Here is a 71,940-nt window from a genome sequence, read left to right on the forward strand (position 1 = left end):
TGATGGAAATGAGAAACTGAGCAAGACAAAACTCAGTAGAGTTAAAAAAAAAAAAAAAGAAAGGCCATGATAATGATTCTCCAAGCGAGTCAGTATATCCGCAGTATCATTAATCCACAATAATTACTTTTACCTGCCAAGTATGGAGCTAATTAAGCACATATGCTGGATTAGGTTGTGTATCAATAGCCTTTCAACTACACACAAGCTCCAAATGTTACAATTTTCAGTGCAATCAGTTGTCATGATTGCAAAACTATGAAAAAGAAGGGAGGACTGTAGAGTGCATACCTCTGGCGAGTGTAAGAAAAGACTCAGTTTATCTGAAATTGATCTGCCCCCAAATTTAATAGAGTCTCCCACACCCCATGCTGCACTCCTTCACCAACTTTTGTGAGAGCCGGACGGGTAGTTTTTGTGTAATTCTAATGATAAAAAGACAAAAGTACTGACACAGCCACAAGTAATAAACATCCTCCTAAAATATATACTCAGGAAATCCTCTCTGACGAATGGCAGCCAAAGAGCCCTAAAGCACTGTCATTCTCCAAATGAAAGGAGGGGAAATGATTTATCTTCTCTACATAATCCTGATCACCCACATCATTAGTTACAAGGAAATGCTAATAATATCTCGTATGTCTTCAAGGAAAACTCGTTTGTCAAATATTCATTTAAATACGTCAAGGACCCCAGCATACATTCCTCTAATTCTTTGCAACTTACTACAGTAATAATACATCTCATCGTGAGAAGTATAGAAACTTTTTTTCATTCACACATCTGCAAAAGACTGACCAGCTCATGCATGCCGGAGAGTTCATAAAACCTGAAGAACAACAAGTTGAACAAGGAAATAGTTTGGTAAAGATGCAAGCTTTCAAACATTTCCATTTCTTCTTTTCATCTAGGAAAGAATGTCCAATCTGGGACATCAAAAGGATGGAAAATGAAGACGCTTGACCTGCATCCTGCGAAATCAAAGGATTTTTTTATTGCCTAAATGGCAAAGTGCTTGACCACAAAGTTGTGCAAACGCCACTGCATTCAATGTAACAGGTATGAAAATGTGACATTAATGTGCCAAAACCCGGGAAAAAAGAGGTTTGAGAAAAGTTTAAATTTGAGGCAGTTGAGTGGCAGCTACACTGGCAGGGAAATGTGCAGTGTATTGTTCATCAAAATGTACAATATTAGTCTTCAGAGGGCCAGAAGTGCACCTTTTAATCAATAAAAAGGATACAAATTGAACTGAATGAACAATGTGCACCCTCAGAGATGAACACTTGTACCCTTTTAGGTGCACACTGGTACCTCCATTATTTAGTGTGAACGGAGGAAGGGCATCTCAGCAAACAAATCCAGTCCACTTAAGTGAATAGGGAGAGGACAGCCAATGAAAAACTGGAGAAAAGGAGGAGTAAAGGAGATATAGAGTTGCACTGCATATCCAGTAAAGACTCTACTGACAAGAACCTATGGAGAAAACGAATCCATGTTTCAGCAAGGAAAAGCAGATGCAGTTAACTTCGCTGCAAATGTGACAAAAAGGTCACACAATTTATGCAAAATATATTTTGTTCTATCTACTTCTGTCCTTCTGTATAAAAGCAATTATTCCTTTGTGGTCTACGCAGGAGGTCAAATAAAAGTGGATCATGCAATTAATTGCCTACAACCATATTGCTTTGGCACTGTATTCTAAAGTGCCTCTCAGAATAATTGAACACGTTATATCCTTTTATCAACACAGTGGCTGCAAGTGTAGAAGTAGCTTACAGAGGCAACAGCTGCTAAAATGGCCTCTGAGACCTTAGAAGTCTTTATAAAAGATAATAAGATGCTGCATTCAATAAATCCCCTGGTTAGAGCCACCTTTACTGATGAATATGGTTTTCCAGCCTTAAGAGGGGTTGAGGAAGTCCCAGGTGCAGCCTTTTCAGTCGGTGCAAGACAGATTCCCCTGCATCATCCAGCTTTCCCATTTTTAAACCACACGCGGAAAATGAAGAGTCCTGATAGGATATATATTGCTGCTTCTTCTCTTGTCACTCACGCTGGATATGCGGCCATGTTATCTATTACCTCCTATAAATTCCAATTATCTGCCTCATCAGATAAGAACACATACACAGACAGACAGACAGACACACACACACACACACACACACAAACACACACACACACACACACACACACAAATGCCCACACACCAGTACAGCAATACACAAACAAAGCAGGAGACAACAAATGTTCTGTGATAGCAATAAAATATAATCCTGTCCTTGAATCTAATCTCTTCCACCTCCACTGTAGACAAAATCCTACTCCAGTGTAATTAAAGCTGATTTAACATGATTTACACTCTACGGGCTAGATAAAATAAACATGATTATGTTGAACAAATACTGAGGTCAATATTTTTAAAGGCTTGGAAATTAATAATACATTCCGTACAATAAACACTTGCACCATGGGCACCATGCATGGAATACAAAACAGTTTGGTTGATGTGCCAAGCAAGGATACAGGGCTCCCTGCTGCTATCGACCCAACCTCTTCATTAATTGCTGAAAAAATGTCTCTGAAGACACTTGTTATCCCTCGGAAAGAGGCATAAAGGGTTTGTATTTGCAATATTAATGATGTTCACAGAGGGGTTTTTTTGTACCTTGGAAAGGGACAAACATTTCCAACTATAACCTGCAATGAAAGCAGTTATTTTAGCCAATTTGGACATGATGCAACATGTGGGTTTTCTAAAGCTCCAAATGAACATTCCTTATTTTTAAACATTGGCCAAATGAGTTCAGACAGTGCCCATTAAGCTCATCACTGCCAGGTAAATCTCTTCGCATTTAACAGTCTATGGAGTTTGTGTATGTGGAGCCTCTATGAGCGGATCATGCTCACGATATCGTTTTTCTGGTCAAGAAGCTACTTCCTGTCAGCCCTCATCAACCTTGAATGCGGACAAATGATTTAATTGTGCGGCTCGTCTAGATTTTTCCAAATGTTATCAGACCAAATGGATCAAATTCTGATAGTTCTGGCGCTCATTGATTGAGATAGTGATTCTGTATAAAAGCAGGTGAAATGTCTCCTTGCTCTCGTCTTGTTTTTAGGATCTGATAACCCAGGTACTTTCTTTTTTCCTTTTCTTTTTTCCAAGATGTGACCACAAAATCATCCTCACTGTTTGACAACTCCATATGTTCTCTTCCTGCAGATTTTGCAATGTATAAAATATGTGCAAAGTTTCTGTGTGTGATATTCTGGGTTGTTGTTGTTGTTTTTTTTTTTTTTTAACATATTTGCTTCTTCCTGTGCAACATAAGAAATATTTCATGAAAAGTATGGCAAATGCTATTCATTCCACATCAAAGCAAAAGATCTAAGCTTCTTTGTTTTCTTAATTTCATGTTCCTATCTGCTATAGCTGCTGAGAGATAAAGGTTTTTATGAGCGTTGGCAATTCTTGTTTTTTGACAGCCTTCAGTTTTTGGGATTTTCAGTGTTTTATGTCTTTTGTTTCTGTAAGTCTCCTTAATTCTGTGACAGCACACTGCTCTTTAAAGACGGATCTACACATACGGTACGTATATCAGACGGATGTTCCAAAAGTTGCAGTCATGATGTAAAATATGTTCTACAATTTCTGCTATCAGCAAGATCTTGGGCATGCTATGTTTACACCTGAAAAGGACTGAAACCAGAGAAAGAAAGAAAATAACGTCCCGCTCATTATGAGCTGCTTATCGTAAGCACTCAGCAGTGTCATTCTCTAAAATTAGCTTGTGCTGGCTGAGCACTATCTGGTGAAGATGAAATAAGGTGGAGGGAGGAAAAGGGGGGGTAGTGAGGAGGGGGGCAGTTATACTGAATTATTAATCCTGAGATGTGGCGGAGAAGAATATGTGGAAGGGTTGAATGCCTTTTACAAGCTGAAGCTATGGAAGAAAAAAAAAGAGAGATAAACATAGCTAAATGGGGTTGCCATTCTCACCTGGCAGAGCTGCAGATTTAGGTGGGTGGAGAGACTCCCACCAGCTTGAGGTAAAGAAAAGTCCAGGAGATAACTGTCCCCTCGAGGCTGGCGGGAAAGCACTGCAGCCAGAGACGCACATAAGCATGCCGATGTGCTCTCTCATTGCAGAAGATATGACTCACACTTTTTTTTATTTTCTTCCCCAAGGGAGATTTTGGATGCATTCAATCCCACCTCTTAGTTAGAATGTGGACACATTTCAACTGTCCTGCTTTGAGATTAAGTATTCCAATTACATCACAGCATACATGGTTCATTTTAGTAGTGTTTGTTTTGTGATAAACTGCAGCCATGAGTAGGATGTTATACATGGACTGATACACCAGTTTAGCAGTTTTTTTTTCCCTTCTGTACAGAAGAGTACCAGTTATACAATGCTTTTATGTCATATGATATTCTGATCCATCTGTTAATAGGTACTCCATACAGGAAGTGGCTTCAAATAAGGCTGACTCAACAGCATTTTCTGTGTGGTTGAGGAAACAGTGGCATAAACCGTATGAATGTATGAATAAATCTGGTTCTCTATGCTGTTTGGAACCACTTACATTATCTTATCAACCATAAGAACCAATGGTATGATGCTTGTGAGTGGAAATGACATTTTCAACAGTGAGCCATGTATGGAAATGTCATCAGAGAAAACAAGGAGTCCATCATTGCCACATCCACAATTTATGAATTCATGCATCAGGGCAGGTCAGAAAAAAAAAAAATTGCCAACGTAGCACTTCATCCGCCGGTGATGAAAATCCAACTGCGATCCAGCAGGGTGGCTCAGGACAGGAGAAGGTTTTCAAGATAAAGCTGTCATGAAAAATGAATGACTGTTTGCAACAAACACAGTGGTTCCTAAATCATTCATGAACTGTGTAATGGAAAAGTATGAGGGGACAAATGACAGAGAGGACCCCTTCCCCACCCCAAACATCCATGGTAAGGAGGTGGATTTGAGGGCCACTGACTCCAGGCATTAATGACATGTGCTTAGCTCAATAATATGTTGTCTGCACAGTGTGTTTATAGGCTGAACAGATAAAAAGGAAAAGATCCACAGCTGTGACAAGTCCAGTAGGCCCCGGATCAAGACTTTAGAGAAAGAGATGAATAAACTATACATTTTTCAGCATATTCTGTTGACTTTCATTTCAGCTCTACTTTAAAACATGAAGGTCTCGTGAAATTTGCAGGAAATACTGACTGAAACTCAACAATGTTCTAATGAAAAAGTTGACGTGACACATGATATTCATGAGGAAATTCAGCAGCACCACAAAGGGAGTCAACCTAGAGTTACCTATAACTGACAGGGCCCCTTAAAAATAAAACATATTAGAATACTAAATTATTTATGAGCTGCAATGCGATGTGTCAATGCGCCTGTCTAAATGGATTGTGCTTTTCCATGTGTTAAAGTAATGGCAGTTTGGTTTGCACCACCAGTTTGTTATATTAGAGTTGTCATGATAATTGACACATTTTGTAAAACTGATGTGAAAAAAGTTAAGCAATTACAGATAACTTTCTACCTCTAACTTTATTCAATATGAGTCACAGAAACGGTTCGTTGCATAGAACTAAAAAAAAAAAAAAAAAAAAAAAAAATTGTTCTCTTGTTCAGAAAGTAAAAGCATATAATTCAACTGACCAAAAGCTTAAATGCAAGACATTAAATCACCATAAAGATCCAAGTCTCAAAGAGATGAACGCCTCCCTGCCAACATCTAGGACACAGAAAAGCCTGAGATCTGTCTAAATCTCTCTCCATTTTATAGAACTGATGAAATACTACAGGGGATTCAAGGTCCTTCAATGATAGAGATGTCAGAATCACCAGGGGCAATAAATGTGAAAGGAATTTTATTCATGGCATTGGTGGTGAGACATGAAGAATAATCACATTCATGTAAGGTAAGGAGAACCTCAAGAGCAACGTAACCCTCAGATGAGTGTCTGCTATCATGTAAAGCGTTAAAATATAATTAAGCTTTCTAAAAATTAAGACAGTGAACGGAAAATCTTTCTTTCCTTGCTGGCAGATGCAGGGGTATTAGTCTCGTGCCAGTTGGTAAGTGGATTATGTACAGTAAAGTAAATTGAAGAAGCAACCAACAGTTATTTTTCTCTTATTACTGCAATTTGAACTCTTTTATTCTCAAACCAAGATGTAGTAAAAATAATCTCCAGTAGCTATCTGCACCCTGGTGTGTGCATATAGAGACATTTGGAGTTGCCTGTCCGCCCACTGAACCCAGTTAATCAGCAAGTGTGACCAGTGAATTTTAAATCCTTCATTACAGACCAGTTTGCTGTCTCTTTTCCATAAATCTGACACTCTGCATCCCCAGTCTGCTCAACAAAACTTTGCTGTGATGAGAAACATTAGAGGAGTCAAAATGATGGATATGTTTTGGATGGTGATATTAAAGATGAGATAAAAGCCAAACATGATGCTATGATATAGTCATTGTTGCATCAAGAACAGACACGGAGACTTAAGGGAGCTGGTGTTTGACTGGAGGAGACATTGGCATTGAATGGATTTTTTAATGTTGAAATGTCGGAAATAGTGCAGATAAATCAGTGGTCGGTGCACTTAAAGGAACACGCCAACTTTTTCGAGAGTGAACATTTTTGTCGTCCGTCCCAGAGTCTGAAAAAAAGATAGCTTCCCTCTCTGAGCTGACAGTTACTGACTGACCAGGAGGGGGGGGGGGGGGGGGGGGGAGCCTAGCCCAGCTAACATTGGGGGAGACACAGGGTTCACCCTGGAGGGGTCGCCAGTCCGTCGCGGGGCCATCAGGGGCAGCAATGAGGGGCTCAGTATCTTGCTCAAGGATACTTGGACATGGAACCTAACCCGGGGGAAGTGAGGATCGAACCAGCGACCCTTCAGTTGCTAGACGGCCACGCCACAACTAAAGCCAATGAAACAAAGTATTTGTTGATGACTAAAAGAGGGTCGACTACCTTTGTTGGAGAGGACAAAAAGACTGAACCCGTTTTTTTTTTTTTTTTTAACGTTTGACAGAGGTACACTAACACTTCTCACCCATAACCATTCATTGCACTAAGCTGACTAGCAGTCACCTGGTGCCTGTGGGTCTCAGCTCCCTAATGCACCATTGATGAGGGGAAGGTATCCGTCTCCTTGTCAGGCTCTGAGGAGGAGAGGAAATCAGTGGATTTTCCAAAAAGTTAGCATGTTCCTTTAAGGGGGAACAGCCTTTATGGGGGGGTGATGAACAACTCTTTTACCTTTGAGCAGATCTGGCAAGTCTCATTTTAGTGACAAGCCTTTGAAACACAGCTCCACACAGCTTATTTTGAAATGCATGTTTATAATTTATTGTTTATGTTAGCTGGGTATTGAGAAACACTGAATATTCAGTGGTATTTGTATCAATGAACAGATTTCATGTATTACTTCATCCCTACTGTACTATTTATATATGTTTATATGGGGAAAACTCATGACTGGCATCAGACAGATCAGAGCATGTCTGATTTTGACTTGAGACACAGTTTGATGTGTGCAGAATCTAGAGATGAATTGTAGGATAAGAGGGAATTCTGCATCAAGAAGGAAGTTGCCAATATAAGGGATCTGCCCCTCTCAAACACATATGCGCATCAACATCTTTTGCACATACAGATAACATACATACGTTCCTTTTCAAGCTGAAGCCTTTATCCACAGGGGTTCCGACATTTGGGGTTACAGAAAAAAAACTGTATGATGTTGGACTTTGTTTATTTCACATTTGAAATACAAGTTGGCTTTTTCCTTTTAGCAGCAGAGAAATAAGAAAATCAATAGGCAGAATAATGATGCTGTTGTCTGTACAGCCTCCGCGACTTTACATTCCCCGTCATCAATTTACGATGCAGCCTTAAGACCTCAACCCCCGTTTTATTCATCTGCTCGTGTATGTTTTTTTGCACTCGTGTTGGGTGTGGGGGTGAGAGAACACGCGTGTGTGTGGTATGTGTGTGCGTACTGTAAGTGTGAGTGTGGATATGAAAAAACTGAAAATAACATGAAACAACTATTAAAACAATAAAGAGGAGGGAGAAAAAGAGAGAGGATGTAAGGCAAGAAATCACAGAAGAAGTTTCTGACAGAGCTTTTCAGCACTTTTCACCACTACAGGCAGGAAAAAAACACAGGAAGCCTTTGGTTGAAGAGTTTGGCTAGTGGTCCTCCTGTTCGCCAGTCTGCATAATGATGGGAAAAGAGGAAATGTTCTTTCTCTGAGCCGGAGATAAAAAGGATTTGTAAGGGTATGTAAGTACAGAAGAGGAGTTGAGAGAGCGATCAATAATTAATTTACTTTCAACAGTCAAGGGCAATTAACACGCTTTTTTGCCCATTACCCGCCTACAAGGACCGATGCTGTGGCTCGAGCCCCTAATCTCACTGACCATTGTCACAATCGAGGATTACACAGCTAACAAATCGATACACACACACTCACCCATACACACACACGGAAAGCACACGCTCCCATAAACACAGGAGACTTGGATTAGAGGCAGTTTTGTATAGCTACAAATGTCGAACATGCAGGATTTTGTTGCATTAACCTCCATCCTAAAAGAACCAGATGGCTGAGCGAGTCACTGTTTATTGTCCAAACTACGCGGTGACTCGGTTGTACATCACCAAAACGCAATTGCTCCGAATGTGATGGCATATGGTAAATGGACTACGTTTATATGCCAACGTTAACATTTATGCTTTTCGAAAAGTGCTCGACAGTACATTCATCCAATAACGGACACACATACACACACATCACCGACAAAATTCTTTGATAAGACATCCACATAAATTTCATTATCTTGCTCATGGACACAAACGGCCAGGGGACTACATTCGCTCCGTGTGTGTGCGTGTGCAGCTGCATGCCAGCCATGTTTCCTGTGAGCAGAAACACAGATAACCAGTGGTGTCTCATTTCCTTGTTGGAGAGCTCTTGGGACTAAGAGAAGGAATTGATCATTACAGCTCTGGGAAAAGTTGGTATTTGTCAAATATTTGGAGCACTTGGACTTTGGACTTGTGTGTATTGCAGCTGTGGAAATATTCTGCTTTTGCAACTAAACTCCCTGAACATTCACCAAGTGACTTTCATGAGCTGTGGGTGTAAAATGTTTGCGAGCTATAAAGTTACCAAAAAATATATGTAACTGTTATGTTCCTCAGATTTACCAAAGAGAGAAACAAAAAAAATCCACCAAACTCTACACAATCTACATTATTACAGCTTCTATCAATGTTTGGGGGGGGGGGGGGGGGGGTCAAAAAGTTACTGCTATATCTTTAATGTATAATGAAACAACAAGGCTGCTGCACTGCTGCCTTGTATTGCCTCTGGTGCAATAGATTATTCATTTTAATCATTTCTGAACACTCCATGCTTAATTTTTACACGGTTAAGTTGAAAAAAAAAAGGACAAGCTATGCTAAAATAGAGATCCGTTGCACAGCCCTGAGCGAGTGTGCACAGCTCCCTTGGTCATTGCAGCAGCTTCATTTGATTATAATGGAAGCCCCAGCCATGTTGCCTTGTGCAAAGGCCTGGTGTATTTCAGCTTATTTCAGTTAGAAAATGCCATAATTAGCTTAACATTTGGCTCAAAGCACTGCTGTGCCTAAGTGTAGTCTCAAAAAGCTGCTAGCATGGCTGTAGATTATTTGTCCTCTTTTGGGAACTATTCTTTTTATATATATATATATATTTTTTTTTTTTTTCACTCTGGCAGGAACACAAGCTGGAGCCTCCTCTCTGTACAGCAAAGGTCAAAAGTTTGATCCCACTTGTCAGTGTCCACTCCTTTCAACTCACACAATCTATTTTGGCTTTATTGAGATGATAACCAGTTGACAAGGACAGACTGGGACTAAAAATGGCTCTGAACTTTTTTGTGCCCAGATCAGACCACAAAAACCAGCATGTGGGTACACAACAGGATGTGCCCCACCATAACAATCCAGCCTCAGATAGATAGATAGGTAGATAGATAGATAGATAGATAGATAGATAGATAGATAGATAGATAGATAGATAGATAGATAGATAGATAGATAGATAGATAGATAGATAGATAGATAGATAGATAGATAGATAGATAGATAGATAGATACTTTATTGAGCCCGTAGTACCACCACTTGTACACATACAGGCAAGTTTTGCACTAATAAAGAGCTTTTCAAGAGGAAACATGTTTGCCAGGGGTGGCACTGCATCTCTCTTCTTCTCTTATGTTTATGTACTTCCTACATGTTTAACATGGCTATAAAATATTTTTTAATAATAAATGGGCTGCTCAAGTGGACCCCAGAGCACCATGACCAGTCGGAGGATGCCGGTGGATTATCTCTCACAATAAACGGTAAACAAATGTTTATGAGACATACATGATTTGTTTGGCAATTTAATCTCCACAAATGATGACCATTTTAATGATTTTTGAAGGGGTAGGGTTAAGGTAAAAAAGCTGATTATGCTATAAAGGAGTTGCACAGTTAGCTTATTCTTGTTAACCAAAGACCTTGTTTCAGGCTTATTTATTGAAAATCACTGCAAGGATCCCGTTGACTTTGAGCACAGGAAACTGGACATTTAACAATTCGAACTTTAAGGACTCGTTTCTATGTTTATCCTTTATTATGCCGCGTTTGTGATCTTCCCGTCTACCTGCTTTGGTGGTGAGCTCATCATCACTCTTAATGAGGGAAGCAGAAGTTTCTCACATGCATAAATGAGGGTTTGAAATGTTGATTCTACGAGCTCATTATCTGTTCCATAAATTAGACTTCACGTGTCACTTTTGTCCTACTTTCTAAAATATTAACACACGAGGACAATCACCGTGAGCTCATGCAGCCAGTGAACAATCATCTAGATAAAGGTTGCTCCAGTGCATTCATCAGCATTTCTCATATGGAATATGTTGCCAGGGAAACACCATGTATGAATGACGGCCTGACCTCAAAGTCAAGATCAAATTTTGAATAAGAAGCATATCTTAGCAGCTTATCCTGTCTCAGTTATACCTGATGTAAATGTGTTGCAGACTTCTTTTTTTAAACTGGGTCAGAAAAAACTGTCTTGTCTAGGGAAGTAGGCCCAGAGATGGCTGATACCCAATGCTTTGGGGAATAGATTTAACATAGACCGGATTCTGAGGCTGCAACACCAGTGATTACTGCTGAACTGACAGGAGGGAAAGCTCATTTAACTAAGTAACTGCCAGGGGATCTTTTTCCTGCCCAAACTGAACATGTGTACTAAAATTAATGAAGGGAAATGAGCGCTTTTAAAAAACAAGTTAGTCACCATGTTACACACGTACACATTACTATTTCACCAAGCTCAAAGCTGCCAGGAGCAGGTAGGAGCTGATTGTCTTGCTCAAGGACAAATCAGTATGGATGGAAACACTGCTTGGAATATGGAAATGTTTCCATTTATTTTTCTGGTAAAGTAAACACCAGAGGATGTTAGTTTTCTAACTACATTTTATCAATTTTACATCATTCATTCTGACAGATTCTAATCATATTTTGTTACTCTTTGCGGCTGCCATACTGAGAGAAGTTCTTTATTCATAGTGACACTTTTTCAGCAGGCATACATAAATAAGCACATTCATACGGTCCATAATTCATAGAGAAATGCAAAAACGAGAAGACAAAAACTGGCAAAAAAAAACAAAACAAAGGAAGATAAATAGGCTTAACTCATTTCACTTAGCAATTTAGATTTGTAAGAAAAATTATGCTTTAAAAAATTCAGAACTGCAAAGAAAATAAAAGATTTCATCTGTTTAGGATGACGCACGAGCCATTTACAATATTAAATAGTTATCGGCAGATGCAATAATGAAGCTGCGCATCCTTTGTTTTTCTGGGATCTATGAAGGTCTGGCTGTGGGCTGCTTTTAGACTGCTGATGTTTTAGGGGTGAGTCAGAGAGCGTTTATTTACTTTGCACTTCACTAGTATGTGATCTTTTTGTCTTTTGTCTCCAAGGTTGGACTGAGATGCTTTTCTGACATCCGCTGAGCACGATGATACTTATAGATGAAGGATTTCTCAAATCAGTGCAACTGCCTGCAGCAAACAGCAGCTACAACAGTATCATGTCAATAAATTATGTAATATATAGCCATGATTTACATCATGCAGTAGAAATATAAGATTCTTTTTTATATACAACAGAGCATCACTCTTAAGAATCAAGTTGGTCACAGATTTGAATTAAGAAATCTTAGAACACCCTGGAGGGATTTTTTTTTTCTTTTTTCAAATTTGGCACAAACATCCAGTTGAACTCAAAGATGAACTGAAAAGACTGTGGTAGTCAAAGGTGAAGGTCACTGAAACCGCACAAAAAACATGTGGCCATAAGAACTGATACACTCATCATTATGAAATATTTTACAAAAGGGGACAGCCCGGCGGTGCAGTGGTCAGCACTGTGGCCTCACAGCAAGAAGGTTCCAGGTTTGAGCCCCGACTTGGGCACGGGATCTTTCTGTGTGGAGTCTGCATGTTCTCCCTGTTCCTGTGTGGGTTCTCTCTCTGTGTGGAGTCTGCATGTCCTCCCTGTTCCTGTGTGGGTTCCTCCCACAGTCCAAAGGCATGCAAGAGGGGACGAGGCTAATTGATACTCTAAATTGACTGTAGGTGTGGCTGTGAGTGTGAATGGTCGTCTGTCTCTCTGTGTTGGCTCTGACATGTACTGGCGACCAATCCGGGGTGAACCGCGCCTCTCGCCCAAAGGCAGCTTGGATAGGCTCCAGGCCCCCCACGAACCTTAACAGGATAAGTGGTAGAAAATGGATGGCTGGATGGATGGATGGATTTTACAAAAGACCAAGGGTCATCTTCAGTGTGAAACCATACAGCAGACATGTCTGGCCAGGCTTATTGTCGCCTCTGTGACGTCTTACTTTTTTTGTTGTTGTTGTTGTTGCTCTTTACTTTTTTATCAAATTGCCATATGCAGCATTTACAGTATAATATGAGCCTGGACACACACGAATGAACTGCAACTTGGCATATCACTATGAAGTGTTACTAATTCTAGTCTTCCGTGAAAGTGACGGGACGGAAGCCAATGTCTGTGTGTGGATGACCATTATCATCATCACAGTTGAGGGTGGGCATGGAGGACACAAAACTCCGTACCCTCCCACTACAACTCATTGAACTGTTAAATTAATGAGTTCACAGTGGTTTTTCATTGGCTAATGTCATTTTGCAAGCATAGATGAATAATATTCTATCATCCTGGGGCAGGACTAGGCTAATTTACTGTCACTATCACTAGTGTTTGGCTTATGTTTGCTTTATTACACTTCTTTCACAGAGGAGTGTGAGGTTAATTTAATACTATACTTGCTAGAATTATGTAATTGAGACTTCTGTTCAGCTCTTGCAAAGCTAAGATAAATGCCAGATATTCTGGAAGTGAAACTGCCATTAAAATAAAAACGAGCGGCTCCCTGAATCCAAATCTGTCTATTTTTCAAATGATATTCATGCCTGTGTTTTTGATTTAGACAGAACAATTTCACAGTGAGGTTATATCTTTGGCGAAGGTAACAATCAAGCCCAACCTGGGATCGTACTTAAATGAGTTGGTATTCTGATATGTCTGTCATGGACAACGCTGACAGCAATACCAAAAGGTGAGGCTTGTTTGGGGAGTAAAATACCTCTTGCATTCTTGAACATGGTGGCAGCAGAAGCTGATTTATGAGCATGAATATGGGCTACACAACCCAAAGCTGGCTGTTTTACTTCTCGCTATCCCCTTTCTGATGAGTAAAGTTACATTTGTTTGCAAAGTCATTTCTATCAAATATGTCTGTGACAAAGTGGTTTACAGAACAAAGCATATCAGTGCAGATTAAAACAGGGGACAAACAAAAGGAAGATCAACTGGATACAATCACCGAAACATTTCATCCCACAGATGCTTCGGGAATTTGATTTAAAGTTTTTTAAAAGTTTTGTATTTTTATATTTGACATTTAAAGTCGAATCACAAAAATGTTCTTTTTTATCTTGATTTCGGTTATAATTTAGGCATGTGAGTTGAGTAGAATACTGAAAAGGATGACTTTTCTATTGAGGCAGTGGTCAGCGCTGTGGCCTCACTGTAGGAAGGTTCTGGGTTCGAGCCCTGACTGGAGCACAGGATCTTTCTGTGTGGAGTCTCCATGTTCTCCCTGTTCCTGTGTGGGTTCTCTCTGGTACTCCAGCTTCCTCCCACAGTCCAAAGACATCAAGAGGGGACGAGGCTGATTGATACTCTAAATTGACCGTAGGTGTGACTGTGAGTGTGAATGGTTGTCTGTCTCTATGTGTTGGCCCTGCGATGGACTGGTGACCTGTCCAGGGTGAACCCCACCTCACGCCCGAAAGCTGCTGGGATAGGCTCCACCCCCCCGCAGCCCTCAACAGGATAAGTGGAAGGAATTGAATGGATGGATGGACTTTGCTATTGTTGAGTATTGTTGTTTTTCCAAACTGCCATTTTGATTATGAAATTCAACATCCACTTCCCCAATTTCCCAAAAGTGTAATTTCAAATTGAGAACTGGTGTGTGTCTAACTCATACATTCAGCGCAGCACTGGTCACCATCAGATGTCATTCTCTGGTTGTTGTATTCACAAACTATGGTGCAAATCGCCAAGCTGCAGACTTAAAACTTGTAAACGACTGATTAATTCAGTAGGGCTGTGTAATAAAATATAAACAGCAGTATATTCCAATTTTAACTTTTTTTTACCACAGTATTTTAACATTTACAGTTTTTCAGTAAATTAGTTTCCCAATACGTGTCATATTGTATCGTATATTGGAATAAAATCACACAATGGCTCATATATCCTATCATGCAGTCCTTGCCAATAGCCAGCCCTATAATTATACCTCATACATAAGGTGAATTGTGTTCATGTATTCAAATGAGAATAAAAAATCAGTCTATTCCAACCATGGAAAACTGGACATGCAGGTTTGCACTTGTTGCTGTGATTTGTCTAAAACATGCAGCATGAAGTCTGGGGTTCACCTGTGTGTGACTTATATGATATGAAGCCTCCAGTATTCTTCTTGGCAAATGAGAGGATTCCTCGCACTGGTTCAGACAGAAAGATGACAAGATTACTATTGACTCTAGGTCTCTGCCAGCAGCCCCATGGATAATAACCAACCTGCTGAGCTCTGCTTAGAGTCGTCAGAGGCAGCTGCTGGTGAGGTAGCGCAATCGAGAAAACAGTCCAGTGACATGTCTGTCAGGAAACATAGAGGGAATCAACACCTCCTGTGGATGCATGGAGCTATCTGCAACCTTTTACGCTGCAGCCTCATCCATACCGCTGTTGTGTCAGTGGGTTTATAGCTCATGCACTTGTGCATGGGAGGCAGTACAAAAACATCAGTCAAGTCAAGAGGGTTCACGGCTTGACTCTCCCTGTCCCCTTTTGTGTGCCGTACAGGGGCTGGTGAGCAGGAGGCTGACAGTTGCCTGAGGCAATGGGGAGAATTGTAATGTGGATTTTTTTGATTTGGGGATATATAAATAAATAAGACGCCAAGCTGCTATTTACAGATATCCCCTTTCCCCTCGTGTGTGCAACAGAGACATGCTCAGAGGAATCCCAATTTCCTCCACCAAAGAGTTTGTGGAGTAGTGAACAGTTGGAGTTTAGAGGAGTCAAGAGTGTGGTTGTACTGCCTCCCTGTGGAAAGCAGAATTAATGAAACCTTTTCATAGATAGATTGATAGATTGTTTTTGTGACATGGGCATCACCGAACCTCTGTATCAGCAGCCTCCCTCAAGCTCTTGTGACTGAATGGGATGAAATCCTTGCAGCCAGGTTCCAAAATCTTGTTGCAAGTCTTCTCAGAACAGTGGAGTGTTATATCTGCCTACTAATGTGCGCAGTTTGGGGTTAAGATGTCAGTGAAGAAAGATATGACGAAAAAGAAATGTAGATCAGACAGATAATGGTCTCTGTAGCTGCACATTCTTGATAAAAGCTTCCAACTGATTTGCCAGTGAAACAGCTTTAAAATAAAGTCACAGCAGTGAGTAATCTTCTGTTTGCATCACAGCTCCAGATTCGATATGGCTGAAACAACAAACTGAGGCTGCTGTTTGAAATTACAAGCAGGAACACAGTGAAACTAAAGTCTAAAGTAAAAGATTCCATTAGAAGCTATAAATTTATTGAAGTTAGAAGTGAGTTTAGCTTAAGATAAAATAGGAGGCTCTGTTAACATGCAGGAGAACAACTGCCTCGCTTCTGTGCACCTGCAATAGAAATGCATGCACTTCCTGCTTCATGATCATTTATCATAATTCAACTTCCTATATATAGCAAGTTTCTGCTATGACAGTGTTACACACTGGTTAACGGACAGATGATTGATATACAGACACTTGTAAAAGCTATCACAAAAAATAAGTTGTACACATATTCATGACTTGTGTTTCAGTTCAGCTGGAAAGGGGTTTAAAAAGAATACTTTGTCACTAACAGTGACCTGGAAGTGATCAACCGGGCTCCATTTGTTAAGGGTCGAGGGGGCACATACCAGGTCAATAAACTGGATAGGTAACAAGGAGTAAGGCTCTTCAATCCTTTAAATTGACTACCAAAGTGAAAAAATCAATTCAAAAGCTACATGGGAGCCAGAAAGAATGGAAGAATTTAGCCCAAGTGGAAGGAGACCTTTCTAATACCTGAATAAAATGTATTACCAAAAAAAAAAATCAAGATCAGGAAAAGATACAAAATGACTTATAATCTTAGAGGATGGAACATGTGACCTTGTTATCAAAACAGAAGTGTGGATCAAACATTGAGAGAATGCCAAGGACACCATGAAAGAAATAGCAATAGATACTTTAGCTTTTGAATATTGATGTCATATATGTATTCAGTTAAAATTCATATATGCAGTAAGCATGCAGATGTGGAGATGCTAGTGTATCCTTAGATTGCTTGTGACCATGAGCTTTGAACCCCATAACAACCAGCAGGTTCAGAAACAGACATTTTTCAAGTGTCAAGCACAAGTGGAGTGTGACAAATACATTTTCTGGATTAAGCCCACCACTGAGTTTACCTGAGTTCTTTTCAGAAAGGACAACAAACTGGATTTGGTGAGATTTTCTAAATCCTGACTTAAACAGATTTCTATTAAAAAAAAAAAAAAAAAAATTCTGGATGTATCTCTCACCCTGTACATGAAAAATGTTCTCCATTATTGTATTCACTGCACAAAACACAAGTCATCTTTATAGCTCCTGCATCTATCTCAGTGTTCAACTTGTGTCCTGTTCAATCACATTTTCATTAAATGGATAACAGATGAAGTAATAATACTGGAAGAATTTTAGCTTTGGTATCAAGCGGTAGTTAGCAGTAACTTTACATGCAAACTGATCTGTTTTATATATATATACATTTTTTTAATCAAAGCCCATGTCCTTGATAGCCTTCTAGGGATTTTTTTTATGTTCATTCATTATTTCTTGAAAGATGGATTTATTTAAGCTGTATCGCTAGTTTATGCTTCATTGCATGAGTTCTGTGTACTGATTTTCCTTGAATTAAAAAAAAAACAAAAAACTGGATCAACCTTTACAATATGTCACGTCATTCAAGGTGTATTTTTTTTGGCCACAACAGGCACCAAACAGCCATTTCCAGAGGAGGAACAAGCTCCAAGGGAAAACTCTGCTGTCTGCTCTGCCTGCCCAGCACCAAATTACAAACTGATACGGTCAGAGACTACGGTGAACATGGTGGAGCTTTTGGCGGCAGCTGTGATTAATTGCGTTACATTACCAGAAAACCTTCAGGGTTAACCTCTCTTTTGTACTTTACATCATGTTTCTGCTGCCTGGAAGAGGCCAAAAAAAAATCAGTCAATGCAAAGGAAAACGCCAGTTTTGCAGGAAACACGACGACAGTTATCGTCTTCTCCTCTGTGCAGACCCGGAGGCTGCTGGTTAGTGTAGCGTTCTGAGTAAGATGCGTTTGTGGATAGTCATCAAAAACGATGTTCTCTGTCTGTTTTCTGCATAACTGAGGTTGTACATGATATTTGCAATTTAAAGTTGAGACTTTGAAATTTCAGAATCAGATAGATGGCATCACTGGATCTACTTGACTGGGCACAGTGATTTGACATTGCATCTCAAACCATTTGGCCAAACAACGCTGACAGCGAGAAGAGAGACTCCTGCTAATCATGCCACGAGGATTATTGCTTCCTTTTGAATCAAAACGCTGATTCGTATCTATGTGATCACTCTTGCAAGAGATATGTTAACCCTTCCCACCCACCATAATTCATTGTGCTATGCTAACTAGCAGTCAGCTGGTCTATGGGTTTTAGCACACTAACAGAGGAGAGAGGCATAGCTATCTTCTTGTCTTGCTCTGTGAAGGATGGGATTAAGTATATTCCCCCCCAAAAAATTGGCATGCTACTTTAAGTAAAAGGGAGACTAAATACTCTTTCATCAGCAACTGTAGCTTCCATAAATTTCCCTAATTTGTGTGCTAGAAGAGTCCTTGAATACAAGTGAATGAGAACTAATTGTTCTCAATAGCTTCTGCTTAACTATAATTCAAGAGATGGAGCACATTTATGTTGCTTCTGTCAATTAAATGTGTAAAATTAGGATTTGCACATCTATCTGTCAGATCAGGTTTATCAAGCTCCCACAGCTCAGATGTCAGCTGTTAGCACTAGAAAGTGCTAATCAGTGAAAAGAAGAAGGCTAGAAGAGGTTTTGCATAAATCAATACTGTATGTTGTTGCTAATGGGTCGTCTGTTTCGCGAATCACAAATGACAGGCTCTGCAGTAGCTACTAGATCATGTGCCCGAATTGAACGTTCATCTGTTTTTACATCTCCTTGATGCAACAACTGATCTACTAACACGCGTAACATCATGGAAGAAATGAAAATAATTGAATCAGCTGTTATGAGTCAAGCATTTAATTACATTAACGCTTTATCTAATTTTTTTTGTCTCTCTCTGTCTCTCTCTCTCTCTCTCTCTCACACACACACACACACACACACACACACACACACACACACACACACACACACACTAAACGCTCTTACTGATCCTCCTAGAAACAAGACCGTCAAAAGAGGACTTAAAAACACCAAAACACAAGATTACCCAGAATACACGGTGATATTCCTGATTTAAAGAGAACAAAGTCTATTGTTGTCATTTTACTTAAGTACATATAAAACATAAAGGGTGAAACTTGCTATTTGTATTCAAGTCATGTCCAGCTGACCAGAACTGAAAGTCCACAAAAATGCAGCTAAACTCCTGGAAGCCACCTCCGGCACTTTCTTTCAAAGGGAGTCAAAACAAGTCTGATATTATCAGCAGAGCTACACTGATGTAGAAAGCCAATAAAGCCAGAAGGACCCAGGGGCACTGCAGTCTCATCCAACCATATACGTAAGATCTGCATCACTATTTCCATTTTATTTCTATGCATTAGAGAAATAGCCCACTGAAAGAGTCTGGATCATTCAGCAGACATGGAGCTTCTCCTGGATGAGTCAGTGTCATCCATGGAGGAATTGTTGACCCTACGGAGTCTCTCATGGTTGGATTTTCTCTGTTCTTGCTGTTCAACAATGGCAAGTCAAAAGTGTCACCAAAAAAAAAGTCTGGAAACTTTTCCAGGTTTTGCTTGTATTTTCAATTGTGAGGCTGCCTACTAACCTTGTATTCTCTTCACACGTTTTTGTTGCTGCGCTGTAGTCACTCCCTCTTACCTGTGGCCAGCGTGAAATTATGCCCTGATTTATTGAGCCAATTATAGGGAACTTTATTACAAAGTGATTGGGGGGGGGGGGGGGGGCGGCAGCTAATGGTAATGGATGCTACTTAAATCCCTTCACAAACCTTAAAATTAGTGTAGCCTAATAAAGGTTAAGCCCAGCTCAGCATAAATTACTGTGGCTACTCCAAAACCAATTAAAAAAACAGGAATAAATAAAGTTGTTAAAAGACGGGATATCAGATGTGCAATTTAACAAATTGCTTGGTGTCGGCGAGATGTCTCAAGAACATTTTTCAAATCTAATAGAATTGAGCTTATTGAAAATGGCACGTCCGTGAAAGAAATTCACCACACTGCCTTGATATTCCAGTGTTGAAAACATCTGTATGAGTAGAAAAGCCCTGTTTCAGCATCATGTTCACACACACACAGTATGATGCAGTAAATAATACAGCCAATAAGCATCTGGCTCACACTCCAACGCTGTCGGTAGAATTGCTCAGTAACGTTGGCTGCAGGCTCTCCAGCCTATTACTTTCCCACATTCATTTGCCAAACTAGACTTACTGGCTCCTGGTTGTGTGCCTCTGCCAACCAATCTGGGTACAGTTAACGCTTGTGTTTGCCCAGTGTGCTGAATGTGGGGCAGAACCTTCAGTCAGAATCGCCACGATAAAATTCATCTGAGTTTAAAATGTCATCGCTTTACCCCATTAGATAGTCAGGTGAAATTTTATCAAGTAATGGTGTGTGAATTCTAGAACTATGTGCATAAGCGCTTTTTTTTTTCTTCATGCAATCAGTGACCTTTGCTCTTTTAATCACCAAAATCTAATGACATCATGCTGAAGTCGGAGTGAACGTTTGTGCCAAATTGTGCCAAGTTCCCCGGAGGTGTTCCAGTTTCATTTTCACGTTATTGCCAGCACGGAGCCATTAAAAAGGGACAAAACACGAAAAACTGTCACACAGAAAATACATCAAGTATGTTTTCCAAATAACGCTGCAAATGAATACACCTCAACTCTTTTGTTACCTGCATGCCATCCTGTAAACTTGATCATCCAGAACCCCTGAATGTGTGTAGAAACATCATGAATGCAGATGCTTCCCTCCAGTAAAGCACCACCTTCATGTTGTGGGGGATGAGAGAATGAGGTGAATTTATATTTTGGCCTGTTATTTTTGTCTTCCCATGTCCATGACATTGACATGAAACTGCTAATGTTGGAGAAACTCCACTCTGCTGTACATGTTTATTTACATCTCTCCTTTATACAGTCACTGTTCAGAGTTGTGGGTCAGGGTGTTACATTCAAGGCACAGATCTGAATCTGGAATGGAAGTGATGATACGTGTAAACTTCAATTAATTAGTCGATCATCAGAACTCAAGCCAAAAACAAAACAAAACATAGGAACTTAATAGCTGAAAAAAACACCCTGCCCACTGTGCTTAGACAAAAAAAAAACAAACACTGAAATATTACACTGATTAGGAAATTATACCAATCAGAGATGTGTGCTACAAAAGCATTTTCATTACATCTTCCTGTGCTCTGAAACTCAGCATTGCTACCAATTGTACTGCACAAAGTGATAAATCTGGGATGCTTCTTCTATTTTGTTACAAGGTTGGAGTGGCACTATTGGCTGCCAAACTTAAATCATACGGCATCAAAGATTTTCTGTTTTCTCTGCAAAATAGTAAAAAGGTCTCACCAAACTTCACATATTGCACAAGCTGCTCGACAAGAACTTCATACACTTCAACCTGACAAATTCTCCCAAAACTCGCAGCTGCATTAGAAAAGAAAAGAAACATCACATTTACAAATGATTATGTACAGTTAAACAGCGGCACTTACTCTTTGGCAACAAAGAGGTAAACAGAGGAAGCATGTTTGTAGTCAAGTGTTTGTTAGTGGTAGTACATTCATGGGGCAAAATTATGCTGATCAAAGAAACAAAAAAAAAAACAAACAGAACAAAGACAGGCTGATGATTTTTGGGTGATGGATCCTCAGGCAACAAACTTGTTCTTGGTTGTGGAGCCGCTCTTTGTGGCCGTGTCTGCATGTGACTGGTAGCCGATGATAACCTTTTGTGGAACACCTAATCGCTCCTTATACGTGCGCCTGAAAGGACAAACATTAATTGCATACTGGACAATGGAAAAGTCTTCAGTTGCCACAGCCAAAATTTAAAAATAATCTGTTCTTGGTTGGATAGTTAAATTTAGGCCAATGTAGTGCATGTTTCATATGGGATGTTTTCTAATTGCATGACTGATCCAGAGGGCATTCGTGAAAAAAAACTTGAGTTGGGAAACCGAGCAAGTGGTTTCTTTAAGGAACATGCCGCGCTTTACGGAAACTGGCTTCTTGCCATCCTCGTCTGAGCCAGACAAGAAGAGAGATGCACTTCACTCCTCGGTTTGCTCACAGTTCAGAGCTGAGACTCAGACACCAAATGACCACTAGCGAGTTTATCACAATGACTGCTAATGTATGGCAAGTGTTAGCATACCTCCAACCAAACAAATCAAATCAGACAGAAAACTTTCAAGACCTTAATTTATCCAGAAGAAATTCTCCTCATCCTCCCGCCCAAAGCTGGCCATGATCAGAAGTAGTAGAAGAAGTTTTTTAATTATTTCATAACGAATATTATGAACAACCCTACTTCTAGCAAAGCAGGTTAAGACTGTTTGAGACTTTTGTCAGCGGTATGCTAACACTTACCATTCATTGCCTTTCACTGTGCTAAGCTAATCAGCAGCTGGTCTCTGGAGGTCTCAGCTCCATAATGCTTGCACAGAGGGGGGGAGGGTACTTATCTACTTGTCTGGCTTTGGGGACAATGGAGAATATGAGTACTTCCCCAAAAGGTTGGCATGTTCCATTTAAGAGCTCTATCACGTGATAAACATTTCCTTTGCTTCATCTTGACATTATTTCAAACGTAAATGTGCCATCCTCACCCTATGTGTGTGATGGCGTCTTTGTTTTCATAGTCAGTGGTCCATATTGCTATTTTATCTCCTTTGGCTCTGACATTGATGACAGCCCCACACACATCGTCGCTGTAGTCATCAAAGGCTTCACCCACAAGACATAAGAGCTGCAAGAAATAAGACAATTTTCAAAATGAAGAGCAGTCTCATTGGTAATTCGATCAAGTACCCAGACCATGACAGGACACAACATACCGTCTCCAACCAGAACCGATCCAGATCAGACTTGCGTTGCTGCTTGGACAGAGTTATCAGCCAGCGGCCGCCTCTGCGGTTCCGTTCATCCTCCCACATTGGTTCAATCCCATCCTGCATCCATATTTAAGGTTAAAACCTCACAACATGATGACACTGACAGCCTAGTGATATGATAAAAAAGGTTTTATATTTCAAACAGCATTCCCTCCACTGACAGATGTGGTTGATTTCATTTGTGCATTTCATTCTTGCCCTTGTAAACAAAAAGACTCGCGTTCAAAACACAAGTTTACGATCAATGAAATATGCTCACAAAACTTATGATAAACTGCTCCATTTCACGAAAGGAGGCAGACTCTATCCTCAATTTATGTGTTATGTAGCAAACTTTGACATCAAAAGTTCTTGTCAGTTCTGCTGACGACCAACTCTTCCTTTATTAAGCTGATTTTGATCACCGAGGAAGATGATTTGCTGTGTAGCTTAACTTGCTGCCACTCACTGAGACACATTTTCCCTCACGGGTATTTGTATTGCGGCTTATTTGATGATGCAGGATGGCAAGTCAACAAACTATCCAGAACAAATTAACTATCTGGCAACATTACTTCACGTCAAACAACAAAAAAGAAAGGACAGTGGAGAGAGCACGTTGTGAAAAGATTTACTGAAAGACTCTGACTATAAACTGTAAGTTGTAAGTGAACAGACTGCAAAATACGGGCGACTGAACAAAGCCCTCTTACCTTAAACAGTGAGTAGTCACAGCCAGACATCAAGTTACTGGATAACTGAATGTGATTGTATAGTCTGTCAAAAAAGAATGGGACTGGTAAGACCTGACAGCGTGCGATATCAATCTCCATAAGCATCATGAGTGACAATAACCACCTTTCTATTTCAACGATATTCCCGAGGAATACACAGAAACCTCAACTGTGTGGCTGCAGCGACTAATATTAGCCTTGTTGACTTTCAGCAAAGCAAATAAGATGGCAGTGGCCGATTTGTTTGCTTATGTGAAAGGTTACATCTAAGGTTGCTTCAATATGTATACTTTCATCTGAAGGCGGTGTGGATAAAGACCAACTTTTTTTATCTTGATTATGACTGACAACAACCAAAACACACATCAGTACCAGCCAGATTATTGTTTTAAATATCTATATTAATATCAGCCAAGACAATTAGTGCATCTGTATCTACTATGGCATAGAGGGAAAAGAGGGCAGATCACAAACACAGCAAGAAATCGTCATAGCAGCGTCATGAGGTGAAAGAGAACTACATTTTAAAAGGTGTTGATACCCAAAATGTTACATGGTTTTTTGGAAAAGTGGGAGGAAAAAAGAAAGTGATGAAGTTTTTGAGTGATGTTGTCTTCATTATAAGCAGGCCTGAGGTTTATATGCAGCAGCATTCAAAACTTCTCTCAGATTAGCAACAAAGCTGGAGTGTATCTCTTCATCTTTCAGAGCGATCACACCAAGACAGTTATATACTTACGCCCAGAAGTCTTCCACAGTGTCAAATTTGGAGATGAGTCGGAGGTTGGCTTGCCACGTTTTGCTTTTGTCATTCTTGAAGAACCAAAGAGCCCATCTGAAAATCAGAGTGAGCGGTGTAATTAATGTCTGTTGCTCACAGCCTCCTCTCCTTCACTGACGTGCCAGACTACACAGTGATAAACATAAATATAACAACAAATGAAACTGAACTTACTTGTTTTGTAGTGGATGCTTGATGTATGCTTCAGGGTTCACAACCTTCTGGATGGTAGTTTCACATTTTTCCTTTTCAGGATTTGCAGGAACTGAGGTTGACACCTAAAAAGATCACATGCCATTACTGTGCAGAGTAGTGTTGACATTCGTTGTATTTCCTCCCACTCTGACTTTTATCGTTCGAGAATCATATACAGAAAGTCCCGTTTCCACTTGTGCAGAAGACTGCCTTTGTGCTAAAAATTTAATAAAAAGTAAACGATGCAGTGGATTAAACCCCAAAATTAAGAGTAGAAGATCATGATCGTCATAACAATAACTATGAAAAACCGGTATGGTGGCAACCGCTTCTCTTGTCTTTCCAGAAACTTCCAAACAAAAATGATGTTTAATCAGGGTCTAATAACCTGCAGGACGCGTTTGCCTCTTCCTCTCCTTCAGCTGAGCATCAGAGTTCATTTCGGGTACCGACAGAGGTTTAGTTTCCCTCCCATATGACGACGTTTCATCAAAGATATCAGCCCTCTGGAGAAGAATTTGAGAAGAATACCCCGGATAAAAGCTGCTAACTTCACTAATGTTTAGCTAGCGACTTCTTTTACGTGTCACTGTCATAACGGGAGGTGTAAACAGACACTGGGGTGCTCTGATAACCGGTTCAAACCGCCGCCACAGTGTCATAAATCCCCGGTGTGTAAACGTTTTGCTTTAAGATTTAAAGCCCCGGTTGTAGGTACCAGCAGGTTGCGGTTGACTCACCACCAGAGCGGTCGCCATCTTCAGGAAATCTCAATCAGTTTTTTGGCGCGTGTTAAAATAGCTGAATGGGCCATGTGGTACACACCACTGCGCATGCGCACAACCCCATCCGCGTGTATTTCATTCCCTCGGAGTTTGTTCAAATGGGCTGTTCAGACGTCGAGCTGAATCAAGCCATGTCCTGTGTTACTGTCAACGTAAATGTCAGTGTGTGACAGGGGCAGCATGACCCAGAGGATCAGGGTCAGGATAACACGACCATAAATCAAAAGGGTTCCCAGTCGATGGGGCAAACCACTTCAGAACTATTTAAGTGGAAAACCTTGAAATGTAGCAATGTAAAGTGTAATTTTTGTGTCTGTGAAATGAATGAAATACAAAACGGTTTGTGTTGGATTCCTCACACGTTTTTGTGTGTGTGTGTGTGTGTGTGTGTGTGTGTGTGTGTGTGCATAGCAAATCAAATATCTACAAATAAGACACCAACTGCTACGGCAAGTTAAGGTCATTAAAACAATTTATCAATCCCCAAAAAACCAAAACAAAAATAGCTGTTGACGTACACATCCTGTGGCAGAGATCAGCTCTGACACAGCTGCTCATCTGGAGGATGGCCACACACATTTAGCAAATATTATCAAGTAAAATTACCTTCAGTAGGAAGTTTGTGACACTACCAGGCTGTGATCCATAAAACCCCGCCCCAAAAAACTAAAGGGTACCTCACTTTCAGTGTTTTCTCTGGTTGTTTTAACTAGTGTCAAACATATTGCAGAGTATACACTGATGTTAACATCTTGTGTGTATTTTTGAATCTGACACATCTGCACATATACAAAGTTCCCCAGAAACCACAAAGAATGTGAGACACGCACATTTTCAAAACATTTAATGACTGTGTTCAACCGCTTCAAACAGGCTGTTTAGAGAAAATAAGAGCTAACACAGAAAATTGTCATCATTCATGTAGAGAAAGTTGTGCAATTAGAAGAGAAGATTGTTTCATGTGGAAGGGGTTCATGTGTGAGGCACTTCAGAGGGTCAGGACGGCACGGATGCTGCAAGAAGAAAAACACAAAATCATTCATAAGTCAGGACATTAAAAAAAACTATCTGTGATAATAAAGACATATTCAAATGCACTTAACATTAAGAAGTTCTCACCTCTCTCCAGAGTGCATGAGGTCAAATGCCTCGTTAATTTTGTCGAAGGGCAGAATGTGTGTCACAAACTCATCCACCATTAACTTCTTGCTCATATAGTCTTCCACCAGTTTAGGGACGCTTTCCACGCTCTTCCAGCCTGGGGGTGAAAATCAAAACCACCTCAAGAATCTCAGCCAGAACAAAGCTAAAAAAAAAAATATACCAGTTATGTAACAAAACTTTGAACAAGAACAGTATAACTACAAAATATATGAATCGCTACTCAAGCTCAGCACAAGCTGACAAGACAGTTCTGAGTGTCGACCACTGATGAGATGGTGTAATACACCTCCAACAGTTTGCCTCTTTTTTGTCTGTCTTATTCAATTAATATGATTTCTTGTTCTTTAGTCTCTGGGCAAGGTCAAAACAGTTTCCAGTTCTTAAGCCTTTCAGATTAAGTTCTCATTGACACTTCTGAAAACCCTGACTGGTGAATTTATGGCCAGGAGCCATCTGTTGTGAATCTGTCTTCCTGTCCTGTTTGCTAAGTGCAAAAAGAGAAATATTAAAAGACGGAGCTTCTGTCAAAAATGTTGAGACTGCAGCACTTTTGGTGGAATAACCGTGACCGTCTCAGAGTGGCTGTGACCGAGGCTGGCAGCTGTGTCAGAGCCAGGAGCGTCATTAAACATACATCACTATGTTTGACCTCCAAAGTCAAACATTACAAACATTTACACTCCAGTCATTTACATTCCAGCGTGGAATGGCTTCCTCTCTTAAAACTATGACGGGATTTTGGACTTGTAGAAAGTTTAGAACTGCAGCAACACAATGTAAAAAAATAAAAAATAAAAAAATGTAAATGAATCAAAAAATTGAACTGCTGCAGCATTTCACCTCCAAAGGCTGTGCCCCGCCACACTCGGCCTGTCACCAGCTGGAACGGCCTGGTGGAGATCTCCTGTCCGGCTCCGGCGACACCGATGATGACACTCTCACCCCAGCCTTTGTGGCACGCCTCCAGAGCCGCTCTCTAAAATATTCAACAGTTAGTAACTTTTCTACTTTTTGGGGTATAAAACAACATGAATTTGATTTTCAAGACACAATTTACACATAGTGGATGCTATGTCAGCTATATCTGGAAAATTGCAGGACAACTGAGATAATAAAGCTACCGAACGCATGCCAGGTTGCTATAAGCTGCTACAGGGCCCCTGACCCATCATAAAATGTGAACATAAAATAAATCCCACCATGATTTGTACGTTTCCAATGCACTCAAACGAGTAGTCAACGCCTCCGTCCGTCATCTCCACCAGAACCTCCTGGATAGGCTTGCTGTGGTCTTTGGGATTCACAAACTCAGTGGCTCCAAACTTCTTGGCCATCTCAAACTTTGTAGGGTTGATGTCCACACCGATGATCCTGGTTGCCCCAGCAACCCTGCAGCCCATAATAACAGCCAGGCCAACAGCTCCAAGGCCAAATATGGCACACGTAGAACCAGGTTCAACCTGTGCATGCGGGGGGGGGGGGGGTAAAAAGAGAGAGTCCAATCTGAAGTAACACTCTCTCTCTCTTATTTAACAGAAAATCAACACATGAAAAAGATATCAATGGTTTTGGTAATGCAGCTTTGTTTTATTCCCCTGTGTTTTTACTGCGACTATTTCAAAATCACTGAAAGTGGTGAGACTGAGCAGCCAACTGACATTCCCAATATTTTAATTTCTTTCAATTGAACCTTGATGGCAATCCTTTGCAAAAACAACCTTTTGAATAAGCATTAAATATTAAAACAAATATTTAAAAAAGTGTAAATCTAATCTAATCACACCAGCATCTTCAAGCATGATCTTCCTGTGTTACCCACCTTGGCAGTGTTGAGAGCTGCGCCGTATCCGGTGGAGATGCCACATCCAAGAAGGCACACTTTCTCCATGGGGGCCTTCTCATTCACCTTGGCCAGAGAGATGTCAGCTACCACAGTGTACTCAGAGAAGGTGCTGGTCCCCATGAAGTGAAACACCTGCTTTCCCTTGCAAGTAAAGCGGGAGGTCTTGTCAGGAAGCAAGCCCTGGCCTTGGGTTACTCTGCGGGGATGAAGCACAAGGAAAAGTTGTTGTTTTTTTTCCTTGTGCATTATGACCCCAAATCCAAACTATTTACGATAACATTTCAGTCTCATACATAAAAGTAATTCAGGGTTGTTTACCTAATTTTCTGGCAAAGGTTGGTCTTAGGATTTTTGCAGAATTTGCATTCTCCACACTGGGGCACGTACAGAGGGATGACAGTATCACCTTGGTGGAAGAAAATTAAAAACAATTCAAATAAATCCAAATTGGGGCCCTTAAAATTCTATTTCAATTTTACATCCTGACACATTTGCTGCTTACCAGGCTTGAATTTGGTGACGCCCTCACCGACGCTCTCGACAATCCCAGCGCCCTCATGGCCTAAGATGACTGGGAACAGGCCCTCAGGGTCACTGCCACTCAGGGTGTAGGAGTCTGTGTGACACACCCCTGTCGCACAGATCTGCAAAGCAAATTCAAACTGTTTTCTCAAGGTGCGCACACGTGATGCAAGTTGCAATCAAAGCCAGCAGACATAATTGGAATGTCATAAATCCTTCTTACAGCCTTTTTAAAGTTGAGCCTTGGGAAACTTGCCCTTTAGCAGATGAATGTGAGGACATCCATTTCAGTTTAAACTCCAGAAACAAATCATTTCACACAATGCAAGCCACATTTCTCCCTGGAGGAAATGTATTGCTTCACGTGGCGCATAGGTGAAGTACTTCATTTTACCACTAGATGTCCCACTTCAAATCTCACAACTAGGTGGAGGAGGCTTCCCCTGGAGGCCATAAGGTAAACTAATCACTGCAACTCCAGTCATTCATAAATCTGCTGATAATTATTGACTTTCAGGATCAATTTTAGTGACCTCACACACGAGACCGTCACCAGATTGCAGACGTGTATGAGCTACAGTTTAGAGAGACACTTTTTTTCCTTCCATCTTTCTCTCTGATTGACCATTTTAGTCCCTCCCAGTCCCTGCACAGCTGTTGTCTAGGTTATGCGTGTGGCGTCCAGCAGTCGTTCGATCAGGAGTGACAAACAAATCTTTTTCTCTGTTCATTGGGTGGAAGTGAGATGCAGCAGAACAATCAGCCTAACAGTCGGCAGACATGAATGAGCTGCGCTGCTGCCAAAATCACAGTGGAGTCTTTTTCTTGATGTTTCGACTTTGGTTATTTATGAGCCGCAGCAATGAAGACTCAGATCCAGAATGTTGTTCTCTAAGTGTTTTCTTGAGTTTACGTGGTTTTTCTTTTGTCACATCAAAGAAACGCACACGAACTTCAAGTAAACAAACACGCGTGTGCCAAGCACAGCCATCCCTTCCCTCCTCCACTCAAATCTCAGCAGTAAAGCATCAGACAAACACTACTGGCTCTTCATCCTGTCACAGACATTCAAACATAATCTGGTGTTTATCACTTGCCAAAACATTTTGGATTTAGTTCCATGACGCCATCAGAACAGGTTGCTGACCATAATTCATAATTCTGTTCAGCTGGTTGCATAAAATGAAACAGGTTCAAGCTCAAACAGCATTCTGAACTCTTTGGTGAAGAATTGACGGGGGAAAAAAAAACATGATTCAAAAAGGTAACTGGTCACTGAGACAGTCACATACTTGTTGCATTCTAGTCAGTCTGGTACCTTGATGCGAACTTCATTGGCCCTGGGTGGAGCAACCTCCACCTCCTCGATGGAGAAAGGCTTTGCAGGCTCCCAGGCAACAGCAGCCTTACACTTGATCACCTAAAGGTAAACCACAGCACCGCATATTATCTCAAATAATGAATGAATGAATGATTGCCAGTAACATCATCTTATACTTATTTACATAGTAATCTTTCATGCATATATTTTAAAGATACAATCAAAAGACAAACGTCCGATTTCAGGTACAGTCAAACTCGTGAAAATGTGTTTTAATATTAAATTCAGTCTTGCAGTTTCACGTTCTTCCTTGCACTCGTCAGTCGTTACTGTTCTTGTCATATTCATCGAGCTTAGAACCCAATACTACAGAATACTTCAACAGCATCACAGTGACCATCAAAATAAAGCAACTCCTCTCACGCAGATTCAATAAGGACTGAACATCCTAATCCACATTACTTCTGCAGTGCGGGGCTGTTGTGTTACACTCAGTGGGAAACCTCTCAGTGGTTCCAATGCTTTGGCTCAATTTCTTTATGGAGGATAAATTTGTATGTGTGGATGTTAAACTCGATCGCTCCTCACCTTTGAGAGAGTTTGAAACGCACATTTTCTAATAGTAGTTGAAGTTCCAGGTGAGGTGTAACATCCAGGGCGTATGTGGCAGTATCACGTATAGATACATACAACACACGGATAACAGGACCCCACCCGTGTTTACTGGGGGCTGTGGCAGCAACAGTGACCTATGAACCCTATCCAGGATTACGCAAGAACAACTCCCCTACCACTGTGAACAAATGCGTTACTTTGCTATTTAGTGGGGGAATATTGTGCATTCGTTTTGGTTTCTGGAGCTAACAGGAGCAACACTAACACGCCTCCTGAAGAAATCTGCATCTGCCTTTAGCGGCTCAAGTCCATTATCAGCAGTCCACATGCAAATAGCAAATAGCTTTGGACGAACCGCCAGAACCAACATCTCTAACGGTGCCATAATGACTGGAATCCGCTTGAGGTCATGAACGCGGGGAGAGAGAGAGAGAGAGAGAGAGAGAGAGAGAGAGAGAGAGAGAGAGGGGGAAAAACATGCAATGAAAGCTTGAGGGTTTTCACTGAACGAACTTACTTTTCCAGCTGTCGCCATGTTTGCTCAGCCCGCAGGAGAAGTGAGGACATCGCGGCGCACAGCCGCAGATGAGGGAGCGTTTCGACCAATCAGAAATGAGAACGCCTTGTGACGTCATCCAGCGAAGGCGAAAGCTATCGGAAGACAATCAAAGCAAGTTTCCCTTGGAGGAATATTGCCTTACAATGTTCTTGTGTTTTTCGACGTGTTGTTCAATAGGGATTTTGTTTTTAACTTTGGTAACTGATTTTAATTTTCAACTCCGAGGAAATGAGCATTTAACATTTATCTAAGAACAAAAAATGAAGAAAATAACCCCTTATATTCCTAAACTGAGATCAGTTTTCACGAGAAAAAAATTATGCTGTTTTTCGAAATCAACAAGACTATCATGCTGTCATTTCAGAAAAATGAGAATCATTACTGATTAATTAAGAAAAAACAGAAGTTAAATAAATGATTTTATCAATTCATAAAACATTAAATTATGACTGATGAAAAACTTGTTCTGTAACGAAAACCTTCTATCAATTAAAAGATTTTTTTTTCAGCAGAGGAATTTAATATACTTCTGTAAAGTTTTGAACAAATTAAAACACAAAATGTAAACTCGAGGCTACTACAGCGAAGGTAGGCAGGTAGAAGCTGCTGTGACTGAAAACTAGAACACCTGCAATCTTATTTTTGTTCAGTATAACATTGTACTTCATTGTGACAGAATTCTGAGTTGTTTTGTGATTTACCAATGACCTCCACTGCAGTATTTCACTTTTTTGCCGTCTCTTATATAATGGCCATCGATTGTGCAAGTCTTTGTATTAATCTCAGTCAAGGGTTAATATTTATGGTTCTTATCTGCGACATACACTTTACCGTCCTAATACTATAGTGCACCAGGAAACATAGGGGTGTGTTCGTCGCTCTGGTTAATATCAGATGTGTGAAAAGTCCTCTCGCAGACATTGCCGTTATGTCATTTGTGTATTTTTGCCACTGTACTTGCCTCGGGTAGAACTGTGCCTTTCATAAACGACCTTGTGATTTCATATTGGAATCGATTAAATGAAATATCACGGGAGAAGGCCACGTTTATATCTCAATACTTTTTTTTCTGAATAACATACTGCATTGAAGACTTTAAACTAGAGACCTCATGTTTAAGTACTTCAGGTTTCTCTCGACTCTCCTATGAACTGGTTCGGTTGTTAAAGAAAACTTATTCTGTAATCAGGAAACTTGTCTTGTCATTGCAGGATTTACTATGGACAAAGTTGATTTCCCTGCTGAATATGCTGGTATCTTGCTGACTGGAGTGCATGTAAGCACACACTTCGGCCAAATGAAAGCGAATATTCTTCATCTACATAAAGCGGGTGGATTTCTAAGAACTCTTCGTTCTCCATACAGTTCTGTGATTCTTGAACACAGAAAAAGCTACAATATACCTTTTAATCGAGGTCATTTACAAAAATGAGTGAATGAACTTTCTGTTTTACAAATTATGAGAGTAAAAGTCTTGAACAAACTTAACATTTACACTCTTATTTCATCTGACACATTTCCATATCTGGATCATTTATCGTCACAGCCACACACGTCACACAATCGGCACAAGATAATGACAGGTCAGTTCAGAAAGGGACCCTCTGATCAGGGGGAAAATGTTCTCACTGTGTTACTTTATAAAACATATGAACTCTTTAAAAAGAAATGAAGATCCATCACTCATACAAAACTGGTAGAAAACTGAGAATAAAATGAAACAGTCAAGTAAGAAGAGGCAATGTCCCATTTGTTATCCGCGTTGCCAGACTCCGGTGTGCTTCACTGCCTTCTCAGAGTTGCACCGCTATCAGATCATCTTCCACCTACGTGAGAAGAAACACATGAAAGACAAAGGCATTGAAGAAAATAACGTAAAAATACAGGTGAATATATTGAGAGCATGGACAAGGAACAAACCTCGGAATCCGCGACCGCCACCTCCTCTTCCTCTGAAGCCGCCTCCTCCTCCCCGTCCTCCACCTCCAAATCCTCCACCCCTGCCCCCACCACCCCTGCCACCTCGACCGCCTCGGAATCCACCTGAAACCAAAGCAAAGTGTGATCAAACGTCTCCTTTCATCCACATTATTAAGCAATTAAAAGTCAGAATATTGACATGAGCTGACGAAGTGACAAGAGGAGAGAAAAATTAATCGATTCTTACAGTGAAACTCCACCCAAAAAGTGTATTTTTCCTTTTGAGTAATCATAAATAGGTGTATGGCAAAAAGTTTCAGCGTCGCTTCTTTGTGACTCCAGCACACAGACAGAGCCATGTATATTTAGCTCAAAGCTAATGATGACTTACAGCTAAGGACGGCAAAACTATCCATAAACATCCATATACAAACTCTAAGTGACCTGTCTGGTTTAACTGACGTCTTCCTTATCCAGCCTCAGTAATCCAAAAACACGTTGATTTGAGCTAACATCAAACTACTCCAACACCTGGGGTTTGGCAATGAAATGAACAAGCACAAGGAGCGCGGCCAGCTGGATCAACTCACGCATACTCATTTGAACATTTACTAGAAAAGAAAAACAATCGGTTCGGGTGAAGTATCTCTTTAAGTCCTGCCATCATCTGAAAAGTAATATACATCGCCATTAATCAACTGAATGTGAATGCGTCACCTCCACGACCACCACCTCTTCCTCCACCTCTACCCCCTCCTCGGCCTCCTCTTGGCGGACCCTTCTCTCCGGGCGGTCTTGGGAGGAATCTTTGCAGCGGAAGGAGCTTCATTGGATCTATGTAAAACTGAACAAGAATGTGAAAATTAGCCACACTTTAGTACAAAACTGCAGTGACGTGCGCAAAATCATGCAAATGATGTGTTTGATACCTTCTGTAATTTCTTGAATGAAGACGCCTTCATGTTTTCTGAAAGTTTGACTGAAAAATACTGTAAGAGCGAGTTAAGGGGGGATACGATTTCGGGGGTAACAGAAGTATGACATCTACAGAGGACTTTCTCAACACACATTTCACTGATATCATCAACAGAAAGGATACGAAGTCTCGCAGTTGGCCGAAGATTTCATCCACTTTTCCGATCTGTTCCTTGTTTTCCAAATAGACCGGAGCATTGAAGTAGGGAACTTTGTTTTCTTCTGTTGTACATTTACACACAATGTCATCCTCACACGGATGCATGAACTCTCCCAGCGCTGCAGGGACAGGAGGATATAAGCAACAGCATGCAGACAGAGTATGTAGCTGAAGTTGTGGACTTGAGGGTGGCAACCAATCAGAAAAGCCATGGCTCTCCATGCCTGGGTTTTTTTTTTTCTCTAAAAAAATAAATAAAGCCTGAAAATTTTGGAAAGTGATGGAAAGTTAGTTCACAAATAAATGAAGGTTAAGGTTTCCACTGTTCAGTTCAGAGCACTATGAAAAATCTCATTTGGGGAGGATCGTTTTACTTGAATACATGACAAAGCTGAATCAAACCACAGCTATTAACATAGACCGATACATTTTGACACGTGTCAACAGAATGTATGGATGTGGCTGTTTCCCTCAAAGCCATGGAAAATTAATAGAAATATATTGGTAATTTTCTCTATGAACTCAGCACTTTCATGTGTGGCCAGTTTTTCAGACAGGAAGCAGAGCATGAAGATGATTTATGGCTCCGTGGCCCTGACATCCACTGAACATCTCTCACGTGATTTCACAATACAACAGACTTTGCTTCCTCTATGCGGGTTTTAAGTGAGGGTTTGAAAAGCAATTTAGTCTGTTTGAACAAATGTCCGCAACAACATTTCATGAATGAGCCCCACTATGTTCTTGAGCTCAAGGATGGAACACATTGCATTGCCAAGTGATGTTAAAGAGGCAATAACAGTAATACTACACACTGTACTCTTATCAACTTGTAAAGTCAGATGGAAGTCACAAGGATTGATTGAATGGAGAGTTGTGAACGAAATACTGTGCATTGACAATTAGAAACTGACTTCAATGGAGAGAACTTTTGAGTGTCAGACTTTGGCTATCATAGAGCGTCCACACTCATCTGATTTGGCAGACATGACATGCACGTACGTGATTCACGTCTGACACCTGGATGACTCGATCGTGACTCGATGTTCTTACCAACAACATATTCTGGAGGTCCAAAGTCTTGCTGTCTGTTATAACCACCTCTGCCTCCACCCCTGCCACCGAATCCTCCTCTGCCTCCGCCACCACGATTAAATCCACCCCCTCTTCCACCGCCTCTTCCACCTCCTCCTCTGTACGACATTTCTCTTCGGATATCTGCGAGGACAGTACCATGTAGAGAAAGCCACACGTCAAAATAACGCTAACAACAGAACAGAATTCGCGCTGACTTAATTGTAGTCTAGGGTTTACGAAGTAATGTGTTCTTTCGAGTTAACCGTGTAGCTTCGGCTCACAAGTCCCAGCTAGCCGCTAGCTCGTTTCATTCATGTAAATAAACACATTCAGACGAGTCTTCACCCTCAACCCAGTACCCAATGCTGACAATGGAACCTGCAACGATTAAACGTTTGCAACACTATCGACACACATTGATAAAAGTCGTAGATTACTCACAAATTCAGCTGCAGCTACGTAAACTCTGCGGGTCTTCAACGCAGTGACCACACGTGTGATTACAATGTGCCGCAAAGGCATTCGCAAGTGTCGTGCTCACGGAAACTGTCGTGAAGTCAAATTTAAAGAAGCAGGCTAGTGGCAGCGGGCTATCAGTGCGACTGAACCGCAGGGTCTCTTTGATGCCGGCAGTTCCACGTATACGACAGTTTAATTATTATTGAGTTTAAACAGCTCGACATTGAAAATCCTTCCAAATGTCAACAGCTGGTCAGGTAAGACAAACTAATTTGTTGTTCTTTTGCGCGTTTTTTTTCCGAGCCTGCAGGATATCAAAGTTTCAATTTAACCGTTTTCTATCAGTCGCACCTCATGATGTGGAGTTTAAAGTAGTATTTACCTTTGCTACCTACTTTAAGACTTCCCAAAATGTCTAATTTTGTGATTGAGCCAGCATTAACATAAGCTAGCTCGGGGAACATTTTTCAATTTCAGGTCATTAAATGCAAGGCAGCTGTGGCTTGGGAACCAAGGAAGCCTCTCTCCATTGAGGATGTAGAGGTCGACCCCCCCAATGCTCATGAAGTTCGCATCAAGGTGGACACACGCACGAACACAGACGGACCAACACACGCACGCAATATATGTACTCTAAAAAGTAATGATGCAACATGTTCAATGTTGCAAAGTTGACTTCACTGTAATTATTGAGTTGTGATTGGATGGAATAATGTCATAATTATAAGATCTGTTTTCGTTCAGTGGTCTCTTCTGGCAGGTGCTCAGGAGTTAAGCATCGATAGGAAGTGCTGAAATACACCACTCCTCCTGTCTTCATTTTTTTTTTCTGATTTGGATGGATGTCATGTTCTTGCTTATCTACCAAGATTGATATCAATCATTTTTTCCCCCGCTGTGAAACAACTAAGCAGTTGATAATACGTTTGTACGCCTGCGCTTTGCTTTACTAACCCTCTATAAAAAAAGAAAGAATTTCCTGCAGTTTGACTCAGTTGTGCAACACTGACCACTCGCTGTAACTCTGTTACTGTTGACTCCTTTTTTCATGTGACAGCAGGTTGGTTCATGTTTGCTTGAAGATTTGCATGGTATTTGGGCTTTTGTAGAGGATTAAGTTATATAATGGTTACATCATCACATTAAATCATTGTATCTTATATATATATATATATATATATATATATATATATATATATATATATATATATATATATATATATATGTATATAATGTCCATTACCTGATTTAATGATTAAGACCAGTATCACACCAAGGCTAAATATGAAAATGGTGTATTAAATACTTCTAAAATGACGCAGAACTCCTGCCATTTGTACAGGTGGCTGCCACCAGTGTGTGCCACACAGACTGGGAGTACCTGTATGACACAGAAAAGGGGATGAAGTTTCGACCGTTTCCATTAGTTCTGGGACATGAAGGAGCAGGGGAAGTGGAGAGTGTTGGTCCAGGGGTCACCAAATTCAAACCTGGTAAATTATTGAATATTTGGATGCTTACATTTTTTATTTTTGAACGTTATTATGACTGGGATTTTAATTTTTTTGTTTTGTATTTGTTTTCACAGGTGATAAAGTTGTTCCTCTCTTTCTGCCTCAATGTGGGGAATGTGAGCGATGTCAAAGTCCCAAAACAAATCTCTGCAGGAGGAACTGGTGGTTTTATTATTCCCACACACTCACCTTTACTCTGTTGCATCTGCAGTGAAACTTACTGTTATTCTTTTTACATGGCTTGTAGGTGCAATACTCAAATGGGTGTATTGGCTGATTGCACAAGCAGGATCTCTTGTAACGGGCAGCAGGTTTACCAATTCCTTGGCGTCAGTTCCTTCTCCCAGTATACCGTGGTTCCTGAAACCTCACTTGCAAAAATAAGGAGCGATGCACCCCTGGACAAAGTATGCCTGCTGGGCTGTGGTGTGTCTACTGGTTATGGTGCTGCAGTTAACGCAGCGAGGGTAAGAGCATAAAGACTCTGGCCTTTGGTGATGTGGTACAGTGCTGACACCTGCTTGTCAGAGTGTAAAAGATGCAGATGCAACCCAGTTACAGATGTAATCCCTATAGGAAGGGGAATGTGATTGCCCAGAAGGTCTATTCATGTGCCTTCTCTTCCATTAGAGAAGGTAGATGGAAACAGAAAATAAGAAACTAAAACTTCCGTCTGTTTAAAATGGTTTTATGTTTTGTTTTCGCTGTATAAAACTGAGTCCATTCACTTTTTTTTTTTTTTTTTGCCCTTTTTGACTTGAGTTAATGCGCTTCTCGAAGACGCAAAACTCTTGTTGAAGTAACACGTACGTATAATTCGCGGGCCATGCAGTGATTTTATTCTGAGCGACTTGATCCTGTGTAAAATTTGAATATCGCGGCAAAATGATATTCTGAGAAATACATAAAAGTATTAAAATAGTAATTATGTAGTGCTTGATTAAAAACTAATATGCATTCAGGACAGAGAGAAACAAGTTTAAGGTTTCAAAGATTCAAAGTGGGTATTGTCATATGCACAGGTAGTAAACACATTTCCCTGTACAATGAATCAAAATAGATAACATGAAATAAGATAGTGTAAATATATACAAAAATGTAAACTGTACACTAAGAAAAACTGAGAAACTATGCTCTGCATTAGTGAAAAAATGTATGTTGTGAAAAGATGCTGTGCTCATGTAAGAAATTTAAAGTGACAGTAATGTAATTAGAGAACTATACTAAAAGTATATAAGGTGTCTTTAGTGTAATCCATTCAGGTATTGAGGATTCTGTTGGTGGTGGGGTAGGAAGAGTTCTGTAAAGGGGTCGTCCTGCTTTTCACACTCCTGTGCCTGCGTCCTGAGGGCAGGAGTGTTGACAGTCCATGTTGTGGGTGGGTGTTGTCCTTAATGATGGTGGCAGCTCTCCTGTGGACTCGGTGGTAGACGCTGTGCAGAGAGGGCAGTGGAGTCCTGGTGACCCTCTCTGCAGCCGTTTGCGGTCCATGGCCGTAGTGCTGCTGTACCACACGGTGATGCAGTTGGTCAGGATGCTCTCCACAACGCAGCTGTAGAAGTTGCTGAAGTTGTTAAAAATGCGAGTCCCCAGGCAAACTATTTATCTGCACGGGCTTTGCTGCACGTTAGAATAAGATGAATGGGCAAGAGGCAGTCTTCTACAGTAGTACTGGAAATGTACACTCAAAAAAGCAAAAAACAACAATGCTGACATAACACTGGACAAATAAGATTGTCCAAACTAAAACACCACTTAACCAAAAAATGCAAATACATGTTTTGCTATTCTTGTGAGTGTGTTATTTTTACGAGTCCCTCCTACAAATAGTAAATCAGGCTTTCAAAATCCTTGAAAAGTAATAATAGGGTAGTCAATCAAGTATACGTGAGGGGACAAAAGAGTAAATGTAGTAGAAGTACTCAGTAATATGTATGCAAGTCAAAGTTATATGAATAAAACCAAAATCAATTTTGGAAAACTGTGATTGATTGCTCATTTAAAGCTTTCAGTGGCCCGCCTACACGTTTGTGTCATCCAGGTTGAGAAAGATTCCTCGTGTGCTGTGTTTGGGCTTGGAGCTGTTGGACTGGCTGCTGTCGTTGGCTGCAAGGCTGCCGGGGCAAAAAGGATCATTGGTGTCGACATCAATCACAGCAAGTTTGAGAAAGCCATCGCGTTTGGAGCCACGGAATGTGTCAATCCCAATGATTGTACCAAGGACATCCAGGATGTTCTGGTAGAGATGACAAACGGAGGTGTGGACTATGCCCTGGAGTGTGTTGGTATTCCAGCTGTCATGGTGTGTATCTCAATCAAGTCTAATTTTGTCTTGACAAAAATTCACCCTTTCAGCCACAGTAGGAAACCTCTAGTTGTTAATGCAGTGCTGGCAAAAGCTGTGTTTAATAATTAAATCCACGAAGTCAGAGCTAATCAGAATGATCACGACCGCCGCGTCCTCTCGATGACGTCAGTAACCATTTACCTTTTCTCAGCTGTTATATTCTTTATATTTCATTTGAGATCACGCAGTGTTGTTTTTGATTAACTGTTTCACATTTTCATCTGTTCGTGTCAGTAAGCATGATCGATTGTCCTAGACTGCTGCTCTGGAGTCAACAGTAGAGGCCTGGGGCGTCTGTGTCATCGTCGGGTGGACAGAGACGGAGTCAATGACGGTTCCGGTTCAAAAAATTCTCATGGGACGCACACTGAAGGGGACATATTTTGGAGGTGATTTTTGGGTTTAACATGTTTACAGCTCGAGAAAAAAAACAAGTTACTTTGAGGAAATGTCAATCACAACCTCACTGGTAGATGTGTGTTCTTCCAGCTTCAACTAAATGTATTATGTTCTATGTCAATCACTAATGTTTCAGTTCATTTTGAAATCTAAAACTCTTGGAAAAACACAAAAATAAAAAAAGCACAAAAGTTTTTCCATCATCATCAGATTTGCTTGTTTATTATGGATGGTTCAAAATCTCAGGGTATGTTATTTAATTGACTGGTCTGCAATCTTAAGTAGAGGTTGTTGTTGTACCAGTCAAACAGAAACTGATTGTAATGGCAGCTCATAAATACATCCAGCCAGACGTATTACATTTGAAGGAAGGTGCAGGACCTTGGTCATGATAGAAGATGATTTTTAAATGAAACATGCAAGTAGATCTCTTACTGTATATCTCCTGTTAAAGGCTGGAAGAGTGTGGACGATGTGCCGAAACTGGTGGATGAATACATGAAGGAGAAGCTGAAGCTGGATGAGTTTATCACCCATGAACTCGCGCTGGATCAAGTTAACACGGCCTTTGACCTTCTGAGCTCTGGGAAAAGGTAAAAGCCTGTAATTTACATGGAATTGGTCTCGTGTATATGCACCAGTGTTGCTGCCTTTGGGGAAGTGAGGGTATGTTCACACTGTGACATCACCGTGAGTCACATCCCCTTTAATAAAGGGGAAGCCAGTCAGCAGAAGGTAAACAATCTAAATTTAGTCTTGAGACTCAACTGTTGATGAGTCTAGAACGTTTTGGTTCGGGTGTATTTAAAGTTTCCAGGGTAATGATACAACTTCCTCCTCAGTGACGATTATACATTTGTGTTTGGATGATTCCGTTTTTTTCCATCCTGTATCATTGCATTCCTGTGAAAAAAGTACTTTGATAGTCATTGCAAACATTAAGAGCCTTACCAGTACCTCCTTTTAGGCAATTTTTGATTTTTTATGATTATTATCACAGGTATTATCGGCTCTGACAGGAGCTCTGTACGGAGAATTTATAGTTGTTGGAGGCTAGTCATGTTTCTTTTCTTTTTTTCCCTCTCAGCATCCGTACGGTAATCTCTCTGTGGCCAGATGAGTCGTCCACTCCTTGAAGGCTTCATCGGTCAATGCTTAAAGTGCTCTTTTCCTTCAGAGATATGAATTGATGTATTTTCCCAGCTTGACTTTGTAATAAGTTACCACAATAGCCACGAGATGGCAGTCTCGTGCCACCTAAAGGCCTATGTCTTCTTGTCAATGCTCTCACTTTATAGTGACATCATCGTCATTTTACTTGATTTGATTCAGATTAAATGTTGCGAGGGGATTTTTGTGTTCTTGTTTATCACCACCTCACCCAAAAGAGACAAATATCCCAATGTGCTTGTGTGTAGTGAAGCAGAATATAGTTCATTGAGAAACAGAACATCTCCACAAGCGTCAAGACAAATTCTCTCTTCGTCTGTCAAGCTTGGCACCCATCGCGATTCTGGTTCTGATATAAATGTGAAACCACAGTTGGAATCAGATACTCATGTATAAAAGACAAAATAAAAGACACACAGTCTAAAACGGCTGCATCTGTCATCAGCCGTGAAGGCATATCAGCTTCATGTGGTCAGTCACGGATGTCTGAGGATTTTAACAGACTTCATGTGGTCAGGCTTCCCAAATTTTTTGTCCTTGGTAATATTATATTGACTTAAAAGCAAGTGAGAAGGTCTAAAAGTAAAAGTTGCAAACTCTCAGGGCAGAGGACAAAAGGTTGAAATGTCTCCTATGAAGGAATTTGTTTTATCAAAGGTACACTTACATCAAATGAATACCTGTGTCTGTTTCCTTTGCTTTTCCATCTTTAATTAAACTATAAAATAACAGTGTGCTCTTCCTCTCGTGTTGTCCTGTGCTGCACGTGTCACTCAGTGATTGTGGAGTGTGGAGCTGTAAAGGAACATAAGGTGGAAATATCAAGCAAAGAGGAAGACGAGTTTTGACAGGTGGTTCTGTGACTGAGCAGTCTCATCTATAAATGTTGGACATGCCTACAGATTTATAAGGCGTACGTGGGGACCTGTCTAATGTCGGCCTCCTTTGTGGGAAATTTATTCAAAATGATGACCAGAAGTCTCCTACATTTTTTTTTTTCTCTTTCTGTTTGAACTCCACAACCTCTTACACTGTCACAGAATTGTGCAACTGATACAGGGAGGCCGTTCTTTGTGAGTGACAACCACAGCATCTTAGTCAAATTGGAGGGGCATATTCCTCTTTCATCTTCAAAGAAGAAAGACAAGAACCGGAGTGTTTATCAGTCACCACAGCAGTATTTGCCCTCAGGAAAAACATATTTACGGTTTTTATCATCTTTTTTTTTTTTTTTTATTGCAGGGATTGCTTCACTGAGGTGACATTTCACAAATATAACTGGAAAAACACCAGAAATGCCAGATTAAATGCTACCACACAAATAATAATAATATTTATTCAAGATTAATATTGTTTTTTTTTTTATTGCTATACGCCGTCGGAGGACTGCTGCTCAAAATTCTATTACATTTCAGCACACGATGGAAAATGAAGGAGCGAGAATAACGTGGACTCTATGTACCTACAAGTACATCTGACACGCTTCACTCAAGGAATAGAAAATCATCTCCATAATTTCATTTTGGGCAACAAGAAGAATACTTAGGAGATCATCTCGAAAGCCAAGGTGAAAAAAAAAAGATAAAGAATCAGTAATATGAGAGGGGAAGACTGTTTTTGTTCACGCTGACCTTTGCTGAAACGGGAAGTGGTGACGACGCACACATGGAGAGACTGGTTTAGATGTAGTTGGTAAGCTTTCGACTGATTGGCTCATTTATTTGAATAAAATCACAACGGACATACAAATCTTTTACACTTTTTTTTTTTTTTTTTTTGCATGCTACAACAGCCATATTTTGGAATAACATCACATTATTAGAAATATCGACATCCAAGCCTATCAGAAAATCTATTCTTAATGATTTTACTGCTTCCACATAACAATTACTCACCAAAAAATAAAACGGTATGAAAATGTCAGGAATATTGTAAGCGGGTCAGGCGAAAGCACATCTGAAAGACACTCACAGTCAGTTAAGGCCACAAGATGGAGGGATGGATATACTGTATAGCCCCAACAGCTACGGAAGAACGGCCCACTTAAGTCACTAAAGACTGCCAATGTGAGGCCCCTGTTTTATCAGCAAATCCTGGCCATTATACGGCTAATGCCAGGCATTGCCTGTGACATCCCCATTCTTTCTCTGACACAGCTAGCTTTAGCTTCTGTGTCAGAGGAATATACTCAGCTTCACTAGAGGCCGACATAATGCAGTGCTTAGTCTCTCGGAGGGACTCAGTATTAAGTGAAAGCCAGCTTTATCTCTAAAATATTAACAATTTTGGAAATTAAGAGAAACTGCCAGGATTGTAAACTTGATTTAAATGCTGTTTGACATCGTAAAATTACTTTTAAGGGTTTTTTTTTTTTTTTTTTTTTTGCTGCAAACATTGACGAACGAGCCTCGAGATTTCCAGTAGTTGTAGTTTTTTTCTTCGGGGAGCAACATAGTTTTACCATAATGTAGAGGTGTTCGGTTTCAAATATAGTTTACACAAGTGCTGATTATGTTTCTTGTCCAAACACAAAGTTTGCCCACCATGGGTCCATTATATTTTCTGCACAGCGAAAGCACATAGAAAGATGACACGGTGCACTTTAAAACTATACCATTAGACATTTTTGTTGGAACTCACCCAGTAAATACAAAATAAATGTCTATGGTATCACACTTGATTCTTATTGTGATGCAAACCCCCAACCCTGATAATGACTACATCGTGCTCTTTTCATGGAGCCATGCAACACCACATGTTTTGTATTTTGTATCCTGTCGATCTTATTGTGTCAGTGTTTTATAGTTAAGTTGCAACAGAAATACACAACAAAGAATAGGATTAGACAGACCACACATAGCTATTACCAAAGGAGCACATAAACACAAACACAGAAGAAGCGAGATGCGTGACTGCTCTTAAGCTTTTGTTGTGTTTTGTCTGACAGCAGCGGTAAAAGTAGTAATTGAGAGATTATCTCTAAGGTGCTATCATGGCACTCCTTTGTTTGGTCTCTGGGAAGGAGTCATACTCTGGAATAGTTGATGAAGATGAAAAGGATGATCTCTCAGAATGGCTCACAAGGAAAAGAAATACACATTTCAAATGAAAAATTTTGGAAAATTGGATGTTTGCCCAACATTCTTATGTCTTCGATCATTGCTAAAAACTTGAAAATCGACCGTAATAGCTTGCAAATGTACAATAACTTCAAATCTGAAGTAGCTCGTTTGACCTTGGACATGATAGAACTCATCAACTTGAATTCTGTGCCGTTCGCTCTGTCACAATATGTTTGCCAACATTGAGTCAACAGAGATTATTCATGTGGTAATGGGATGGAGGTAGGGAGAAGATATCTCTCAGAGTCATGTGTGTTTGCCCCTTAATCTCTGAGAATAAGTTCAAAGAAAAGTACTAAGAGATTTAGTTACCTCCTAAACCCACTTACTTTAATTCCTAGGAATGTCTGCGATACCAAGAACTGACGCTTTTTTTTTAATCCGTCAATGTGTTGTTTTCGAAGACTGTACCAATCCGTTGTTAATTTACCTTTGCACTTTTCTCCAGTTTCTATACTGTTATTAGGATTGCATCATTCTAAACATCATTTTGGCTGCTTAAGAGAATAAAAATGCTACATCTATTGTTGCCTTCCTGTGTTAAATTTCTTTTGTGGTAGAGTTAAATGTGTCAGACTGTTGTAACGTTACTCATGTCACTGTGTACCTCTAAGAAAGCTTTGCCTCATGCTCTTAACCTTGAAAAGGGTCTGATAGTCTCGGTTTTAACGTTCGGTTAGGCTTCATCTATCTTCCGCGATTGATTTAAATGAATCTCAAGGTTGTGGCGGTACCAGAAACATCTAAATGGGTGTGCGGTGTTACACTAACCATGTCAAACAGCCGCAGTAAAGTGCATCGTTCTTTTTTTTCTTCCTCTTACCTCCAACAACTCAATGTTGTTCAAAGATGAGACTCCTGAAATCACTGTTCCCTGGACGAGTGCCACACCACAAAAGGATTTCGACGATCTGCCCCCCCCCCAAAAAAAAATTCACTCTAAACACAGTTGAGATACTTTTCTTTGGCTGGTAATTGTGGTGCAAAGAAAAGAAACCTGAGATGATCTATTATAGGTGTCTGGTCCCATTACTCACACTGTAACATCCCACGCTGGCAGCCAGGGAATAGTATATTAAATATATAGCTGAAGTGCTAAGCCAGAGTAAAATACACTGAATGACAGAGAATTATTTAATTATTCTTCACTGCTTTAGCTTTAGCGTGGCCTTCATAGGAGATCAACAGCTAGTTCTGAGCACTTGGACAGACTCATTTAATGTAGATATGATCATATATTTACCTATATTTTGATTGGCATTCATGTTTCATCAAATTATTTACTTTGTGGTTTTACTTTTATCTAAATTCAAACAAAATATGTAGCTAGCACTGACCAGGAGCATGATTATGGCAAAATAAGAAGGGAAGTGTATAATTCAGCATTTTAAAGTGTAACTGTAGCCTCTTTAGTATCTTTGTTGACAATTTCACCATCATTTCATGCTGCTGATTTGTGATTAATGTTGCCAGCTCTCTGGAGAGGGAACTGAAATGGGTGCTGTAATCGACATGTTTCATAGAATAGTTACATACACAGTATGTATACATAGTTTATTTTAATCAAGATAATTCCATAATCATAAGAAAAATGGTCAAGATGGTACCGGACCTGTTATTTATTTATTTATTTTTTACTTTCTAGCTTTTCATGAATGAATTAAAAACAACTACAATATGCTGCACCATTTTATGTAAAAACCAAAGAACTGCCAAGGCATTCAAGTTATTAAAGGGAATATACTGTAATTTGCTGCATGGAATCCATCCATCCATTTTCTTCCGCTTATCCTGTCAAGGGTCACGGGGGGTGGAGCCTATCCCAGCAGCTTTCAGGCGAGAGGCGGGGTTCACCCTGGACAGGTCACCAGTCCATGGCAGGGCCAACACATAGAGACAGACAACCATTGGCTCTCACAGCCTACGCCTACGGTCAATTTAGAGTCTGGATTAACCTGGTCCCCTCTTGATGTCTTTGGACTGTGGGAGGAAGCTGGATTACCAGAGAGAACCCACGCAGGCTCAGGGAGAACATGCATGGAAAACAAGTTTTCCATTTTCTTCTTTATTTATCATTTTTGTTTGTTCACTGAACTACATGTATGAGATTCAAACAATAAAGAAGTTTAAAAAAAGCAGAATCTCTTTCATTTCTACTCTGCTCAGTTCCAGCTCTTATCAACTTAATTGACCATTTTTGTCTAAACCTGTTGTTTCGCTTCATACGATGTTACAAGCATGAGATATTCTACAAATTTTGCAAATAATGCATCAGCGTGCTGCAATATCAGAACGTAGCCATCAACACACGGCTCCCTTTAACTAATTCTGACTCCTGTTAGCAGAGCAGCAGAAATCCCAAATGCCTTTAAGAAGTTAGAAGGCTCAAATTGTAAGGTCAACTTCACTGCCAGTAAAATACACAGATTTAAACTTTAGTAACAAATCTAACATCAACTCTGTAATCCTAACCGGGGAGCTTTAGACATGGACAATGTTCTCGCCGCCTCACGCTGAGAGAGCTAACAGTTGGCTGCCACCAACCTCAGCTCTCGCTTCACAAGAAGTCTCTGTGTTGCCCCACACATCTTCGCTTGAGTCTGGGTGTGCTTGGTGTTTGCCTATACTTCCCAAATCCCTAAGAGCAAACAGGAGCATGGACAGATTAGTTTAATATCATCATTGGCACTGAACACACAGAATGAAATGTCATCCTGGTCCCAGGGTATAGTTAAAATAAGAAAGTCAAACCATCGGCTGTCTAGGAAGATATAGTGCAAAGGTCAGTCTATCAATCACTGACACATCTATTCGATTCATCCGGTTATTCTGTTTATTCTTCTATCAGTCTTCCCATCTGAACAAGTCAAAACCAAACGGATAATCTGGCTACTGATATGTCATAGCTGGGGTGTCCTGAGGAACAGGCAAATGACTGGGAATGAGAGCGAGTGCTAATAAGCAGGCCATCACTAATCTCTTAAGCAAACCTCCTCTCTCTCTCTCCCTCTCTCTCTCTCTCTCTGGCCTTCTTTCTAGCATTATAAATAATGTATATTTTGCCAGCATCACCCCCCCCCAACCCACCAATGCACCTACACACACAACAACCCCCTTCGTACCCCTTTTGACTTTTAAGTTACCGTTGTAGTTCAATCCGGTTTTCAAACACGTCGTATTATCTCCCCCATCCTCCCACCCAACCTTATTGGTTTACTTTAATTAGTGAAATGGAAGACAGGGGCAAATGAGAAGGGGTGGGAGTGATGAGGAGGGGGTAGGCGTAAATACTGAAAACAAACAAGAGAGCTGAATGGGAGGATGGTGGCGGGTGCAGTCTCGGTGCCACCGCGCAGACGGAAGGGGACACATGGTGTAAGCAAACACTCGTAATTGCATTAGATTCCCCTGGCACATGGATAATCTAGCCCCCCCCACCCCCCCACCCCCACCCCACACACACACACACACATACACACAAAACACAACAGGACACATCTCCTGCTTGTCCCACTCTCTTTGTCACTCTCTCTTCTTCACAAATTATTAATATTAAACCCGCGGCGCTGTCATTGATCATTCAGCAGGCATGATAGAGGACTAATTATCATTTGGGAGGGTGAGGTATGACATGTCAGTGGGTGCCGGAGAAATGCAGCATGTTTGCGCATTTGAATGCCTAAATAACAGCGTAGTTGCAGGCGTGGGAGTGTGCGTACATCCCATTTAACAGTTGTCCTGATTGATATTTCATTCCTCAGCCCACATGTCTTGAGAGAATGAGCAAACACATTTGCTTGAATGGGATGTTCTCTGAGCAAACTGGGAAAAATCTGGCCTTGATGTGACTGACAGTGAGCTGATTATAATTGGGATGGGATTTTTTTTTGTTTTTTTTGCTCCTTATTGAGATGTCCAGCATACAGAGGCTTAATACAGTGACATTCCTAGGCTTATTATTATTATTTTTTATTATTATCATTCAAATTGACTTCCTTTTATCATCCTACTGACTGTCCTACCTGAGATTAGTGGCGATGGTGGCTGTAATAAAAACAACTTCCACTAGGTGGTGATGTTACATCCACAATTACTGAAATCCACACACCCTAATTCTGAATACTCTAATGCTATCAAATCTTTTTAAGATGTTTATTTACTACTTCAAATACACACAGAACTTTTAAGAGTTAGAGCAACAAAAAAGAGCAGACTGTCATGTTTACTTGAATTTAGGTTGCTAATCAAAAACTATTATTCCAGTGCGTATCATTTTGACAGAATTCTTGGTTTACGTTGACATTTTGCAGGTTTGTTGTTACTTTTACTCGAGGGTTGACTGAATGGTTTATTTCTGCCCTGAATTAAAAAGAAAATCATTAAGTGTGAATATGCAACAAACAAATTATCACACATATTTACACCAAACCGATTTCCCACAGTAAACTTGAAAAAAATCAATGAACAAAAAAGGAAATACTGATAGTTTATATTTGCCAGTCTGTCTATTCCTTAAAATAATCCAGATGAACACTTTTGTAATTCTCAATTATATTACTTTTTTAAGTGTATAACCCTTCACTATTTTACATTTTAAAGCTTTTCTGCAACCAAGCTCATCACTAGCTCCACGAACAGAAACACCCTTTTCAATCACAAATTCCTGCTTTTCATTTTTAACATTTTTGAATAGAAAGGGAAGGCTTTTATTTCTAGCATAAAAACGTATTTACAATTTTGGCTATTTAAGATATCATTCACACAATATCTAAAGATTGTAGGTGTGTTGCTACTCTTTTAGTTGCAAGTTAGCAACACCAAATTCCTAAATCAGGAACGGAAGAGTGTGAACATCGATATCTCCGGACATCAGGTAAGAAATCCTTTGGTTTCTCATGGTACAAGAAAACAGACAAAGCTTATTCAGAGGCGCAGTCATGTGACTACAGAGGTTAATGAAATGGACGGTCAGATATCTGATGGTAGTCTGCGGATGTGGGAGGCTTTGAGGGGAAGCTCAAACGCCAAAGGGTTTAAATTTGTGTGGCCTCAGGCCCGATGTAACAAAAAATAAACAACGCTTAAGGGTGATTAGGACTTCATTAACTAGGTAGGGTTTATTTTTGAGGACTGAGCCCAGGAACAGAGCCAGCTGGACTTTGATCACCAACGCGAGACGTTAAAAATAATGATAATTCTATCAGACAGGCTTTCATGTGACTGCAATTTTCACGACACATACGCAAAGATAGGCTTTGGTTTAAAGGCAGCTGATGTTGGTGCTATTAACTTTGTACTTCACACAATTAGCTTTTATTGACCATCCTATAATCACTACCACTCGGATTATGAACTACAACCCACACAAAATGCTCCACGTCTAATGACTGACAAACAAACAACTAAGAGGAGACAGGCGGAGAGCACCGGGAACACCCACCGAGCTGCTTTTAGAGTCAGATCCCCTATAAGCCCTGGACACCCCAACAAAGTCTGTCATGTCTAACTTGGCTCCTCACCTGTTTGGAGGCAGCCAAATATCCCAGGGGTAATCCCTCATCCCCGGGGCACTAGAGGCAGATTTACCCACCTCAGAGATCTGTCCTGTCCTGACAAGTCAGTGTTCCACAGGGGCCCTTAGAACACCCACAACCACCGCTTTCTATTTGTTTAGGACATTTAGCTTAACTTCAGAACTTCTCAAAAGGAGAATAAATTCCAGCATACAAACAGCAGCAAACCCTGCAACAGTGAAAAGCACCGACACCTGATAGCAATTACGTTGCCCTATAATAGTGGGTGGCATGGAAGTGTGTGAGAAGGAAAAAAAAAAGAAAAAAGGCAGGATGGGGAGCCAATTGATTTTATTGCCACTGTGTGTTCGTGTCCCACCCAAGACCTCATCTCTGGGCTCATTAAGAAAGCAGGTTTACCTGCTGCTGAGCCCAGTGGCAGAGAGATCAGCGCTCCAACCGCTAATTGGGCTGTTTCAAGGAGAGCTTGAGCTAGAAAATGTTGCTTAATGATCAGCGGTGGCGACGCTCTGTGGAATGCAGGTGATGTTTTCACACGTAAAGGCTCGGCATTTGCCTGATCCGATCAGTCGTGATATTCCAGTTGAAATGGGCAGTTGGAGGTGTCATACTTGTGGACTGAAATACAGATTATTTTGAGATCTAGTGTTGAGATAGTCTTTTTTGGAAGTGCAGTTCGGGTGTAGCCCACTAAGGGGAGCAGTGTTGCACAAAATCAAGTGACTGCACTGAGTTTCAAAGACTGCAAGCTACACACATCTCACCCAACGAGTCCTTCAGTTTCCAAAAATGTCATGTAAATTTTGAGGGACTTGCCTGTTTCTTAAGATATCTTTAAAACGTATGGTAAAGGTATCATAGCTTATAGAATTTATAAATGCTATTAAAGCTTTTAACCCAGTAGAGACACGAACCGAAGATTAGGATCATTTTTTGTTTACATGGCAGGTTTACAGCATAAATTAGTCATAATAAAGAAAAATCATAAAAAAGGTGGATCTTTATGAATACTCGATCATTGTAAAAACCTCAGTTCTCATGAGCTGGGAGGTGCTGGAGACTCGCTGGACTCGATCACGTGATGTTTATTGACATGCATCACACATATGGTTATTCATAGATGTGTGTGGAATAATATCGTAGTGGTGATTTCACGCCGTACAAACCATTTAAGGTTTTATGTTGATATGTTGCGTGTTTATTGCAGCGTGATAAATATTTAAACTGCTGTTTCATTTACACTGCCTGCCATTTTCAGCGACACACAAAATGGTCATAGTTCAGAAGGGAGTGCAGGAAATGAAAAGGGACTGAAAGGAAACGTGTCATTAGGTTTATAGGTTTATACTGAACATGTCTTTTTTTCAGTTTTTCTATTAGGTCTGACTTGCCGAAGTTGTTATATATTTTCATCAAATCTAAGTTTGCTCACAAAAAATAAATATTTCATTCTGTTATACCTTCCATATATTCATTCGTTTACTGTGTAAGGTATTAACACATAGAAAAATATTGAATTTTTATGAAAAATAATGTTATTTTTTATGAGAAGCATTATTATTTTTTTTATTTGAAGATTCCATTTATGTTCCGTGATGTTTGTGTTTATATTTTGGTCATGTTTTTGAATTCATTGTTAATGAAATGTATTAAGAAATTCAGACGCGTCTGAAGAGAAGGCCAGAAAACCACTGAGATGATATAAACTGGATGCAATAAAATTGGCCGCCGATCAGAGCCATTACTCTTCCTCTTATCTACCAACTGTAACCACATTAATCATGTGGCTGCTTTAATCCCAAACCTTCATGTTCGCAATTTGTTTTAATGCTCTGATACGAAATGAAAATTACAGCAGAAGTAAACGGAGCCTGTTCAATTTGCTACAGTAGAGGCTATTTATCTTGATCAGCATGAAGTGACTGTGGATTCCTCCGTAATGTTTATCTTTGACCAGCCTTTTTTGCACTTAACGTGTGTGCGCGCACGCGCGCGAAGATGCATGTGCATAAAGTAGAATTTCAAATGACTTCATCTGAACTTTGTTTTCTTTTTACCATGTGTGAAACTGATTTCCTTTCAAATATTCTTTCCTTGCTCTTAAGTTCATTTGGACATTTTGTTTGTTTTGATGTAAATCCCTTAAATCCTCTTTCCCTCCGCTAAAACAACTTATTAACTTAAAAACAATAATTTCCCCAGAGCATCCCACAAAAGTACTTTTTTTGCCAAGATATTTTCTCTCATCCGCAATTTTTCTTTGAGCCTTAATTAACAGAATGAGGATTTAGTGTCCAAGACAATTTTGAACCATCTCATCTCTCCACATCCACATGAAAATTAGTAAATTTAAATTGGGAACCAAAACATATAATCTTAATCAAAATGCACGTTGTGCCAAAACTCTTGATGGTGTACAGCTTCTTAAAACTGAACACTGCATGTCCATGATGGTCTCGTTTCAATTTTGTAGGAGTAAAGATGATTAATATGATAGGAGTTTGATTGCCTTTTTGCATAGTGGATCTGGTTATGGTGGACATTTTGTGCCAATATGTAATTTTTTTATTTTTTTTTTAATTTCACCACGTTCAATTGTTTTCCACTGAAATTGTCTGAAGACTTAAAAAAAAAAAATACAAAAAAGTAAAACAAGTCTCCCTGTAAGGCCTAAAATTCCTTAAATATTTGAATTTCTTCAAATCAGGGCCATTGTCTCAACTGCTCCACCGTTGTGGGAAAATATAGAATATCTTGTAAATACAAATTCTTGATAGGATTAATATTGATGTTGATGCCTGACTGTTTACAAAAGAGAAATGGGATAAGAAATGGAAATAAGATTTGATATCTGAAATAAGATTAGACAGATTTGGATTTACACGTCTTTGCATTGTCCGCATTTACACAAAGGCTCAGGAAATGAGATTTTGAATAAGAAATAAAATCACCTTGGTTGCACACAAATCAACTTTTCCCTTTTTTTTCATTGAAAAGAAAAGAAAATGTATATATTTGCAGGATTCCAGCATTAAAATAATGGGACATCCATTATTGAATTACCAACTGACCAGTATCTTCTGGTCACTAAAAGATCAACAAGCGACTGCATTTCAAACTTAATCCGTACAAACTTGTTTCAGTCTGCTGGACCATCAGGAAATCTCCATGTTGTGTTGATGAAAGAATGGCGGTTACAAAGCCAGTGGCAGCAGTGAGGAGCAGCTCTAGTGCGCCTGCCTCAGCCACACTTAGCAGGTTGGTGTCAGCCTCAGAAACCAAACTGTCTGGACTGAGTTATGACCGCCGGTGAATTATGTCTCTGCTGTCAGGTAAACGTGTGCTTAAAAGGTATTCAGTGGAAAACACATAAAGTTTTATGACATCCAGTCGTAAGAGCAAGCGAGGCGCAGTAAATCATTCATGGGATCCGTTCGCTCACCACATGATTCCTCAGTCAGGTGGAGGGATTCCTCCCAGCAGGTGTTTGGTACGCTCTGAAACAATCCTGTTGGAATCCTCAACAGAAAACGGATGATAAGTGTCACTGTGGAAACGTCAGGAATCCATGAGAAATATTGACCTCTTTTTCTTTTAGTGCAGCAGGAATGCATGTAGCTATCAGTGTATTTAACTCTTATTTCATGAAAACTATTGCCTCTCATAAACATCCAGTGATTTGATTTGATTGCAATAGGAAGTGACCTGGAAATGGACCTGTTTAATCACTGGATAAATTCCCTTGATTGTGGGAATTACAGCAGCCTGTTATTGTCTGGGTGCTTACTGTATACACATACTGCATTTTTGTGCATGTGACAGACCTCACGTGTTCCCACTGTTCCTGGGAGTTTCCAATGATCTTTTTTTTTTTTTTTTTTCCTGCAGCATGTGGTTACATGCAGGTAAGAGAGGATCAACCTTCAAATGACTCTGTCTGGTTGTGTGTGTAATTAAAAGTAATCTCTGGTGTTACGGTTAAGATTTAGCCCTTTCAGTCGTCTTGTTTGTTCGTCTGAGTCAACAGTGAGTTTAGACAGTTTGATTTCTCATTAAATTGAACCTGCATCAACAAAGCCGTGAAGAATTCCCTTCAGATGTTTACCACGCAGCGAATGATTCAGGTAGATACGGTAAAACAGTACAAGAGCAGAGTGAAGCTTCTGCCTCTTCACTGCGGGAGGCATCAGAGTCTAATGCTGAATGACACGGCGCAATTTTAGACAAAATCTTAAAAAAAAATCTCCTCAAATGGTTGAACTTTTATTTTAGCTGGTGTGTAAATTCGCTGATTATTCAAGACTTGAGAGGTATGCATACAAAAGTTAGATCTACCATTTTGACAGTGAATTTGATTCAAATCAAAGCTGTCTGACTTCTACGACTTTCCATAGGGAGAAAAGTAAGTGTATTTGGTGAGTTCCGGCCTCACAGGTGCACGATCAAACAGGCTGCTGCTTATTCAGCTTGCTACTGAAGCTGGGAAAAAAAAACAAACATTTTTTTGCAACTAAGCTGCACGTCATTCATTTAGCATTCGGGCCTGATCATAGCGGCATCTAGTTCAGCCTGGCTGAATACATCTAGTCTAAAGCTCCATAGTCATCTCCTGGCTATTGGAAGATTTGCGACTTTTGCGGTTGTGACATTCCTGCCTGCCATTTTGTATCGTGCCTGGCCTCCCTGACTGAACACTGACAAACTGAACTCCTGCACATACTAACTCACTTCATTGCTATTTCAGCATGTAAGAATATACGTCTGTGACAGCAACAGCCAGAGAGCTGTGCACTCAGCTGTTGATTGAGGGATCACTAGCAAAATGAGATGTTGCCAGTTCTAAAATGTGCAGACTAGAGATGGAGATAAAAAACTTTGGGGGGGGGGGGGGCGGGGGGGTCTTCAGTGTGACAGAGGCATGACACTCGACAGGAGCGCCCTGATACGGAGAGGCCAAAAAAATAACCTGCTGCCACAGCCGGAGCTGAGTAAAAGGAAAGGAGTCACTCCATGATGAAAGGTAAAAGACTCCACTGACATCAACTGTCACCCAACTCCCAGGACGCACTGGGGCAGGAGATTTGTAGTCTGCCATATTGGCAAGGGCTGTTAGCTTAAGCAGTTGAAGGATGACTCCAACCAATTATACACCTGCGACACTGATGAGGGGTATACATGTGACTATAATTAAGCACACTCGAGAAGATAATCATGACCAACAACATGTCATTTACACTGTGAGTATGTGTGGATGTCAGTATACTTACTGGGTGTCCTGTCATCAAGCAAAGCAATGCAGGAAGAGGGCTGGAGGACAGACGTCTTACGACTCCCAACAGTCACATCCCAGAAATATGGATGACGGCTTGCTTGTGTTAACCTCCAGAACAAAGGGTACATTTATTTGTCCTGTAATCTGTCCTTTCACTACAGAATATGAAAGCTCTGTTTAGCAACTCTTGCCACACGCATCGGCCATTCCAGGACTTCAGGGTGTTTCAAACAGTCAACGTTCTGTTCCAAACACCAGATAATGAGCTCTGGCAATCGGCCAACCATTGTTGCTTTGGACATTTTAGTGTTTGTTTGGCGACAGCCTCCCTCTCTCATCAGAGCACTTAATCAACTCTAGATCCCTCTGAGGGCCCATAGCATTGTTGAGCTAGCTCTCATAGCCCGCAGGGACCGGAGTCGGCATGTGCGTGGGGCTGCTGTGACCCGCAGCCTAGTAAAAGAGATAATATGTCCTGATGGAGCCAACAGGTATGCAGCCCTGATGTGCATTTGAAGGCCAGAATTCAAATATACATATAAATCTATATTTAAAAGCTTACCAATCCTTTACATTAAAATGTTGGCACTGACATATAAACTAATTTAAATTTCTAAAATAGCATCCCTCCTGGCAGGGTGACCTCCCATGTCTCTGTGCTACATACATGTATTGATAGGAATTTATCAATAAACATTGCTTACAGTTAATATATGTGTACGGTTGAAATCCACCAAATAGCTGAGAGGTTTTCTCTAAATGGATTGAGCAGCAACAAAAAATGCAATAAAATAATAAAAAGTGTCCACATTTAAAGGAGGGGTAGGCGCAGCCTGATTTTGTTTGTTTTCTTTCTTTTTTTAATTTTACAAAAAAAAACACCCACAATATACAAACAATATGGTGTAAATCTATTTAAATCCTCTTTTGGAATCATACTCTGATCTCGAACCCTCCCTCCTCGCTCCCACTCACCCTTCCTGGTAAACTACGTCACTCAACAGATCAGCGACCGTTGCAGAGCGTTTTGTTCCAGCTCCGACCCACACTGACGAGAAATTACTGTGAATACAGCCTCTATAGCTAGCTAGCAAAGTCAGCAAATGGGTTTTGTACCAGTCCACGAGAAAGGCTGCGCATCAGTCGCGGAACCTTTAGATTCTTTTAGACTCCCCCAGCCTGCAAACGAATCCCCAGGATCACTCGCCATGCACCCAGCCTTGGATCCATGCTCGTCCTCCTTGAAGCCTCTCACCAAACACCAATTCAACACGGCCTTGATACCCGCTTCAGGCTTCCTGGTCTCAGCCTTTTGACGGACAGCTAAGCTGCCCAATCAGATGCAGTCTTGTTTTGGCTGTTGATGGACAGCTAAACAGGCCAACCAATCCAGCTGGTAGCAGTTTTTGATTGGGTGGAGGTAAATTTGGCCTTGCATCCCTTATGTGTTATGGATTTTGATGCTTCCTTTTTTAAACATCATAGTTTATTGATTGCCACCAAGACATTGTGTCAAATTCAGGGAATATATTGAAATGTCTTTATTTGGAGAAACCCCTTGAGAAGAATCTTCTCTTTTTCGAGGGGATCCAAACATCTAAACAAAACATGGACTTAACAATACAAAATAGAACAAAAGGAAAAAACTAAACAAACAAACAAACAAAAACAACAATAACAAAAAAATAAAACTGTCAAAAGCAATACAACGAACAGACAAACAAACAAAACCACAGGTAACCCAGCAATAGAACAATAGAACCGTAAGAAGGCCACAACGGCCAAAACTGAAACTGAGACAACAGCATGTAATGAATACTTCAAGATCAAGAAATCAGGACGAGCATGTCAGCGTCGCAGGTAGGTTGTTCCAATCTGCTGGTGCTTTAAACACAAAAGATCTTCTACCAAATGATTTATTGACATTAGGAGCAGAAAAATAGAGTTGGGAAGAATTTTTTTTGATACATATCAAAAAGTACATAGAAATCTGGGAGCCTCCCCCTCCTTCAAAGAATTGCTCTGCAGCTGATAATAGAGCAAAATAAAAATTCAACAATGTGTTAATGTGCATGACAGTCTTTTACTTGTGTTTGTTGTTTTTCTCAAGTGAGGATAACAACACAATGCCTGAAGTTATGCATTCATGACTTTGCCACCGTCCCTCTGGACTCTTGTGTAGAGAAACAGTTTTGCAGTGGGTTACTGGAAATTAAAAATCTGGACCTTCTAACTAAAGTATTTCTTTACAACTAAATCCTAAAGATACAGTGTACCTTGATTCCTCGAGAATAAAAGCTTCTATTTGAGGTAGGTCTGTCAGATTAAAACGTTGTTTTCCTGGATCCAAAGTTTATCTTTAACACTTTGCAGAGAAATGTGCTCGGCATTACGTCCTTCCTCGCAGGCTAATACAGAAGTGGTGAAGTTTTTCCAGTGCGGCTGGATGAATTTGCTGAGGGATTTCATGAAAGTCTGCTATCTACAAACTCAATGAACGCTTGAGATGAGGCATCCCATCTGTACATGTATTTGAGTGGGTGTGCACACGGGCACATATGAACACGTGTGTGTGTGTGTGTGTGTGTGTGTGTGTGTGTAGACAGGGTCTTCTGTCTTTACTTGCACATTAAAATTTCTGTAATGGCCTGAGCAAAAGAAATGGGTGTAGTTTATTGTACAGGAATATTTTTAATATTTGGAATTAATGTAGAAACATTATACATGGAATGTGACATTCTCCCGATGACCCTGAGTCGCTGGCCTGTGAAATGGTAAAAACCTTTCACTACAACTGTATCCTCTCAGCTGGCGACATGACAATCCAGCATAAACATCTTGGGCAGATGTACATAGAGTTAAAACTCCATCTTGGGCTCCGAGGAGGAGACGTGACTCGCAGCTGGAGTCTGGAAGAGAAATAGAAGAAGAGGAGTCATTTTTATGGTGAGCTTCAGGAAACAGCCTAGCAATGTCTTCAAGTCCCCAGTGATACAGTTATTACCCAAAAATATAACTCATAACTCATACTGTGTGTGTATTATATATATAAAATGTAATAATTGCATTTTTGAATGTTATATAAGAGAGAAAAATACTATACCTATTACTTAAAAAAAATCTTTAAAATAAGACAGTTAAATTCAAAAGCTTAAATTTTCTCTTTCCTTTCCCAAAAATACCCCATCTTCCTCACGATTCCCTTTTTAACTTGTTTTTTATTTTGAATTTCTGATATATATATATTTTTTTTATTATTATTTTTTTTTTACAGTATTTCTGGCAAAAGCAAGAGACTTGTTCAAGATTATTATTGTAAATTGTTTGAATTCTGCTTTTTGAACAAGTGTAAAGATGTGGAAAATTCTGGAAAATCCTAAATCTGTGCTGACAATTCTGTAGCCTATCAAACACAAACAAAGGTGTTCTGATGAAGATTTATTATACCAGTAAAATGTATTAGTTTCATCACTGATGTTGCATTTATGTGCCTATAAATCTGATTTGAACACAGTGAAAGTCACTTTAAATCCTAGACTTTAATGCGGATAGCAGAACAGGACAGGGTTCAGCTGCTAATTCAGCCAACCACTCAGAGAGTTTTGGTTAGACTTACTGAGGAGATTGCAAAAACAGACAGCAATAAAAATGACATTAAAAAAAACCCAAAACAGTTGCCACTGAAATCATCAGCCCATTAAACACCTCCGATGCAGCACAGGATCGGTGCTTTTGACCAAACGTTTGACTGACAGCACATTTTTACACATTTTAAATACATCTCTCGTTTAAAAGTTATTAACATTCACAAATACATAGAAACAATTCAGTTTCAACTGATTCAACAACTAATAATAGGTGAGAGTATTTAATGTTCGCGTCGACGGTCATCTGGTGCACCAACGAAATAAAATGAGGCAATAAGGTCAAATTCTACAGTTGCTTACATGTTTTCAGTCACTGTTAAAAATGAAAATTTAGGAGGACTCAAGTTTGTATTGGTGATAAATGAGTCTGAAGCGTATTTGTTGGTTTAAATGAATAAATCACATTGCCAGCTCCAGACATAAAACTATGGAAATATTTGGCTCTTGCTTTGTGAAACAAAATGGCTTCTCCTCTTCTTCACAGTAAATACAGAAAAGAAACCTCGAAACAAAACAGTCGAGAGGATAACCATTGATCCCCATCTAAGCCACACTCAATCACACTTAAACGGGGCGGCTTCTCCTACCAGAGGAACCAGCACAAACCTTTAAGTCGACAGCTAATGCCCGGTTTAGTCCTCTCTCCCTCTCTCTCTTTCTCTCTCCCTCTCCCTACTCAAACTGCTATGCTACAAGCTAAGACCAGACAAACTCATGCTGGGCGTCTGGGAGGTGCTATCAGGGCCTGACTCCACACACTCAGCCTTCGCTTTGTTGCCACCATTCTTCATGTCATCCCCTCCAATTTCTCTTTTGCGGGTCACCGAACCCTGGGACAAAGTGTGTCTGCCCCACCTCCTGATCCTCGGTCACCAACACAGAGACCACCGCACCACACCGGAGGAGGACATTTCCTCACACAACCCCCCCAACCTCCCCTAATCCAATCAGCAAGCCCTAAGTTTTTCTAATATACTGGTGGTCTCATACTCTGACTTTATCCCTGCAGCTGTGCCGGACCGCTCATTGGCAAGATTAGGGCCTCTGCAGCCCCTCTGATCATGTATTTCAATATGAATGGGACCAATAAGGGGGTGGATTATGGCTTAGTTACTTTGGATATCCCTTTGATGCCCCCGGGTTTGAACAGCAATGGCAGAACCCCGCCTGGTCGGCATGGCGTGGCGACAACGCCACCTGGCAGTCAAATGTTTGCTCATATGCGCTCATTAAACAACACCACACTGGCACTCTGGGTACTGACAGTGGGCCCGATGGCGAGTCTTGGCCGTGACCAGATGGCGCCATCACCAGTATGCCAGGTGGGGTTCGTCGTTGTGAGATGCCTCATGGGCGAAGGATGGGGGATTGGGGGGGGACGGTTTGGGACGTGACAAGAAGAGGAGTGTGGACAAAGCATGTTGCCAAGTAGGAAGAAGGAAAACAAACACACATCGCAGTTACCTCTGCTGCACACACTCTCTTTCTCGATCAGTCTTGAGCTCTTGGATGCAGCAGACACCTAACATCACCTGCTTCTATAAGTGCAACAGAAATTGTATCCAAACACACAAAAATGATAATTTTTTGCACACCAGTGAGCCCTGGGAGTGAAGGCCCCAGCATCTCCATTTATCGCTGAAGCCAGCGTCGTCTTCGTCGTCGACCCTCCTGTTCTCGCATCTCAAGACTCTTTTGTGTGTGAAGTGCTAGAGGTGATTAATATTTGTTTTCCCTCCTCTGTGGGAGAGGAAGACCCAGCTGATCCACTGTGAGCCCTCCTTAATCCCCAGCAGGTCGACCCGGTTTCTCTTTCTCTTGAATTCTATTTTTTGGGGTTCAGAGGCTTGGAGGCAGCCTTTACCCCATACGGAGACTTGTGTCGGACCATGAGATCACATGAGGCTCGAGCTACTTAATGCCCATGCTGAGTTCAGAGCTGAACTACGATGACAAGTTTCTTTATGGCAGGCAGTGAGTTTTTATTTCCCGTATCGCTCCTCGGTGAATGTAAATGTTGTAAAAGACAGGTGACGTTGAGCTGAGAGCAGACAGACGAGTCAACCTGCATGTTCATGATTTCCATCTTTCAATTGAAGCAAGATTTTTTTTTTTAATTCTTTTTTTTTTCTTTTCTTAAAACAGATGTTTCAATGTCAGGCTACTTGTCAAATTCTGGACAACACCTACTGTACTTGTCTCTGTGTCTCTAATACATGGCTCCCCAGGTTGTTTGGACAGTTTGAACAGGTGACGGAAGTATCTTCCTTACAGAAACTACGAGGATACTTTAAATGAATTGGGCCGAGATGGCCAGGTTGAGGGGTTTTGGGGCTTTGTTGAGGCCAGTGGAGGGGGTGTCTTGAAGGATTGAGTGGCTCGCAGGGTCTATTGAGGACTTGATCCTGTTGACAGATATACTGCTCCCTTTGTGACCACATGGCTGTGATGGAAACGGCAGGTGCAGTATGGGTAGCCGATGGAAAATGAAATCCTTTCTAGCGTTGTGTTTCAGTGGTTGTAAAAACACAGCTGTTTCGAGCTTTCTGAAATGGCTGCACGCTTGGTTTCCATTTCTCTCCAGCTCCTTGTTGCCTTGTTGGCGTAGTCACTGCACTCGCAAACACAGTCTTATGGTCTTAGCTCTTTATAAGAGCTTTAAATGGAAAAAAATGTACAGGTCAGTATTAACGATCAACACTGTTGGATGAAAGCTCTTAGCAACTGGCTCAAAATCTGCCTCCGACTAACTGATAGTAATGTGAAACTGCTCCGCTATTTAGCACACACACACATATTAACACAGAATAGGAGAGAAAAGCCGCTCATAGCTGAGCTAAAATAAAAGAAGAGGCATTTCAGTAGGATGAGGCCACACGGAGCAGAAAAGACTCGCGCATGAGACGCTAAAAGCAAGACGTCCATGTCAGTTGTGTCAAACCACTTGATTTTTTTTTCCATTTTATGCCAGTGCCTCTATCAAAGTAATAAAACCCGACATTTTTCAAAAAATTTTCGTATAATACACACAAAAACAATGCTGTAATAATAGTGTCAACATAAATTCACATTAGTTGCTGAAGTTGAAATTGTAAATGACATTAGCTGGATTAAACATGATTTGACTTCAAGGAAAGTTACTGCAATAATGGCTTTTTTAGAATTGTATTAATTATATATCAATTCTCTTTTCCCCTCCATATACATGCAGTAATTTCTCCAACAATCAATTTCTGTGTATTACTAACAAGGTCACTTAAACCAGAAAAAGGTAGTGTTACATTATATTGAAATATCCTTATTAAAAAATTAATATTAAATTTTATATATATGTGTGTGTTTATATGTATATATGTGTGTATATATATATGTGTATGTGTTAAGCTCACTTTATGTTTGGGGTGGATGTATAGAGAGGCTGGGAGTGAATGAATGTCAAGAAATGTTCCCATGAAGATAGCAACATCTATTCTCAGCGTGTGTGTGTGTGTGTGTGTGTGTGTGTGTGTGTGTGTGTGTGTGTGAGAAACATTAAAACACAGAATAATTGATATTGCAGAAAGCCCACCAGAGATTCTTGATTCCATTTCTTTTGTAGATCCGTGTGGGTTGTTTTTGCTGGACAGCCTGACGGGGCCCAGCCAGCTTGATGTGGGAGTGTGTTCAGTGTGAGCAGCAAAGCTTTTAGCTCCCTATGAGGTAGTCTAATGAGTGGCGCCGGGTGCCACAACTCCTCCACACATTTCTTCTCTCTGCTGCCAACTCTCAGCGCACCCCTTTTTGCTCCCATTTTCTTCCTGTCAACACCTTCAGGTGCTGCCATATCAAACCGTTCATTTCCATCGGACTTCATACATTTTCCGTTTTGTAAACCATCATCGTTACATGAAGTAAAATGGTTTGTTTGGGGGGGAGGCTTGTGATTTCGGGCAAAGGGCGCTGAGTAAAGTGAGTAAAGCAGCTAGCTCACACGAAATATCACATAAGAACAAAATGTTCAAAGAGCAGGCAAAGAGCACTATGAAAATTATTTTGATCAAACTACGGCAAAAAGCTAAAAGTAAAAAATAAAACTGGCCTTGCACAGTGTTGTTGAATGAACATTAGTTAGAAGTCTTCAATCATCAGCTTCTATCAACACTACCTTCAACTGTCGTAGCTCCCAATTTAAATCACTGAGCAACTAACTTGCTTCCTGCTGCATAAAAAGAAGAGAGCCTCATTTTTTGTCCGACCTCAACTTGACCTGCAGAAACTCGAGAAGTTAAAATGTCAAGAGATGTATCCAGAGATTTAACCATGAAAAATCTCATGAGGAATGTCTGAGAGCAGCATGATCTCAAACATTCAATGTAGCGAACAGGCACTTGTCTGGGAGGATTTATGACAAATACGACACACTAGAATCAAGCAGAAAATGGCCAACACAGAAACATCGTCAGTCCAGATGCTGCTGCCATAAAGAGATAAAAGCTGTGTGGGATTCTGCGTCTTGACACATTTAATGTTGATGTAACGAGTCCAAACTCTCACTTTTACCAACACGAAGCCATCGTACCTGCACACGGCTCAGGCTTTTAACTGATGAATGACACCGGGGTGCTGCGGCTCACTACAGAGCCATTTGTGGGGAGATAAGAGAGACTTCCTGGATTAAGAAGGTGGTTGAGGTACATCTCCAGAGAGCCTGTTTGTTTGGGTAAGACAGCTCCTTCATTACTGCAAAACTGTGGGAGGCTGGGAAGCCAACCTGTCTGCTAGATAGCACGCAACAGCTGCCAAAATGTACTTAACCAGACTGAAATGCACGATGCCTCTAATATATCATCAGGAGTTGAGTGTCTGGCATAATGAACATTTCGATTGTAAAGAGATGCAGAAATACTGATTTTAAACTATCATATATCCCACCTCAACGTCTCTTGGTGCTCAGATGTAGTTTCACTGTGTGGGTGGCCCAGCATGACCTGGCAAGGGTTTGAGCCTCCGAGTCACAAGCTGACCATCACGTTCTTATCCACGCATACAGGATTACACTCGGAACACTCGTCTGACTGACACAAGAACAGAGGGAAACATAAAACGCTGAGGCCCGAGCGCTGTGCTCCACTCAGTCTAAAATGTGCATTTGTTGTACACATTAATTCAGACACTTATTTCTACATTTCTTTATCTGGTGATTTTTTTGAACCTATTACAACATCCTGCACAATTGTACACTATCAAAAAGAAAGTCTAAATCCCCAAGATACAGAATCCCCATTATAATATCCCATGACTATACACGGAACTTATTTTATTTCATGAAGAAAATCCTCACATTTCAGACACTGGAGCCAGACAATGTTTGGCATGTAGTTTGATCTTTTGCTTATTAATGTAATAATTATTTCAGCATGCTCTCCTGGTGTTGGTTATTGGTGAATTCTATTGGAGTTAGTAGTTGTGGTTCAGATAGTAGACTGTTATTTTGAGAAGATCAGATTTTCCTGAGTCAAACACAAATTTGTGTTCAGAAACAATGAAGATGTGCATTGCAGGAGCATTCCTGTGACAGGTTAAACAAAGAGACATGATCAACTTTCATCTCCAAGAAATCACTTTCAAACTGGTGTTTAAAATTCAGAAATTGAAGAAGTACGATGGCCAGATGAGGAGGTCATGTGCTCAGTGAAATTTTAGGATGGATTTGTTTACCTCGGCGTAAAATTGTCTTTTGTTTACATTGGGTTTTTGCTGAGGTCACTTCCAGCGTGCCCTCAAGTTTGGAAACGCACTCCTTCAAATCTATCAAGTTTTGTTTAGTGAGGACATATTTTCTGTGATAGAATATTGTCGCCGGAGTCATTTTTTCCCCTGTTTTTCAGAGAACACAAAAGAACTGGAGACAAAACATCATAAGGAGTTGATTTAGGCAAAAAAAAAAAGGTCAAAAATGACTTTGACAATGATGTTTAGAAGGTGATGATATGCAGCCTTTGTATTTATGATCATATTTAATCACCTATGTCTTAGTTACATATTGGAAAAAGTCAACAGGAAATTAAAGCACAAGGAAACACTAATTTAACTAATACTAATTTCATGATGTGTTTGACACAGTTTTTACAAATACATCTCAGTTCCACCCAAATTTATGTTTGCCAAAACAAATGAATCAACGTATTGTTCGAGCAAACGATCGATCAGCTGATTTCACTTCTCAATCGGTAAGTGAATGTCAGCATCACATCTGACATTGCTGCATACGAGGTGATGTGTTCTGTGCTGCGGCGCTGCATTGCTGTGTGGGGCCTCTTGTTGCCCCAGTGGCAGTGAAGGGGGAATTAGATGTAGTGTTGTCTGAGTCCCCGTTAATCCTCTGCTGATTAGTGGAATTCTCATCAGGGCTCCTTAAGAGAGAGGGAGAGAGAAAGAGTGTGAGACAGAAAAGAGTGGAGAGAGAGAGAGAGGCACACACACACACACAGTAAAAAGAGAAAAGAGAAAGAAAGAAAGAAAAAAAGAATCTGGGAGAAATGCCCCGCCTTCCTCACGTCAGTCACCCTCAACAATGAACTGCAGTCCTGCGCCTCCTCCGGCCAATAAGACCTCAGGCCCTCAGATCACCTGGCTCACCAGACTAATCCTGAATCTGCCTTGTAGATTAGCACTTTCCCACTTGCAGCCACTCCAGCCCAAGCCCCGGCAAATCCCGAGGTAAATGTCGGAGCTTCCGGTAAGTGGGTGAGCACAGCGTTGTGCAGTGGATTAAGGAGAATAGGATAATATTTACAAGCCTATTGCCAGTAGTGATAAGGCTGGGGATAAACAATAATGGTCCTTCTTTTGCCTTTTTTTTCCTCTCAACCCAGTCAAGGCAAATGGTTAAATCTCTGAATCCCTGCGTGTAGTGGCTGACAGTGATGGACTAATTCACTCAGCAATGAATAAGGTAAAGCCACTCATCTGAAGCATTACGCTTGTTTAAATGACTCAAAGGATAAATATTTATTTGTAAATAGACATGGATGATGATTATTTGAGGTTCCGTGTCATTCAAGAATCGTCCTTTGAGCAGGTGTCTCATCGACTATAATCACCATCATGGAGTGATTCGAGAAAAATAAATTCCTAAGTGAATTTTTCACGCTTTTGCTATCATCGCTCTTCAGTCCTGTAACACTGCTGGGAAGTGTTTAATGGCAGGCGAACCAGTGTGCATCTTCTGAATTCAGTCATTAAGTTATTTGTTTTTCTTGTTTAAATTCTTTTATTCTATTACTTTTACGCTTCATTCCACTGGTCTTTAAATTACCTCCCTCTAAGCCTGGTGCCATCAGACGGCATGTGAGTATGGACCCAGAAGTGAATGTTTTGGTTTTAACGCATCATTTGACATCTCTGACCTCTCATAGCAAACAGATGCCCTCAAGTGGCCACAGGACTTATGACAAGTGAAAAATTGGAAATAGCCTTTGTTGACGTCCATGTATAGCAAGAAAATCTTTTTAGGGTGTAACGGAGGGCAGGTGGACAGTCACCAGAACCCCTTTCACACTGGACAATAACCCCCCAACACACACACACACACACACACACACACCCTCCAAAACACCCATTGACATCTGGCTTTTGTTAATAATTTCTTCTGGAGTTAAATGATTCTGCAGTACATGGTCACAGATATTTATCAGCTCCGCCTCCACTCGGCCGTGTTGGAAACATGACCCCTGGGTAGACCTACTACCACCTTAACTCTCAGCTGCCTCGTGTGGGGCTGTTAAACCAGAAACACTGCAGCTGCACGGTGTTTTATACAGTTTACAGGTTACACACAACACGGCACACGTGCAAACAACTGGTTCTCGGCCCCTTTGCAGGCCCGCTGGGTGAGATGCACTCCAGGCTGCTGACCAGAGTGTCTCGCACAGATAAAGACATAAAAGGCAAACTCATGGGAAAGAATTCCACTTCCAATTCCAGTTAAAAAGGTTTACCTGCTTTAACAACAGTTTCATATGCGCGATAATTTTGTTTTGAAATGGTGCAATATTCGACTTTCCAGTGGGAGACCATTGTTAGTGTCCACTTTCCGAACATATGCATCAGCCCATATTAACTTGGTTATTATTGTAACATAAGTGTAAACCGTAATCTTTTCCTCAGCCTATTTGAGTCACCAGTATCAAATCTAGCACACCTTCATATGGCACGACAGAGAATTTGCACAAATCCGCTGATTTGCATTTTGATGTGATGCTGGAGGAGTGAAATGACGCATCATCTTCTCTTCACAATGCACGTGTTTTGAAAGACTTGAATAATTTGCTGTTGATTTCTTATTTCCTACCAGCCAGAATCTGGCTTTTAACAGCACTCTGAATCCATGATAACAACAGGGGGAAAAAAATCCATGGGTGCAAGATGGCTGATACCTGAGAGACGTCTGTGTCTGCACCTCGACCATCATCCCAGTGATGAAGTAGTTTTCTCTCTACTGTAGATGGCACTGTTAACCTTGACTTGCACTTGGTTGAAACTTCAGTATTCAGGAAGTAGAGTGAGGAGGAAAAAGTCTGCTCCTTATTACCGTTCTGAGCCCTGGGGAGGAATTAATTAAAGTGGGGAATAATAATAATAATATCATGATAACAAAGACTATCTTTGTCATCACAGTTCTGTCAACAAGAGTAACGGCGTTCTGGGAGAAGATCGGGGGAAAATACATTCAGCTTTTATCTTACAGAAACTGCAGGTACCAGCCTGATTCTTTGAGTGTTTTTCACAGACGTGGTCGGTGGAGGGAGTTCAGGACAGGGGAGGTTTTGGGGTGAGGGCCGCAGTGAAAGGCAAGTGTGTTATTGTAACAGCTTACGAGGGAGTCAAGAGGAGGGCAGTGTGCCGATCGCACGCTAGGCTGCATAATTCACAGAAGAGGCCTGAGCTCAAAAACCCCACCCTCCCTCTGCTTCTGAAATCCCCACCATCACTTTGCATTATGGGACTAATACCCAAGTGATGGCGAATCACCTCGCGTCACCTCTTGCGCGGGCGTCTACATCCATCTGGGGTTAAATGGCACCCAGTTGCAGACAGCGCCAAAGTCTGCTGAGGACAAAACATCCCGGTGACACAAGTTCAACGACAATAGAAACAAAGCAGATGAAATGCATCTGCTTTCATGGAACATTTGCTGCACATTCATTAACACAATTACATGACCTTATAACTTTATCCTGCAATATTGCACAGATTATGTAGAAATAGCATCACAAGCCACTTCTAAATCAACACATTAATCCCAGAAAAGTTAGCCTGAGGAACATCTAAGATCACATGGCATTTCTGAATGGTTGTTTTTTTATTTTTTTATATATCTTCAAATGTCAGTGAATGCATGCATGTGATCTAAGTATCTAATATTAGGAGTGCCCTGCAGCAGCCACCTCTCCCTGTTGTATTATCTGAACCTTTACTGAAACTAAGGGACCCAGCCCTGTCTCGTGACCGCCGCTCGAACTGCTTTTCATGTTGCCTGTAAAAGGAGGCTGACTGACCTCATATGTTGGTGGGATATTCTTCATCAGGCCGCGCCCTCGGTGTCGGGGTCGTGAGCGATTCGAGCCCGTTGAGCATGTCATGCATCGCTTCCTGTGAACTTTGAGTCAGCGGCTGGTCACTGAACCCTAATGGAAGACAGGTGTTGAGAGGGAAACAGGGAGACAGACTGAAGCAGACGAGACAAGGAAGAACCGCTGGTCATGAATGAGTGCTCTCTAAATCAGAATTGGTTCAGAAAAGGTTCAGAAGATTTAAATTATATTGGTTTCTACTGCTCTTTAATAATTAATTCAGAACAATTGTAATGCGAGCTTGCAAATTTGCCCAAGATATGATTTCCTTATAATTGTGAAAGATCAATGTTCTTTGTCCTCGTCAATTCTCCACAATCCAATTAGGGTTCAATGCTGAGAAAATCAGATAACTGTATGCTCTGGAACAAGATAAAGTTAGCTTAGCTGCTCATTAGCTATTTCCTTGAGCCCTCTTGTAATATTGTCTTACCAAAGTTAGCTTTGGTCTGAATTTCTAATCAAGTGCACACATCCGATGTTTGATGAAAATTTTACCTATTCCCAGAGCATTTCCTCTCCCGGCAAAAATTCATTAGTTTCAGCAAGGAAAGGAAAACGGGGTGCTGGGTTCATGTCAAATTGAGTTAGTGTGTCGGGTTTCTCTCTCTCCTGCGATCTGATAATAGTCTTTTTTTTCCCCTGAAAAGTTTCTTGTCTTCTTTGTGGTTCCATCATTCCAGTGCATGTCTCATCTGAGGGGAACACTGCTGCTATTCTCTGTGTTGTCTGCTCTGTGGGCCCTCTCTCTCTGTTATGACTGGAAAAGGACCCCCGTGTGGGGATAAGACAGGAGGATCCTTATATGCAGAATTCCTCTGCAAAAAAAAAAAGTCAATTTTTTTTGCAACTCATTGAAGTTCCCAGAGAGTTTCCTCACCAGCTCAAAAAGCTTTTATGAACATGTTTCATAAGGACGCAACTCTAAATATGACACTCTTATTTCAGTGATTGGTGCAGGTGGTACTTTGCAGCATTACTCCTAAATTCTAGGCTAAAATCCAAAAGACTTCCAACATCAACATGTAGGATAACATATGAAATATTATTTAGTGAATCCCAAAGGCAGCACGTATAACATGAAGTTGTTTCTTCATACGTGCTGGTGCACTTCAATAAAAATGGTTCTTTCTTTGGTGTCATTACAATCTTTCCACATTCGTTAAACTAACATTTGGCCCATTTTGTCATGAAGCAACGTGCTGTAAAAGATTGTAAACAGAATTTCTTCAAGGTGGGTCTGTGGCACGTGTCATGATGGGAAGGTAAAACCAATAAACTATGATCACTGATTTGATCATTTGTAGAATAAACCAGCTATTTCTCTCGTATATCCTAAATGAAAGGTCTCAATCATGCAGCATGCTGTAAAACAAAAATAAAAGCACAGAAAAAAGGATGTTGCTTTATGTTGAAATCTGTCAGACATTTCTTGCAGTGGATACCCGGAGAAGAACCTGGTATATGTACACTGCAATCGTACCTCGGCACCCTGTGTAGACAGAGCAGAAACACACTCAGAAGGGTCGCTACCCGGGGGATAAGGGTTTGCCCATTAAAACATCATCAGACAATACGGTTTATTTAAAGAGACATATGACTCGCCGCCGCGACTGTTTACCTTCCCTCAACTGGAGAGTAAAGAAAATACAGTTTGAAATCAAAGAGAAATTGGAAACTATAATTTCCAGTGAGTGAAGTCACCACAGGTCAAAAGATGCATGTACAGGGCTGATTTATTTATTTGAGATGGGGACTGAGAGGGGATGAGCAGGGAATACTTTACCCTCAGAGCTTTAGAAATGTTTTACGTCTATTCTGGAAACTATTATGGTTCCTGAAGGTTCAGGATTTCACAAACGCTGCAGATGACAAAAAAAAAGTCTCTATTTTCACAGCCACAGACCTAAACTGCATGCTTTGACATTTTTTAAGTCTCCTTTTTCCTTTGACAGTATCTCAATTTGAAATGAAACCCTTCAATGACTGCCACTTTATATATTGTTACTTCTTGTATCATAATGTGCTCCATATAGATATGGAATAGCTAACATTCCCAAGTCAAATTAATTTGAACATTTCACTTCTGCACTGATAAATCAGTCAACATAAACACCCTCATGGCGCCCCTGGCAGCGGGCGAATGTTCTGTCCTCTTTCAAGCCCCGGAGGTCCGTCGCCCTGCCGCATGCTCATCCTATCTGGAATATTTAGCCCAGATAGCAGATTTGCTCCCTCTAATTGTCCTGTCAGTAAATCAGTCGCCTCGCCCCCCCACCCCCCACCCCTCGCTGCTCCATGTCACCATTCTTATAACACACTGGGTGATGTGTGTGCAAATCTTTGTTCTTGAGGGGCGCCGGCTGTTTTTGGTTGTAAAAAAAAAAAAAGAAGAAAAAAAAAGCAAGTCTTCTGCCAGCCAAAAGCGGAGCGTGTATTGAGAGCACAGGTGGTGAGCGAACTGGAACACTGAGAGGAATAAAAGAGAAAAACAAAAAAAACAAAAAAACAAAACAGAAAAATACCAACATTATGAGTGGCTCAATTAAATGCATCTTTCCTGGAACTGGGCTGCACTCCAATATCCACTTGTGGGACTCAATTTATGATTTCTCATTTACATTAGTGATCATTCCTCCCCTAACACAACGGGATATACCAGTCATCATTCAGTCTCAGGGAGTAAAATCCACAACAAAAGCCATAAAAGTCATGCTTGTGGTAAAACAAGTAATTCTGCTTTTCTTTCTGCTCACTAGCTCCTGGTAATTGGAGATCGAGTAGAACTTCCAGAACAACTAAAAGAAATCTGGCTCTAATCACCTATTTCAAGTTTTACATGTTTTTTTCCACCAACATGGTTTACGACCAAGCTTACTTTATATTGACCTAACCTCAGAAAGCGTCCCCCTCCCCCCTCATCGTCAATCAGGTGTGTGATAGCCACTGAGGTAATTTGTCAACGTTTATCCAGTGACCTCTGCTGACCTCGGGATCACCCTCCATTTGACAACACAACTGGGAACACTGGAGTGGATTTATTCAGAG

The 71,940-nt window shown here is 40.6% G+C and overlaps 4 protein-coding genes across 5 annotated transcripts; 1 reads left to right on the forward strand and 3 right to left on the reverse strand.

Moving 5' to 3' along the window:
• Nucleotides 1-21,159: 21,159 nt before the first annotated feature.
• On the reverse strand, nt 21,160-25,751 carry LOC147251444 (eukaryotic translation initiation factor 4E-1A-like). Its single transcript, XM_086222717.1, has 7 exons — nt 25,614-25,751; nt 24,853-24,956; nt 24,637-24,732; nt 23,877-23,940; nt 23,128-23,241; nt 22,900-23,039; nt 21,160-22,054 (listed from the first exon to the last, which is right to left on the reverse strand). Exons 1-7 carry the CDS (start codon nt 25,629-25,631, stop codon nt 21,940-21,942), a joined length of 651 nt encoding a protein of 216 aa, XP_086078843.1. The 5' UTR covers nt 25,632-25,751; the 3' UTR covers nt 21,160-21,939.
• Nucleotides 25,752-26,290: 539 nt separating this feature from the next.
• Nucleotides 26,291-31,765, reverse strand: LOC147251445 (alcohol dehydrogenase class-3). The gene is made up of 9 exons (XM_086222139.1): nt 31,641-31,765; nt 30,506-30,607; nt 29,168-29,309; nt 28,984-29,071; nt 28,642-28,861; nt 28,022-28,282; nt 27,663-27,798; nt 26,778-26,916; nt 26,291-26,671 (listed from the first exon to the last, which is right to left on the reverse strand). Exons 1-9 carry the CDS (start codon nt 31,656-31,658, stop codon nt 26,647-26,649), a joined length of 1,131 nt encoding a protein of 376 aa, XP_086078265.1. The 5' UTR covers nt 31,659-31,765; the 3' UTR covers nt 26,291-26,646.
• Nucleotides 31,766-32,167: 402 nt separating this feature from the next.
• gar1 (GAR1 homolog, ribonucleoprotein) lies at nt 32,168-36,332 on the reverse strand. Its single transcript, XM_086222140.1, has 7 exons — nt 36,256-36,332; nt 35,791-35,955; nt 34,702-34,856; nt 34,532-34,591; nt 34,320-34,446; nt 33,603-33,725; nt 32,168-33,508 (listed from the first exon to the last, which is right to left on the reverse strand). The coding sequence occupies exons 2-7, from the start codon at nt 35,939-35,941 to the stop codon at nt 33,498-33,500; spliced, it is 627 nt and encodes a 208-aa protein (XP_086078266.1). The 5' UTR covers nt 35,942-35,955; nt 36,256-36,332; the 3' UTR covers nt 32,168-33,497.
• A 37-nt stretch (nt 36,333-36,369) lies between these two features.
• Nucleotides 36,370-42,445, forward strand: LOC147251447 (alcohol dehydrogenase class-3-like). 2 transcript variants are annotated; one of them, XM_086222136.1, is made up of 9 exons: nt 36,370-36,530; nt 36,751-36,852; nt 37,616-37,766; nt 37,862-37,949; nt 38,035-38,254; nt 39,829-40,089; nt 40,391-40,523; nt 40,988-41,126; nt 41,621-42,445. In XM_086222136.1, exons 1-9 carry the CDS (start codon nt 36,513-36,515, stop codon nt 41,667-41,669), a joined length of 1,161 nt encoding a protein of 386 aa, XP_086078262.1. In that variant the 5' UTR covers nt 36,370-36,512; the 3' UTR covers nt 41,670-42,445. The 2 variants fall into 2 exon arrangements, with proteins under 2 accessions (XP_086078262.1, XP_086078263.1); XM_086222137.1 differs by lacking the exon at nt 36,751-36,852.
• The last annotated feature ends 29,495 nt before the right edge of the window (nt 42,446-71,940 follow it).

Source organism: Aulostomus chinensis, chromosome 13 (genome assembly GCF_037954235.1).
Source record: "Aulostomus chinensis isolate RoL2024-O1b breed Wild chromosome 13, RoL_Achi_v1.0, whole genome shotgun sequence".
NCBI lineage: Eukaryota > Metazoa > Chordata > Actinopteri > Syngnathiformes > Aulostomidae > Aulostomus > Aulostomus chinensis.

Coding starts and splice junctions, on each gene's coding strand:
- LOC147251447 (XM_086222136.1), top strand. Junction 37,767..37,861: donor GGTCACCAAATTCAAACCTG/GTAAATTATTGA, acceptor TTGTTTTCACAG/GTGATAAAGTTGTTCCTCTC. Junction 37,950..38,034: donor AATCTCTGCAGGAGGAACTG/GTGGTTTTATTA, acceptor CATGGCTTGTAG/GTGCAATACTCAAATGGGTG.
- LOC147251444 (XM_086222717.1), bottom strand. Junction 24,733..24,852: donor AAGCATCCACTACAAAACAA/GTAAGTTCAGTT, acceptor TCTGATTTTCAG/ATGGGCTCTTTGGTTCTTCA. Junction 23,040..23,127: donor ATCGGTTCTGGTTGGAGACG/GTATGTTGTGTC, acceptor TATTTCTTGCAG/CTCTTATGTCTTGTGGGTGA.
- LOC147251445 (XM_086222139.1), bottom strand. Junction 29,072..29,167: donor CGTCACCAAATTCAAGCCTG/GTAAGCAGCAAA, acceptor TCTTCCACCAAG/GTGATACTGTCATCCCTCTG. Junction 28,283..28,641: donor CAGCTCTCAACACTGCCAAG/GTGGGTAACACA, acceptor CCGCATGCACAG/GTTGAACCTGGTTCTACGTG.
- gar1 (XM_086222140.1), bottom strand. CDS start 35,941: ATGTCGTACAGAGGAGGAGGTGGAAGAGGCGGTGGAAGAGGGGGTGGA. Junction 34,857..35,790: donor ACCTCCAGAATATGTTGTTG/GTAAGAACATCG, acceptor CTGTCCCTGCAG/CGCTGGGAGAGTTCATGCAT. Junction 34,447..34,531: donor CATTCAAGAAATTACAGAAG/GTATCAAACACA, acceptor ATTCTTGTTCAG/TTTTACATAGATCCAATGAA.